General features: G+C 42.3%; 4 protein-coding genes and 1 long non-coding RNA gene across 9 annotated transcripts; all 5 read right to left on the bottom strand.

Moving 5' to 3' along the window:
* Positions 1-2,996: 2,996 nt before the first annotated feature.
* LOC103713676 (transcription factor bHLH76-like) lies at positions 2,997-5,443 on the bottom strand. 2 transcript variants are annotated; one of them, XM_039114321.2, is made up of 9 exons: positions 5,325-5,443; positions 4,807-5,253; positions 4,479-4,706; positions 4,333-4,398; positions 4,165-4,233; positions 3,937-4,008; positions 3,622-3,807; positions 3,457-3,544; positions 2,997-3,383 (listed from the first exon to the last, which is right to left on the bottom strand). In XM_039114321.2, the coding sequence occupies exons 2-9, from the start codon at positions 5,197-5,199 to the stop codon at positions 3,361-3,363; spliced, it is 1,125 nt and encodes a 374-aa protein (XP_038970249.1). In that variant the 5' UTR covers positions 5,200-5,253; positions 5,325-5,443; the 3' UTR covers positions 2,997-3,360. The 2 variants fall into 2 exon arrangements, with proteins under 2 accessions (XP_038970249.1, XP_008798908.1); XM_008800686.5 differs by having other exon boundaries at positions 4,807-5,332.
* A 3,904-nt stretch (positions 5,444-9,347) lies between these two features.
* Positions 9,348-11,296, bottom strand: LOC148715021 (uncharacterized). The gene is made up of 3 exons (XR_015977085.2): positions 10,968-11,296; positions 10,106-10,147; positions 9,348-9,476 (listed from the first exon to the last, which is right to left on the bottom strand). It is a non-coding gene; the product is annotated as an uncharacterized LOC148715021 (long non-coding RNA).
* Positions 11,297-22,197: 10,901 nt separating this feature from the next.
* Positions 22,198-26,274, bottom strand: LOC103713678 (AP2-like ethylene-responsive transcription factor CRL5). The gene is made up of 8 exons (XM_088719738.1): positions 25,610-26,274; positions 24,841-25,495; positions 24,460-24,542; positions 24,088-24,176; positions 23,929-24,002; positions 23,792-23,842; positions 23,624-23,700; positions 22,198-23,159 (listed from the first exon to the last, which is right to left on the bottom strand). Exons 1-8 carry the CDS (start codon positions 25,908-25,910, stop codon positions 22,516-22,518), a joined length of 1,974 nt encoding a protein of 657 aa, XP_088575864.1. The 5' UTR covers positions 25,911-26,274; the 3' UTR covers positions 22,198-22,515.
* Positions 26,275-43,591: 17,317 nt separating this feature from the next.
* Positions 43,592-45,172, bottom strand: LOC103713693 (short-chain dehydrogenase ptmH-like). Its single transcript, XM_008800703.2, has one exon. The coding sequence runs from the start codon at positions 44,432-44,434 to the stop codon at positions 43,592-43,594; it is 843 nt and encodes a 280-aa protein (XP_008798925.1). The 5' UTR covers positions 44,435-45,172.
* Positions 45,173-54,609: 9,437 nt separating this feature from the next.
* LOC103713679 (RNA-binding protein 1-like) lies at positions 54,610-66,773 on the bottom strand. Of its 4 annotated transcripts, none has more exons than XR_015977071.1 (4): positions 66,194-66,667; positions 64,608-65,511; positions 57,603-57,653; positions 54,610-55,312 (listed from the first exon to the last, which is right to left on the bottom strand). XR_015977071.1 is itself a non-coding variant. In XM_008800691.5 (3 exons), exons 1-2 carry the CDS (start codon positions 66,470-66,472, stop codon positions 64,615-64,617), a joined length of 1,176 nt encoding a protein of 391 aa, XP_008798913.2. In that variant the 5' UTR covers positions 66,473-66,773; the 3' UTR covers positions 57,409-57,653; positions 64,608-64,614. The 4 variants fall into 4 exon arrangements, 1 of the variants encoding a protein (XP_008798913.2); XR_015977072.1 differs by having other exon boundaries at positions 55,308-55,326; XR_015977074.1 differs by lacking the exon at positions 54,610-55,312 and adding an exon at positions 56,688-57,328.
* Between the last annotated feature and the right edge of the window lie 4,617 nt (positions 66,774-71,390).

Genomic DNA, 71,390 nt, shown 5'->3' with positions numbered 1-71,390 from the left:
GTATCTAGGTTGTCCCTCGTATTTTAATTAGAAAACATGGATGGATATTTCTTTTCCCTCTTAAGAACGGGAGTAAAATATGAAATTGTGAACCATCTCTAGACATGCCCACTAGATTAAGAGGCATCATATATGGGATAGGAGAATAGATGATGGCTGCCTATAATATGAAACATGGAATCATTTTAATGCTTAATGTGAAGCTCAATAATCCCACATCGGAAAGACTCGTTATAGAGCCTGGGCATATGAGGCGGGTGTCTCCTAATCCTGCAGACGCGTTTTGGGTGGAAAACAAAACCGGGGAGGGGTGAAGGACGCTTGCGTGAAGCTCCAGAACCGGACAATATCTGGCAGGGGAGCTCTGCGGCCCCCCCTCATGTGGCCCCCACGTGGGCACTAGGTGCCTCACGTGCCTCGCGCAGGCGGGGGCATGACATTTGGTATCAGAGCCGAGGACGGCTCTTGTCTGATGATGGGAAGGGTGTGAGGCCCAATAGTCCTACATCGGAAAGACTCGTTTTAGAGCCTGGGCATATGAGGCGGGTGTCTCCTAATCTTGCAGACGCATTTTGGGAAGAAAACAAAATCGGGGAGGGGTGAAGGACGCTTGCATGAAGCCCCAGAACCGGACAATATCTGGCAGGGGAGCCCTGTGTTCCCCCCTCATGTGGCCCCCACGTGGGCACTAGGTGCCTCACGTGCCTCGCAGAGGCGGGGGCGTGACATTTGGTATCAGAGCCGAAGACGGCTCTTGTCCGATGGTGGGAAGGGTGTGAAGCCCAATAGTCCCACATCGAAAAGACTCGTTATAGAGCCTGGGCATATGAGGCGGGTGTCTCCTAATCCTACAGACGCGTTTTGGGTGGAAAACAAAACCGGAGAGGGGTGAAGGACGCTTGCGTGAAGCCCTAGAACCGGACAATATCTGGCAGGGGAGCCCCGCGGTCCCCCCTCATGTGGCCCCCACATGGGCACTAGGTGCCTCACGTGCCTCGCGCAGGCGGGGGCGTGACATTTGGTATTAGAGCCGAGGATGGCTCTTGTCCGATGATGGAAAGGGTGTGAGGTCCAATAGTCCCACATCGGAAAGACTCGTTCTAGAGCCTGGACATATGAGGCGGGTGTCTCCTAATCCTGCAGACGCGTTTTGGAAGGAAAACAAAATCGGGGAGGGGTGAAGGACGCTTGCGTGAAGCCCCAGAACCGGACAATATCTGGCAGGAGAGCCCCGTGTTCCCCCCTCATGTGGCCCCCACGTAGGCACTAGGTGCCTCACGTGCCTCGCAGAGGCGGGGGCGTGACACTTAATTCCCTATGATCTAATACATGGGATCATTTTGAAAGTAACGGATGGCTATGATCTCCTAATTAAAAAGAAAGAGCAGCATAGATGGAAGTGGGTGGTGGAACTGCATGAGAGATTTAATTAAAATCTATATATTTGTCAATATGACTACATTTCCCTGTAGTCTCAAACCATAAAAGTAGTGCACACACAAGAAAATATGCACAAAAAATAACCTAAAAAAAATCTATCATGGAAGACCGTGCTCCAAGATGTTAATATGATGCCGTGTTACTTGACTTATATCATATGCCTAAACCCTTATAATGGAAAGCTTTTTTTCTTTTTTGGACAAGATCCAATAAAAAGATATTGAAGGTTAAAACAAAAACAATTAACAAAACCCAATATTTGGATGCAGATTTTTTTTATGGGATAAAAAGAGCAACTTTCTTTTGATAGTAAGAATGCTTGATTTTTACTAATCATAATCTATACATATTATCAGAAATCAATTTATTTTAATATTTAGAGCATCACAAAACATGGTTTTATATTGTTTATAATTTAGTTTTTTTTTTTCCTTAGTTGATGTATAGATTGGGGACCACAAATATATATATATTTTTAACTTGTAAGTATTTTTATACTGGTACAAATTATGATTAATTATGTGGATCTTGAATTTAAATATTTTGTTGACTATCAAAAATTATCTCAAGCACTTACAAGAAAAGAATGCTAATTACCAAGCCCAGTCCTTGTGGGCATAAATGTTCTTTTCATATCTTGAATCTGAAAGGATAGGTGATACATAAATTAGTAACCGAGAGTATGGACGTAGCAATAGGCAAAAAAGAGAGCTAATTCTGATAATATCTTAAAACTTGACTCAAAAACTTAAGCTAATAGATGGATCGATCACCAACTATGACTTTTTACTTATCAGGATTATTCCTCAATAGATCAATATTAATGCAAAAATTATTAAAAATTTATGAAACAATGGCACATTTTCAGTTGATTATTTCAAGTTCCTCTTGCATCCATAAATCATTCAGGAGGCCAGATTAACCAAAAACGTTGTGATGAATTGAACAATAGAACATGGTTATCCACGACCGAAAGTTCTTTTTTTTGAATAAATTAATATATGCTGGTTGTGAAGTACCAGATATCTTCAGAGTAGTACAAATTTAAGGGAGCTAATTCAATGACTTTGTGATTCAGCAGAGGTCATTGGAGATCAAGGCCTTGTCTTTGATCTTAACTGGCGTTGTTGTGAATGATTTGTTGGAGAGTTGGAAAACAAAGAAAAGAATTCTAGATGCTTTACAATTTCAAGTCACATTTTCTTGAAAGTCTGCAAGATGAAGGAAAAAAGAAGCTCACCACCAAATTTTGTCAAAGGTTTGGGAGAGAAACTTGACTCAAGCTCAGTCCAATGAGGGAACAACAATGCAAGAGGTAATGATGACCAGAGTGTGAACCACAGATGATGCATATTTTTATTTATGAAGAGGCATGCCTTTTTCCTAGTCTGATCTTAATATCATTCATTATTAATGTGTAATATAAAGAATAGATAACGAATTATCTCAAATCCATCTTTCAGTTAATTAAAAAGTTAAACTGCAATCAAGTGCATAATGGAGCATCATTGCAGAAACAATTACAGCACTGAAAGAAAAGATTCAACCATTAGCAATTACGAAAGAGTGATAAAAATTCCACTCTAGTGTTTTAAGATATTGCAATTGCAAGCTTCCTGCAACTCAATACAATCATGTGAAGCAAATACTTTTATACAACCATTTCTTTTAGAACTTATAATCATCTTAATGGAATAACTCCACAATCTCCTACAAATAGTACTCTGACAACCAATATTACAACAAATAATGCAATCTTTCCTTCAAGCAAATGCAAGAGCCACTCTGACTATACATGGTCTTCATGTATGTCTCAATTTTTCTAGACATTGGGCACTAATGGCTAGACCTATGAACGATACAGTACACGAAAGAACATCTTAGTTAGGAGAATTTAAATTCTTCATTCTCCTAAATTGTTCATGGCTCCACCTTCATTTCACCTGCAAAAAAAAAAAAAAAAAAAATTTCATGAACCTGAAAAGATATGCAGCGAGGGAACATATGGATGTTTACCATTCAGCTTCTCACAATCAAGAGGTGGGTTAGAAATGAGACCCATCTGAAAAATATTTTGGAGTTCAGCATCCCATACACTTGATGCCTGCATGCCGAAGACCCTAATCAGTACAAATTGTTGAATGCACTTAGCCTGTGATGCTAAGAAAGCCTTCGGATTACCTGACCCAGTGGAAATATATGAGGGTTGGTGGCTCCGATAATATCCCCTGAAGTCGGTTTACTTGAAAGAAGCATTTCGGCTTGCTTGAATTCACATGAGGATGACCAATGCAAATGAGGGTGGATTTGGTTTAATTCCACACCAAACCCGGGAATGGCTGGATTTCTATTTAGTGAGTGTAGCATCTGTGAAAAGAGAGAACAAAGGAAAAAAAAGAAGAAGCTTATGGCTACTTTTCACACTAAGAATCAAACTAAAGACATCAGAAGTAATTGAACAAGTTTATATCTTTGCCATCAGGACATTAATCTTACATCTTTTGAGAGGATCTGCTTGATAGCCAAGTCCGACTCTGGATTGACAGCTACCAGCTTCATTGACAGGAACTAAAAACACCATTCAGGAAAAATATTTCAAATCAGTAAATGGTTAAAAATAAGAAGGATAATTGCTTTCATCTGGTAAGAAGGTTAGATAAAGCATAAAAAAATTATAACAAGCCTTCAACAAATTTGTAGGAATAAGATGAATCAAGAGCATACCTCAACCTGCTTTTGAAGTGATTGAACATAATTGATTATTTCATCAAGCATCACCGCCTTACCGGTAACCTGTTAGCAATGAAAATTTTCCATCTTGAGAATATATCAGAACCATACTTCATAAATGAGGGGAGCATGGCCTTGCCAAGGCCCTGGATGTAAAAATACCTTGTTGCATCCTGGAACTAGACCTTGAAGAAACCTCATTCTTTCACTAATTCTTTCCCTTCTAATCTGCAGGTTAAGGAAACCACATCTAGAAAAATGAGAAGGATTAATGACATGGAAAAGGAATAACTTAGATTGAAACTTACTCTTTCTGCAAGGCTGTGACTGTTGGTGGATTGGCCTCGCTTAGCTCGCGCATGATTGTGATCATCTTTCACATCACCACCATGATGCCACTGCTTCTTGGAGAGTTTCTCAGTGGAGTTGGGACTGTTGGCACCTGAGTTCAGTTCACTCTTCTGCTTGCTCTCATCCTCCATTGAGCTTTTGACACTATCAGGTGAAATATCTTTCTGCTGACCAGCCTCGACATCCTTGTACGAGGACCAGTGAAGATTTATCAGTTGTTTTACAGTGTTCAATAATAGAAAACCTATCAATTTAGTTGAAGAATTAGAGAGAGATTTGTCTTACTCGAACCCTTTCTGCTGGAGAATGGGGACTTGGAGCGATGCATTGAGACAACCCTTTCCTCTTCTTCCCCTTCAGATTCTTCTCAGTCTCATGCTCATTACCTGAAGGGATATCTGGAGGGCAAGGAACAGCTGCAATGGGCAAGGTAAAGGAGCTCAACATTTCAGTGAAGCTCTCACTGCCGAAGGACGAAAGCCTTGGAATTTGCTTCATCGAATCAATGATAGAACTTCCTTTGCTTTCTGGTACACGAACATTGTAGGAAGAATGACCAGCTGACCCACTGAAATCCACATTCTGATCCATGGAAAGAAGTGGATCCCAATGACTAGCGGCACCACTTGCACAATAGCCTGGAGCTACCATTTCTGGAACTTCTTTGCGAGCAGACATCAGTTCCCAGTGCAAACTTCTTTGACTACCGAGCTAAGTAGAACCCACACTTCTCTGTTCAAATACCGACTGTCATCACCATGAACAACTATATAGAACAACTGAATGATGCTTTGATACCAGACCTCTTGGAGAAGCTGAGGTGTTGGGAGAGTTTAAAAGAGAAGCCTCGGAGACTAGAGAAACCAAAGAAACAAGAGAATCTTCAACTAAAGAGAAAGGTGAGGAGTTTTGACTGGTAATTTCTTGCAGGCTCAACAAGGAACAAATAACGACGACAGCTTCGTAGCAAAAGAGGTTGAAAGCAAAAGTAATTCCGAGGAGCAGAATCCTATAGACAAACAGAGAGAAAAGGTAACCCCAGGGCCAGGCATATTACCTACCATTCACCAGCTGGATAGCTTTGAGAACCTTGTGAGATTACACCTAATATTATACTCCAAAGCGCCCAAGTGACAAGAAAGTAACCCTTTCACCAGAGCATAAAGGAGACAAAGAGAAAGGAATCCTATCAGTTAACAGCTAGATTTGCCGGTAAAAAAAGAGGAAAAGTGGATTCCTATTCTATAATTCCCAGGGGCCTTGACATAAGCTAGTGCAAACCACCAGCATCATGCAACATGATGAGCAAAATCAAAAGCAGTAACAAGCTTACTAAAGGTTGAGGCCTTCAGGCAAGTTAGAGACTTTTTCTTAAGCTTAGAAGGATGGCAAGAGAGAGAGAGAGAGAGCAATTAGATTCTCGAGTAATCTTCAGAGCATATGATTACATGCCCATTAGGATGGCCCATTGATTCTTGCAACAAAAGGCTACCATCAGATAGCCTTTTAAAGCACCAAATCGACAGAGATGGGGATGAGGATATAACTGAAATGAGGTTTTGGAATGGACCAGAAGAGAAAATGTTGAAGCTTTCCTATTAGAAAAGAAAGTTTATTGGGAAACCCTTTGAACATTTCCTGAAAAGAGTATCTTCTGAAACCCTCAAAGGATCATATTCTGCTGAATAACTGCAGAAATTTTCACACCTGCCAAGAGAAAGTGGATATGGCTACTGGTTTGTAAGAACAAATTCAGTTCATTAGCTCTATCATTGGGGACGAAAGAAGCCTTCAAAACCGTCACAATAAAGCAAGAAAATTGGAACTGTACTTGGGCTAATTAAGGGCCTCTATCAGATACTGCGCAGTAGTATTTTCCAAGGTGAGCATGACTCATCCATCACAAGGAACCCCGCAAAAGCATTCAGTAGGTGCAGTTAAATAATCACAGGGACGAGAATCACCAAATGTTCCAGGGTATATGACACCAAATAGCACCAAACCTAAGAATATTAGTTAAGGGGAAGTGGATTGAGCCAGTAGGCTGTCGGAAGGACTAGAGAGGGAATAGGTAACCACCATCAACCATTCTCAGTAAAATTATGAGGATTCATTCGGACATATATTTAGTTTTACATTGGCTATGCACTACATTGGATAGATTTTCAGTATTTATATAGAGCCAAAGAACCGAAATCACATCTTTCAGATAGTCTTGTTAGATAAGATTCTGAGTTGCAACAAAATGGTATCAGAACGATCCGGCTTATGGTCTATGTGGAATAGAGGATACCATAGTACCGATTTATGAGGGCTGACCATAGGGCGATTGTGTTGCTTGTGATTAGATTAAAATGAATTTCCTAGCGATGATGCCTGGATATTTATATAAAGCCAAGAAATACCTTTGAGCTAGCCTTTTTAGATGAAGTGGCAAAAAAAAATATTAATAGTAAGCTACTCTAAGCAAAGGCTAGTAATATGTTGCAAAGGAAAAGTAAAAAGCCTTAATCTAATGCGTGCTTGTTTTTTTTATTGCTTTCCTTGTGGCATAAGAGTCTGTCCCTCCACTGGATTCTGAGCTTCATGAAATCATTTACCGGGACATAGCCAACTAATTCTAGTCTTGATTTAATGACTGCGAGCCCACAACCAATCTCCCTGGATTCTAACCATCCACTCTTTTATCCCATTTATCTACTAAAATTTCAGAAATGCTATTATACCAATGCTAGCCCCTTCTACTCACAAAATAATTACTCTCACAAATCTACAACATATGATTTGAACATTGAAGTATTCTCAGTAGGCTTCCATCAATTTTAATTTTTACCCAAAATACCCTCAAAAATAATTACCAAGTTCCCTGTTCAGGTAAGATTAATATCCTCGACTTACATGTACCTTTTCATATGTCAGATTAAAAAAATTTACAATCAGAAAAGGTAAGATCATTATTTTGAGATTAAAAACATTTATTTATTCTTTCAGATGTGCATTTCGCTTGTCTGTATGTCACCATCTATTGGAAATAAGATATGAGTGTATAAAATTTTTATCTTTAGGGAGGTCTCCCAACCATACATGTCACCTTTCACCCCTAGCACATGACTTCTTACATGCTTGCCTTATTTTATTTACATCGTGTGTGGGTATTGTTCTTCACACAATTCTAATATTTTTTGCTAGATTATTCACACAATTCTAGTATGAATATATCTAAAAAAAGTCAAAAAGTAACAAGTCAAGGAGCGCTCTAGACAGCTCGTCTTACCAGAACTCTCCAAAATAATTAGCCACAAAAGAAAATTTCAACAAGTATAAATATTATAACATAATGTTCGTGCTCACCTTTTCCATATGGCATGCATTATGGTCCCACTTGCTAGAGTGCATTGTTTATTTGATAGGGTGTGTTGCTGCGCAATTGCCAATCATAACATCGGGATTAGATTCCCAATTTCTACTTATATATCCTTTTATTTTCTACCTTCGTCATTTATTAACGAATGAATATAGAGAAAAAAATTTCTTTCTTTCTTTTTTTTTGGGCTAAGAGTGCACCATGGTAAGTGAAATGATTAATCCCTTGCCATGCACTACTTACGTGCATTAAATATTTTAGAGATTGTCATGGTTTGAGCAACAATAACTTTGGAGGTAAGAAGCTGACAGTCGTAGGTACACAATAAGTAAAGAAAACCCATCCACATGCATGTAGGATTGTGTCTTTCTAAGGTGGTACACGAGGATGTTTTATCAAACCCGGTTTTTCACTCGCAGCTGTTTTTGTCGAACCCATCAAGGATTTGAGGTCATAAACAAGGAGATATACTCATCATTACAGAACAGGGAAACAAATCGTGACACTTATGGTACATGGCAGTCCTTTTTTTTTTTTTGCTAAGAGATAGCAGTCCTTCAAACTTAAAGAATCTTCACTTCATACAGCATCACTAATTAATACATAAAATTATTTTAGCCAACTGAGGATTAGAAGAACAAAAGAGTGACAGGATCCAAAGCATAAATTGTAGAGTACATGTATACATTGCTACTTAATTAGTTGAAACAAATTCGTTGCCGAGAAAAAAACAAGTCCACGAGTCCGATTGGCACCAAATTCTCAGGTTGTTGCCTGCACTGATAGATACAGTAGTTCCATGAATTCATAACCTAAGATCTGCTTCTTAAGCAGTCAATGCTTTGCTTCAGTGTACTCGAATTGTAAAATTTTTTACAAATCGCATTCCTCTCATTAGGCTAGAGAAACTTGCTCATGGTGCTGCTCTTACTAAAACAGTTCTCAGGGATTGCAGTATGTTAATAACTGCCTGGGAATTCAATTATCTGCAGCTGGCTGGCATGTTCCATGAAGGCGCATACAACCCTTTGTAATACTTCATCTGTCAAGGTTATTAATTCTAACCTCAAAGGTAAAGAAAAACAGTGGTAAGATCTTATCATTTTGGACTGAAGTCCATGACAAGTTAACCAACATTAACATAATATTATATGAGATCAAATAACCAACCAGACCCACTATTGCCAATATCAGAAGGCATATTTGCTCTATACTGTTGGATTGCCAGTGAGAACAAAACTTATTTAATCTATACTTTCTCCAATACCCCACATCCAGCATCATCTGATCGGTGCCAACTTTCTTGGATTATGCTATGCTCCATATATTTTTGATTAAGTGCACCATGTCATATGTCACGCCCCGAACCCGGGGCCCGGGGCGCGAGCAGACGCCGCGCACCTGCAGGACGGACTCCGCAGGCACGCAAGGCAGATAAATCAGATCAACCATCAATAACTAATTAAAGATAAATTCCAGTTTTCATATCAAATGTCCATATATATACATAAGTCAAAAGAAAGTCCATATCTACTAGCTAACTACATCATGATCACTCCATCCCGTAATCCCCATAATCATATGTCATCACCTGCAAAATGTAAATAGGAGGAGTGAGCTAACAGCTCAGTAGGCAACATCATGCAATAAAGTCGTCATATAACATGCCATGATACATATGAAAAGCAACTAAAACTCATAAATCCAAAAATCCACACGATAACCCGTAAATCCAATCCAAGACTCAAAATAACTCAACCGCATGACTACGGCCAAATCACCCAGTGGCATGGTTATACCGAAGTGCCAATACAACTCTCCGAAGAGCCGCTCCACTGAGCCAACGCACCACTGTGCCGCACCCCCTGGTGCCAAACTCACGCTCCACCGAGCTGCTCCGAAGAGCAAAACGCACCCCTGTGCCGCCACTATTCTATCACCGGTGGTCGCGGTGTCGAAACTAGTTCCTCAGTACAAGTCGACAGGGCCAACGTATCATCCCATTGGCGGGGCCTAGACTATAGTCACGCGGATTTTAAAAATCAATAAATCAACTTTCCAAATCAAAGTCATAATCATACTCCCAACAGTAAAGCACATAACAATTTATGAAATTAAATATTTAATTCTAATTCTAACACATATTGCCAATAATAAATCAATAATTCAACATATGCAAGATACATGTTAAAATTCTACTTTAAAGCAACGGTCACCTACCTGGGCTCGCTTAAAAATTCCTGCCACAGATATCACGAACCCCTGATTAAACATAAATATTAATTATTTAATTAATTAAGAAACATAATTTAAACTAATTCCAACCCCTTAACTTCTAAGTTCATAGATCCAAGAATAGGCCCCCAATACCAAACATAGACCCTAAGAACAAGTAAACTAAATTCCAAAAATCAGAATCCTTTAAACCCAACCCAATTGTGGCCCAACACAGATTAGGCCCAAATGAACCAAACCCAGCCTACAGATCCAATTTGGTCCAACTCAGCCCAACACAGATTCCCCAACCTAAATTCTTGACTCAGATTCAGACCCTAATCAAAACCCGTTCACGGAATAGGTGGAACCGGTTCACAGTTTAGACCCGGTTCAAAGTCTGGTTCACAATTAAGGCACGGATTTCAAAGCAAGAAAAAACCCAGGCCGAATAAAGAAGAAGGAAGAGAAGAAGAAAGAGGAAGAGAAAAAGAAGAAGAAGAAGAAGAAGGGAGGAGGGTGGCTGGTTGTTCCAGTCGGCCCTCGGCGGTCGACCGTGGCCCTCGGCGGCGGCGCTCGGCCAGCCGCCGCCGGCCACTCTACTGGCACGGGCGGCGGAAGGGAAGAAGAAGAGAAGAAGGAGAAGAAGAAAGGGAGGAAAGAGAGGGAGATCGGGGCTGGGAAGCCCGGCCCCCGTTCGCCACCTCCGGCCGAACTCGTTTCGGCCGGATTGACCCCGGCCGGCCACCGTCGGCCGGCCGAATCCCACAAATTTTTCTCCAAAACAGGGAAAATGAAAACCGATTAACATGCCCACATTCCTTTCCCTTAAATCCATAAAAATAGAAAATAAGGTTGTCTTTCTCACCTCCGGTCGTCGACGAGTGGCTTTCCAACGGCGGTGGCGGCTCCGGCGACGACGGTGGCTCCGGTAATCTTCTCAAAAAAAAAGGGAAAAAGAAAAGAGGAAGAAGATCCAATCTTTAGAGAAATGGGGAAAGAATGGGGCTCTCAGAGAAGAGAGAAAGGGAGAGAGAGAGAGAGAGAGAGAGAGAGAGAGAGGGAGAGAGGGGAAGAGGGGGGCTTGCGGGGGATTCGCTGGCCGTTCGGCCGGCGTGGTCATCGTGGGGAGACCACGATGACCCAACTGAAGTCGGCAAGGAGGGAGTTTGCTGTTAAATACGAGGGGTGGAACACAACAGCATGTGAATTGCCAAAACTAATCAATGCAAAGAGTAAAAGATTTTCTTTCAGATTTTTTCGGTAATAAATGAGCAGCGAATAAAAGATGGATAGAACTGTTGAATTGACATAATGCGTGTGGAGAGAATTAATCATCTGTCTTGCTCTGGAATCATTTCAAAGCTCGCCAGGGCAACTGAAGCAACAGCCCTCCCCACTGATGCACTTAAAACTGAAGATACTCACGAAATTCAGGTTGCGATTAAAAACTGAAAGCTTTAAGGTGCAATTAAACAATTACTAGCCTAGGTATATACAAATTAGCATAATCTTATCAAGCGAAGGTTCGCAGAATGAGTCAGAACAGATTTATGCCCCAGTTCAAACCATACCATAATACTGGGAGGTCAATCAGAACGGAGCTTTTTCAGACAAATAGAATAATATTTAGAAACGCATGAGGACAAGAAGCTGGCTACAAACCAGCTGGAAAGGCTAAGCAATTGGTACAGTCCTGGATTATAACTGATGCTAAGGTTCAAAAATATCATGACTAAAGGAGTGTGTGAGCAATGAAACTCATTAAACAAACAAGACCAAGTTTGTGCTATGATTGAAACCAAAAGCACACTGTCACTGCCAGACTCTGCCTATTTTCAGTTATCAAGACCTATCCATAGCATTCTTCTTTATCATGGCAATCTCCATCATATTCTAGATTGCAACCTCCATTTAGATTTTCCAAGTTATGTCTCCTCTCTTGGAAAATGCTCAACGGAAAAGATAGCATGCTGCAGAGGCTGCTTTCAGCAGTCAACGGCTATAACTTGATCATCTAAATCATATAACACTAATCTCCTAGTGCTTGTAGTCTTAATCATATAACAGGTATCTCCCAGTGCTTGCAGTCTTAAGCTTCATGTCATGCACCCAACTTATCTATTTCTGATCTCATTACATGTTGAGCTTACTGTGCATGTCTAGTATATATTCATTCTATATGCATGTATCCTACCTGCTACCAACACTTCAGTCCACACAACATAGGTATTCTCCTCTCCTGTCTCACTGGCATGTGAATATGAATAACAGGCAGTATTCATTTATGTCACCTGCCCGATTCTATAATAGAGGATACAGAATACGGGAACACATATGAAAATGATGCTTTAGTCAAACTGCTGGCTAACTAGGATGCTTTTTTGTGGTTGTTTACAAGCATTTCATATCCTTGTTGCAAATAGCCACATCAGTGTATTTGTCAGTCATCAATCTAAAAGTATCATGATAATACACAACCCAATGTATACTACTTGATCATTTATCTTCTAAAGCCTTTCTCAATGAGTCTTGTAACTCATGCCCATCCCAGGCCCAAAGCTAACCTGACCTCCAATACCAATTTTCTCAATTCCTTAAACCCTAATGACAGCAGTCAAACTCTCTCCGCAATACCACCCAAAATCACTAATACATTCTGAGTTTCTGCTAGCTGCATATTGACTAGTAAGCCAGTTATTTATTCATGAAACTCAATTTGTTAGCCAACTGCTCCATCTTCTTAAATAAACTTGCAGGCCTTATCCCATCTATATACTATCAGTTTTGTGGATAAGAAAACATGGTTTTGACCAACCATGCGTGTCTAAATATAGGGCCATAGAACTATTCAAAAAATCCAGGTATTTATTATTGGATGAATTTTACCTAGATACAGTCATAAGCATTTAGACGTGTTTGGTTCAACTCCGGTCTATATAGAAGACGTGTACATGTTATGCATCTGAACAGTTAGACATTATCTATATGCACCTTTTTAATTAAAGGTGTTTCCTAAATGCATCTAATTATTTGTTTTTTAACTAAAGCTTGAAAAGGAAATTCGTATTTTATTTTTGCTTTTAAAACGATGTTTCCTTTTCTTCCTATAGTTTTTCAAAATTCACAATCCGGAACCCAACATGAATTATTTAAATGCTTGATTAATCAGAAGTATTTTTGTATGAGCATTCAGACACATTTGTTATGTGTGTCTGATTTTAAAAAAAAAAAAGAAACTTTTCAGCTAGAAGAAAAAAAGGTAGTGATGACGTGGACTACTTATTTTGACAACTCCTCCATTCAATATTTGCTTTTTATCTTTTTCCTCCACCCTTGCATAACCTTTTTTTTATGCTTTTTCCCTTTTCTCCATCTTCCACCTCCATCAATAAATAGGTATCCTACATAGGGCCAACAATTCCCCATTGACCATTCAGCAATTCCAACTCTTCATCCATGTAACATTGACCTGTCCATTCATTCATGATACATTAATACATAATTATCCATCATATAAGTCTATTTGTATCCACTCTCTGTCATTCCCATTCTCCTACTCTTGCTTTTGGTGCTATCATGAAAAGGTGTTTAGAGAAAATAATGGACATAACTCCTACTAACACCATCAATTATCGTAGTCCACTTTAGACTTCTTTATTTTTAAATCCCCTTCTCTTAACTTTATTTATACTAGACTTGCATTCCCATCATTTCACTTTGCACTATGATCATCATTTTTTAAAAGATCTGACTTTAGGGAGAGAGGTGAGATATCACTTATCACTTCCCCTTAACAACAATGCTCACTTATCATTGTTCAAGTTTTCATCATTCTTACTAAGTTCAAATTAATGCTAAACCTTCATTATGTTATAATCCTTTTTTTCTTTTTGTTAAGTAGGTTATGTCTGCAAGAGGCATCTAAGCAGGCATGCCTCAATAAAGTGAGTTGAATCCAACAATATTCATCTCCCTAGAGCATGACACGTAGAAGTTAGGCTTCTCACAGGCCCAAAGGCATGACTGATGATTCAGGGCCTCTTCCACATAGCTAGGTGAGTGATAGAAGACTAAATTGTCTATGGAAACCCATCATCAGGCATGGAGGATGAGACAAACCCCTCAGTTCTAAAACAGTCAATATACAACCCAATGTAGGCTTAAAAAGCCAAACATAGCCTAACGAGTATCATCCCTCTCGGTCCTTTGAAATAATGGTCCCATCAATCTGTGCCGTACTCAACCCAATCTATCACTATACCAACTATACAAACCCTTATGCAAATCCACCAATTCATGATTCCTTGCAAATTCAAAAATTATATTTTGGTTGCAGCCATGCCCTCTATTAAACATAAGCAACCAGTCATTCTTCTAGCTAATTCTCTCAATGTTAAAGTCAATAGACCTAACCCATATTCTTCTAAAATAATACTTAACAACTTCACACCATGATACAAACATTAAGCCCCAAGAAAACAGATTGATAGAGAAAATACATATTCTTAAACCTGTCTTTTGGCAAAAAAATTCTAGATTTTATCTTGAAGTAATCTTCCTCTCTCTTTCTAAATTTCAAGCCTCCCTCCTCTCCTCTCAACATGATTAGCTGTATTGCTTTTATTAGGTAGATCTACTGGATTACATCCAACATACTTGCCTTGCAAGCCACCCAAAAGATTTTCCAAAACAAAATTGGAAGAGCAATTGTCTGATGGTTTTCAATTAGGCAATAATCCTCTACTGAAAGGACTGAAAAATATATTGTTAGAATTGTACATTACTATAGTGTATATTACACAAGAAAATAGTGTAAATGGTGTACGAGTGAGATTATAGATATTCCTACCAACAATAAACAAAAAGAAAGATTAGGATGGAAATCCTAAATTTCACTATCTATTGCATTGCACCCGTTATAGAGGGAGTTATCCCACCTTTGGAGTAAGCTTAAGCATGGTTTCTTTTACTTCTTTTTTTGTTGGGTTGGGGTGATCGTATGAAACCCATTTTCCTGGCCTAAAGAAACTAACTTTAAATAGCACAGTCAGAGTAACTTGGACATTAAAATTAGAGAACTTGACATTGGTTCAGTTTTCTGTACAAGTAGTGGTATATTGAGCAGTGAATTATGAGAAGCAACTACCTCCCCTAAGCTTCAGATTTCCATTTTGATAACAATTGTTGGATAATGGGAATTTTTCTGGCTTACTCAATATGAATTTTCTTGAAGAGCAAACAAAATTTCGAGGAGTAATTGAGAAGGACAAGAATCAGTTTTTCATGGTATTGAAGAACCTTCAAGAAGAAAGTATAGATTAAAGTACTTGGATAAGCATTCAACTAAGTGCTTTAATGGAGTACACTAAATAAGGAACAAATATGAGTCAATTGAGTTCAGCTAACTGAAACCGTAGTTGGTTTTAAAAAAAATTAATGGAATGCCATAAGAGATGGAGAGTCCAACATTAATATCAACCAAACTCCAGACATGAAAAAAGTTTTAAGCATTCATCATACATGGATGTATTCATATGTCAATTAAGTAATATATAGCCTCGTTTATCGTGATCCCATTCACTAAAAACCCATTATATAGTATCAGCAAAACCTAGATAAAGTGCCAAAAACATGAAAACTAATGCAGGCGTAGCAAGTCAAGAAAGCCGCCCAACTTACAGAACAATATTAATGTATTTGGAATAAAAATCATAAATAATTCAAAAATGAAAACCTAAAAAACTCTAAAACTAATACCTCAACCTAACCTATTCTTATTAATTTGTTTTACCGATCGCAGAAGCTACTCTCATTGGCATTAGAGTGCTCCTTGAAGGATCTGCCAAAAGAGCAGAAGATTTAAAAATCAATATTGCATATGAAAAATAGCGTTTAGCAATGGGAAATTACATATTAAATAAATGTATCATCATTGTATCATATTTTTTCATGAGATAATAATCTATAAATGACATGGACTAAAATAAATTAGACTGCCTAAATAAATTTTTCTGTCGTTGATTTCTATCAATAGCAACATCTAATGCATTTTCTTTATTCCTCTTTTTAATAAAGGAAGATACTATGATAAGGCTCATGATATTTCCTCTCACAAGTCCCATTAAAGTTTAACTTGGGTTCTTTTTTTGGTCACATGTAAGATCCATCTCTTAGCTACATTAGATGACGGCAGAGTGGTCCAAGCTTAGCTTTGAAAATTAAACTAGCTGTTTACATTCTAGGATTCTTTGAGTTCTCAAAGTATTAACAAGATCATATCTCAAGTGTAAAGCATCCATATATTCTACCTCATGCATCCATTAAGTAATGTTAGTAGAGACATATATTATTATATGTCAGATTAATTAATTGCATTGGTGTAAATTAATGTGGCAAATTGAGGAGCTATTTGATCGAATCTACTTTATAATGCTTGAGCAATTCATGTTTTGGCATGACCTGAATGCTTTACTCCTTGAGTCTTCTCTATGATTTCGAATTGTTTGTTCTGATGTCTTTGTTTGACGTACTAAAACTAGAGTTCAGCAAATTAGAATTCCACCGCCAGTAGTTATTCAAATATAAAGTCATTAAATTTAAAAAATAAAAAAAGAGATAAACTTTCATGGACTTTTTGAAAATCAACCAAATAACTTGGTGGTCATTACAACATTCATAGCATATTGCCACGCAGAGCAAATCATGTAATTAGCTCCTCTTTCTCCTTTGCAAATTGCAAGCTAGAATCACTTTTTCAACATAGTATAAAATAATAATATTCATGGAACATCATGAATATCTATATGCCGGACACCCAATTATCAATCATTCCTCTCTACAAACATGCACCATTAATATATTATATATATATATATATATATATATATATATATATATATATATATATATATATAAGAAACTCAAAATAGATCGCAATTTACCACATCTTTCACCAGTAAATGTTCTCTTCGCCAACCACGTTCTGTTTCCAAGTGCCGGAATCTCCTCCCCACTTACCAAACTCCTCCTCGAACTTCTGCTTCCAAAGCTGGTCACTTGACGTCTACTTCCAAAGCTGGTCGCTGCTTCCATTCAACACAAACACATTGAATCCTCGCAAGATCGACCCCAGTAAGAAAGTCCAAGATCCGATTTTTAAGCTCGGTGAGAAGGCACATCAAGCTATAAGGTACAGCCAACCCATTCTTGAAGCAAATTTCGATGAGGAGAGTCCGGGAAAGCTCATCTCTCACGGTCCTCCACAGTTCGAGGATCTCCTTCTCTTCCTTCTTGCTCATTCCGTGCATAGATTTAATCAACGGACCGGCGCGCTTCGAGATGTCGAAAGAAACCCGATAGATCCTGGAATCCGTCTGATCCAACAACCCATTGATGGAAACATTGAACGCGGTGGCGGAGAACGACAGGACGACAGCACTCCCGTTGCTAGGGTTTCCTCCATTGGGGCTAGGATTTCCGCCATTGGAGATGGGTGTTTTTGAGCTAGGGTTAGGGTTTCGGTGGAAAAGAGCAGAGGGTTTCGGAACGCGGAGCTCCGAGGGATGAGGAGGGGATTTCGTTTCCTGAAAGAGCGGGAGAAAGGATACGACGGCGTGAGGGGCTCCGTCTCTTTGACTGAAGAATTCATTTTGCGGTTGATTAAACCATAGCCGTTGGATTGATATCTTCTGGATGCTCTCATTTAAAAGGTTCGATCTGATTAATGAGGCCTAATTCTCGTTATTTTAGAAAAAAAGAATACAATTTCATCTATAATTGTATTAAAAAAACAGAATTCTGAATTTTGAATATTTTCTAAAACATCATGTCCATCGGCTTTTTCTATTCAATTTTAAAAAAATAAAAAACTTTTAAACTTTTTTAAAAAGTTATCAAGTCTCTGCCCATTTGGAGTTCAGCAATAATGGAGACATGGCCAATGAAGAAATCCTTTGGAATTTAGGGTGGAATTAAGGGGATGACATATTTACCCTTCTTTTCTTATTTAATGATTTCTTATTTTGATCCTCTAATTACAGACTATTGGGAGGGGTTCTTTTATCATGTGGTAAGAGAGAAGGTGTACATGGAGAGTTAGCTGATTTGATTTATGGAGTTGCTAAGTGGCAAAAGAGAACATGAGGGTAATTAAATGTTAGTAGTCAGTTTCGTTTAGTAGAGCTGTTGGCAGTAGAACTTTCGGAAGTAGAATTTTTTGAAATAGAGCTTTTGAAAGTAGAGCTTTTATTAAAAAACTATTTGCTCTTTGATAACTACATTTCTAAAGTTCTATTGAACTTTAATATTTGTTTGGTAAACAAACTGAGAAAGTACTTTTGGTATGACAAAATGACCATAAAAATATTACATAATATTACACAGCAGAGCATAATAAAATATAATATATATTAATACATAAATAAATAATATAGTATAATATTAGTATAATGTAATATAATATTATTATAATATAGTAATATAATATTGTATGCTATAGCATAATAATATAACATAATTTGATATTATATAGCATAACATATCAATGTATTATGATATAATGTAAGATAATATTATATTTTTTAAGTATAATACAATAATAAAGCTATAAAATATTATAATTATTATCATTATATATTAATAAATATAAAAGAATATTTTTCTGCAATTATAATATTTTATTATGGGTATTTTGATCCAAAAAGAAAAAAAATAATAAATCAAAACAGCTTTTAGACACATGCTAAAAGTGCTTTTTCGAAAAGGCTTTATTTTCAAGCTTCTTCTAAGAAGTTGTTTTAGCTTTCTGACAAAGCTAAAATAGCTTTCCGATTTTTTTACTAAACACTCCTATTTCATCCAAAAGTACTTTTGGAGGGTCAGAAAGTGCTTTATGGCCTACCAAAAGTTCTGCCAAACAGGGTCTCAGTCTTAGCCGGTGCATGTAACTTGCACCCCAAAATATTTTTCTTCAAAATACAAATATAATTGCGTATTAAAAGTTTCAAGGTTACTTAATCTTAAATTTTCTAATCTTCTATGGTCGCATCAAATATTTGTTAGTGAATGCTACTTAGAACACGAGTCCATTTCAATGGGGAATTCTCTAGGAATAGTCTTGAAGTGAGAAATATTCACATCAACCAACCATGTAAAACTGAAAATTATATGAATGCTAGGGGAAGACAAGGCATCACCAAATATTCAAGATTGGAGGAGGCACCTGGGAACATTGATAACAGCTCCTTTTTAAGAAAATGAAGACTAGATAAATTTGGGCCTTGTTTTGATGCCAAACAATTGACGGGCCGGACCTAAGATTGAGAGTCTTTTGGATAGACTGCACAAAAGGCCCGGTACAAGAAACCACCTGATGACTGGTAATCGGATTTTAGTTTGGAACCAAACATTAATCCAACCTTTTCACCAAGAAGGAAAAATTAATCAGAACTAAATACTAGGTTAGGCTTTGTGATGATTTATTCAGATCGAATCCACTTAGGATGAATGATGGACTACTCATGTGCTGCCTAAAGAGATGGTGGAAGAGTCAATGCAGAGGCAGCCAAGAAAGGTTATCAACATGCAGGATGATGAGAAGACAATGTCAAAAATTCTTCTTAATGGGAATGTTAAGATAACCTTGCTAAGAGGATAAAAACATTAAGATTTGCATGGAGATGAGTTGAATATAAGATGTACCAACAAGAAAATTCTATATCGGTTGTACAAATATATATGATTGGCAACCTAAACAAGGCGTGCATGATATACGGTAACCTGCGACTCTTGACACCTTCACTTTAACTATTCAATTGGTCTTTGGCTCTACCTCCAACCCCGTTGTATTCTGCTGCTTTTTGCTTGCTTTTCTCGATCAAGCATTCCTGTGCTTGGCAAAGAGGTGCTGCTGTTAGTAAAGCAAGTTAGTTTTGCTCAGTACTAGGTTGATCAAAATAAATTCCAAAAGCCTTAATTAGATTGTAAAAGTTAAAGAGCATCATGCAAGGAGGTGGAGTAAGCTAATCTATATATAGCCATTCCACAAAATGGTGGTAATGAATCGGGTTAGGTTAGGTTATTTATGCTTGTTTTTATTATACTGTATTATGAAATCTTTATTTTGGAATATCTGTTATTTTTCCTAAATGATGTATTGGTATGAAAAACTTATGCTTGATCCAATAAGATAGGAAAAGATTTACTTATTGAGCTGTGTCACTCATATACCTCTTTTTATTTTTTTCTCTCCAGGTAAATAGAATCAGTAGGGACGAAGAATAGTACAGGCTTGGAGTTCGCGCTAGCAAGCTTGGCAATTTTGTAGTAGAATTTTAGTATTGACTATAAATTTGTAGCTAATGATTTTCTGAATGTTAAGGATGATGGATTTGGTATTAATGTTGGATTTAGACGCTCTAAGCCAATATTGGTTTTATTTAATGGATGATAAAATAGATATTTAACTGTTATATTTTATTGTAATGGATTTGAAAGTTAAAAGTAATGTTGGCTTCGTGTTCTCGTGGGCTATACCCCTCAGTAGCACAGCCATGTCATGTTCCGGATCTGGGGCGTAATAGTAGAGATCTGTTGATGCTTATGGCTTGGTCGGTTGCCGGGTTAGGTGATGGTATGTTTGTATTTTCTTGTTGTTGGATTTGCTGCTTGTTTAATGAGCTGAATGAAATCAGCCGGGTAAGGAGCAAACAGCTATTATTGAAATCTGAAAGTAATCCTCAATTAGTAGCTGAAAGTACACCTCCTTGCTCCCTAGTTTGGTATGGCTGTTTTTCTCAATTGTGGTTTGCTCCAAAGAATGGTTGAGAGGCTGCAGCTGGGCTGGGTCAAGTGGGTATGGGGCTCTTTAGATTGGGTTGGGATGTATGCCGGCTGGGTGACCACCCCAACTGGGTGTAAATTTGATTCATGATTCTTGTCTCTTGGAGCGTGAGGGGGTCTGGTGCAGCTGAGAGACGGGGAGTTATTAGGGAGTGTCTCTCCTCATCGGCTTATGATATCATTCTCCTACAGATATTTAAGGTGGCGGACGGCAGTGCTGGTGGTATTCTTATATTGGGACACTACTTGTGAGGACTCATGCGAGTGTATATTTAGTTCGACATCGGTTATTCGCGGAATAAATCTTGGATACTTTTACAGAGTTAAAGAATCCAAATAATACCTTCCGGCTAGCCATTTTGGATGAGATCCTGGGTTGTTACAAATAGTATCAGAGCGGACCCGACACAGAAAGAATATGCGAGGACCCACCAAATACGTGGAGGATCGAAAGATAGCACTAGATTCTTGGACTTTATTTCCGCCCTTGACTTATTAGATCTTGATCCCAAAGGTCGATGTTTCACTTGGGACTTGGGAGTGACACGAGCGAGCACCCCCTTCCATTGCTAGATTTGGTCGGTTTCTTCTCTTTGCTGATTGGGAAGACTTATCCCCTACTAAAATCCAATCTGCCCTTATCAGCGCAGCCTCCGACCATGCTCCGACCGCTCTGGATTGCAAAGTCAAAGTTCGAGCTTCCAAAGATTTCATATTTGAATCCTGGAGGATCAAAGAGCCCAATCTTGAAGATATGCGGTCAGTAATTGGAGAAGCAGGGTGCCCCAACTCAGCAACAGTCTGGGTGGACAATTTGAGAAGACTCAGAACTGCTCCTAGAAAGTGGTCCGTTTCATAAGAGATGCAAGTAGAGACTTGAAAAGAAAAATTGCTGCATGACATCGACAGACATTCTTGTTACGAAGGAGGAACAGATTGATCGTTCACTGTCTACATTTGATCCTTCATCGATATTTGGAGGAAATTTATCTCAAAGATGAGATTTCCAGGAGGCAGAGAGCAAAAATACTTCCCTTTTTTTCATAAAGTGGCTTCTGAGAGGAAAAGGAGGAATCCTAATTGTTTCACTCATGAATGATCTGGAATGGAAATCTTTTAGGACAAGCGGTTTAGAATGTTGGAAGTCTTTAAATAAAGCTGACAAAATTATTATAGATATGAATCGAGTTGATCATGTCAAAGTGATATTGTGGTCAAAAGATCATAGTGCTATACTAGGCAAGAAGAAAAGCAGGTTAAACATTAGAATGGACCACCCAAATTACCAACATCATTCCATTACAGATACAGTGAAATCATTGCCCTTAAACCTCCAGGCGCCCCCCCATGTCAAAACCCTTCCCCCCATGGCCCAAAAGACGAGTTGCAAACAGTTACAACCACTGGAAAAGGACAGAGACCTGCTCCATTTTAAAGATCTCATGCACCACTAATCTCAACTACAAACAGCTAATAAAACCACCTACCTCCTTCATCTTCCAGTCCTACTTGCTTTCACTCCCTGTTTCTTCATCAACAACTCTTAAACATGCTGCTACCATGATAGCAGAGGTTTAAGAATCGGTCCAAGCAGCAAACACCGGCATGTGAGACATCGGCATTGTCGTCCTTAGCCCGGTCGATGGAATCCATGAATTAACTGGTGTGGAATTAACGAGCCTTGGTGAGGGCTTGGCAAAGAGCATGCAGAGACCACCTCGATCAGGACTCCCTTCCCTGGAGTTGCTCGAGCTAGTCACCAATGATGATGCATTTGATAGATGAGCATTCCCCAAATTCCCAGAATTATCGATCCCCTGCGCCGAACCCACTGTGTCCATGCCAACCAGACCATGAAGACTGGTTGAGTAGGATGGGCTTCGAAATGCATCACCACCTGGTATCAGTTGCCCACCATGTTCTTCTGAGATCGGTGATGTTTGATGAGGGGATTGATAGAGTGACATCTTCCAATCAGAACCACCACTGCTGTTGTCTTCAGTCAAATTAAGCTCTCTGCTGCTGTTTTGGACCGAAGGAGCATCGTCGCGAGCTTCTGCATCTTTGTTTTTCCTGGCAAGTTCGCCGGAAAGCAGAGTGCTGCTCGCCATGATCTTTTCGACATCGTATCTTGTTATGTCGAAGTTGGTGACGGCATTCACTCCTCGGAATTTAATTGCAGCAATGTCATAAGCCTCAGCTGCTTCCTCTTGAGTACCTGAGAGTTGATCTCGCTTTATGTGAACGAAGGGCGCTAAATAAACAAGACTCATCTAAACAAATACGCTATAACATGGCCATCATTTTGAAAGGTGAACTTTAAAAAGTTGAATTCACACAGGTCGTCGGAGATACGAGTGCGTTTCTTTTTGCGTTCACTGTTCCAGGCCTATAAGACGGTCAAACGAGAGCTTTGCAGCTACTGAGATATCAGCCTTATGAAAAGAATGACTAGGGTTTTAAAAACAAAAGTCTAGCTTGGAAAAAAAAAGCATGCATTGCCAGTAACCACATTCTTCGACAGGACCTCTGAAATTTCAGTATCTTAGATTGGGTGCAGCATAGCGGTTGGACTTCTAACCTCATAACAAACTCGGAAGGATGTGAGTGGTCACACTTTGATGATAGAAGCATGCATGCAAAACAAAGCATCAAGTGGTTAAGTGAACCTCAAAAACTTACTGAAGGTTCCAAGATAAAGATCTTTGTTTCCTGAAACCCTCCCAATTCGAGCTTGCCATCTTCCATGCTGGTGGTGCCTGGAGATGAATAGAAGCAGCAAGTGTATAAAAAATTCTTGAACAAATAAGAAAATGATGTCGTTTAATCATGAATAGCAGCAAGACTAACCTCGTCACGCCTCGGTACATAGAAGCTCCTCGTGAGAACCCACTACTTTTTCTGCAACAGAGATGAACATGAAATAAAATATTACAAGCACCAAGCAATATTGGAAGTGGCCTACAACATAAGGAAAGAACATTTACCTTCTCAAATGAGCAACATATTCTTGCCGACTCATGTTCTTCATTTCCTCGAGTTCTTGTTGATAATCTTCCAACTGAATGAAAACGATTTCAGACGTGTTTCCAGCAAAAGGGAGTTTAAATTTCTGTAACTAAAAGCCTGTACTGATTCAATCATACCGGGAAGTTGATATGTGTGGAAGGTCCCCAGTATTTGAGGGCAGCCAAGTCATAGGCTCTTGCAGCTTTCTCTTCCATGTCATACCCCCCTGGAATCCAGAGAAGAGAGAGCTGAGTAAAATTTTTCATGTCTTGGAGACAACAAGAATATCCTAAAGAAGAAGAAGAAGATTAAAATAGATAAAAGAGGTAGATAAAGAGAGCGGGGGCTCACCCAAGTAAACTGCACAAGAAACATAGATTTCATTCATGACATTCCCAGGAAAGAACATGGCAAACCAAATATGATTAAATAGTCAGTTTGTACCATAGACTGAATATGATAGTTGAAATCATAAGATGGTAGTGGATATAGTTTGTTTGGAAAAAAACCTTGTCTTCCTTTCCTTGTTTGGCCTTCCTTCTTGCAACTATTGTCCCACAGATGGGCTTCATACCTACCAGTCCACCTATGCCTGATGCACAAAACCAGAGTCTTTATATGATCATAGAAAAATTTTCTAAAAGAAAACAAAATGGTTAGAGCCATCCCACATCACACATAAGCACCAAAAACTTACAAACATATATAGGAAATAAACAACAGCTACGCAAGAGTTTTTATATAAACAGAGCATTAAAAATATGAAGAGAGATGAACAAAGGAAGTAGGACTGTACTAGAGCAATAAACAATATATAGAAGAAAGAACAAGATCCAATAAGAAAACAAGCCATCAGCTGTAGAAGAAACTAAGAGCTCCTACATACTGACCTTGTGACACCTCTATACTGAGATGTTCTCTGGCCAAATGTATCGATGGATTTCCTATGAACTGGCTGCTTTTGGCCCCCCTTCCCAGTCCCTCTCTTCTTACTTCCATCTAAAGCCATGTAGTCGTTTGCAGGAGGAGGGATATGCTGGGGAGCTGTGACACAACTGGACTGTGAACCAGGGCTCATGGACAAGCTCAAAGACTGCAAGTCCCCATACCCCATTGCACCAAGAGGACCACCAGATCCCACACCCCCTTCCTCACCCAGCCCGTTGTTGCCAGCGCTGAAGCTCCTGGTGACCCAGTTCTTCAATCCCGGAATCCCACCACCTCCCATTTGTTCCTCTTCCAGTGGTGGTTGATACATCTCATGGCCTGTGAGCACAGAGCACATCCCTTCCTGCAATGGCTGGAAGTAAGGAGGAGGGGGCTGCTGCTGCTGCTGTTGGACTTGAAGGTGCTGCCTATAGGGTTGTTGGAGGAGGTCTAGAGGATGACCTCTGTTGCCCTCAGACTCTGGGTTTTGATGGTAGTACATGCTGTCTAAGCTTAAAGCCATTGCTCCCCTGTCACTGTTCCCATACTGATGGGTCCCCATGTTTGGACCACAGCCTAAGAAGTCTTCCAGTTTTGGGAATGGAGATGGCACCATTCCTTCACCACATTGAATGAAAATGGAAAAGAATATGGCAAAGTGTTTTAGAGACAGCTGCTTGTTTGAAAGCTGGGAGCAGAAGCTAAACAAAGAAAGGAAGCAATGAGACAAACCTTCTTGCTGTGATCTGCTGAGTGCTTCCATGATGCAAAGAGAGCCATCAGACTTGAGTGGCATGGAAGATAGCTGAGAATAGAATCCTCCGTTCTCTCCAACGCCATAACAAATGCCGGAGCTGCTCAAGTGAGGAGGAGAGAGGAAGAAGTTGCCAGAAGAGACGGCAGCAGGTGCGGGCTGAGATTGGTGATGATGGCTCTGACTATTTGGCTGCTGGTGTGGGTCAGCAGACACCTCCATGCTCATGTGGGGGGAGAGAGAAAATCCCAACCAGTTATTATTGTTCATGGACTTCATCTTCCTCCCTCACACTACAAAGAAGATTGTAGCAAGACCCAAGGCGAGGCAGCTCAATCATTGGAGAGTACACACTCTAATCATACCCATCCCTTCTTGATTTCCACCATTTGAGGCTTGGGGTTTTGTGTTCAAACCCCAGTGAGCTCCATGGTGGAAATCTGTATGAATATCTGTGTATTTTTCCTATGCCTCACAACTCACTGTGGAGGAGCATGGCAAAACCATTGTGGAGAACACTAGTAGTCCCTTTAAACCAAGCAAAAGGAATGAGTTCCCACCAAACAAATGCTGGTTAAATTCCCCACCCCCCTGCACTCCATAGGGATCTGTGTTCTGAGAAAGACGATGTCTTTAGCTTTTCTTTCTCTTCGGCACTCCCTGCCCTTTTCTTAAGCCCCTTAAACCCAACAAAAACCCTCCGTTGAGAAGGCTCATAGGCCGGACAAGGTTGAACCCACAATGGGGTCTTGGCGTGCCTTATGCCCAGATGGAAAACCTTGGAAAACACATATATAATGAATGGAGCCTTTTCCTTCTCCGCCTTTGCTGACTAGGGGTTCGTTGCCTCTCCTTCTCTGCCTCCTCATGCCTGCCATCAAGAGGTGGCTGGTGGCCTGTTGGCCAAAACAGGGTGGCTTTTTTTTCAGTCTCATGGCCATGAGATAGATTCGAGAAACACTGTCCAACTAGTCACTTCGCAACAGTTCTAGCTGTGTACTAGCCTGTGCTGCCACTGAAGGATCTAATGAAAAAAAAAAACGTTTTCCGATTCAACTTATGCCAATTTAAAATCTTTCCTTCATAAAAAATTCTAAAGCAAACACAAAAGAGAGGAAAAAAAGATAAAGATAGAAGAAGAAAGAGAAGGAAGGAGACTGTATTAATGACTTTGATATTGATATTTCATAATAAAGCAATACGGATATAATAGGTACAATGGCGAAAAGGAGCAGAGAAGCTGTTTTTGCTAAATATCACATGTGTACAGGTGACAACTGCATGCTTCCCTTCAAGGTTCTGAAAGTAGTCAACAACTGCTTCCAGACAAAAAGTGCAATGTGGGTCAATAGGATGTGCTTCATATATTCCATGAATGATGTGGGAGGAGGGCTAAAGAATATTGGAAACGCTCTTGCTATTTCAGAGTCTCAGTATAATTATATTGTCGTGCTGTCTTGTGTTATGTAAAAGATACAACTTCCACTAAATGATTGGTAAAACAGTATCATTCGAAGCCCATGAGCAAATCATAATTATGAATATCAAGTTTCTTAACAAGATCTGGCACAGCACCACTGTTTTGTTTTAAAACAAAAAAAAAAAAAATCTTTTGGATATAATGGTACAGAAGTGGAATCCATGCAGTGCGATAGCAAGGAGCCCCTTTCAGCCTCTTTTAGACCTTGGGTCCTCGAACTATTTTATGGTGTCAATATTATAACGGCTAGTGGTCCATATAAAATGTCTTCTAAAGTCATATGTGGTGCATGGGAATGTGCATGGTCATCCCAAGACAAAGTCTCTTGAAGAAAATGATTTGGTTTCAGAAAGTATAGGTGGGAATGAAGGGGACTCAGGTACAGCATCAAAAACAACTACTACGTATCTTCCCAATCCTCTCTCCCTTTTTTTTTTTCTTTTCGATTACTGTAATGATGATTGAATCCAACAACTACACACCAGTCCAACACTTTTGCTTGGAGTGATGCCTCCTGAGCTAGGAGCTATGCCTCATCACATTCTACTCCTACCTATCCCTTCTTTCGCTTTCACAGCTCCTCAGAAGTCCCTTTCAAAGAGGCAGAAATGGTGGCATAGGTTTGATGCTTGCTGTCACCCTTCTCCATCTTCATTGAATCTTGATTTTCTCTTGCATCATTAGCCATGTCGCGGAAGTACAAAACAACGCAGTTGGTGAGAGAAAAGAGGACGCATGCCATACAATTGAGCCCTTTGGACTGTAGCTCTATGGACCAGGTAATTAATCTTGCCAAATACTTGCTGGAGTCCAACTTGGAAGATGGACTACCCCACAAATACAATTAAAGCACCCAAATCCGACAGCAGGCCGGAGCTCATGCAGTCCGAGTCGAGCTCATGCAAACCGAGCTCAGAAAGCCGAGCTGAGCTCATGCAGGCCGAGCTGACCTCAAAAGGCCGAGCTCGTCGTCCACGTGCTGCGGCCACACCTTGTAACAGTCTCACCGCACCATGCTTTGCTTGCCGGTCATGCCACGACATATCAATCAGGGACCATACCCTGCTGCGACTGTCAACCATTAAATGAGCATGGTCTCTGCAGTCCTCCAGCCAGCCCAAAATCTCAAGCCATCCACGGCAACTCACTGACTCACTCAACTACGTCTGGTCGCCCACAACAACTCATTGATTCATTCAACCCAGTCCAGCCCTCTACGGCAACGCATTAATTCACACGATCACACCCAATTATGACGGTAACTCATTAATTCGCCCAGTCACATCACAAGTAACTCTGTATCCCTCCTATAAAAGAGAACTTCTTTCTCTGGGGAGGGAGACTTCTCTTAACTCTGATTTTCTGGCTTGGACTGCTACATACGAACTATCTCTCCTTCTCTACAAAAGCCTCCTCTGACTTAAACATTGGAGGGCCGGTGCCGGAAAGCCCGGCCACCAACGTTTTGCAGGTCCCCCAAAGGACGCAGCCTGCCGACGTACCATCCGCACCGGAGCTCCTCCTTCTTAGCTAATGGTCACCCCTGGGTCCAATTTCCAATAACACAACTAAATATATGCAAAGCAATATATGAAACATGTCACATATTGTGACAAAGTGATAAGGATGAAAATCGGCAAAGTTCAAAAGGCCATATTTCTACACATCCTCACTTCTTTGAAAAAAAAACAAACAAATGGTCTAAGTTGGGGCACACTAGCAACGAAGATGTTCAGGCAATGTGTTTAAGCTATCATGTCTTAATATATCCAACACTTAATAATCAAAGAACCCATTTCTTCTAAGCATATGGGACTGGTATATTAGATACTTCATGGTAATGGGAGGAGTCTAACTAGGAACACTAAGTATGCCTCTTTTTATTTTTACTTCATTATTATTATTATAATATTATCCATCTTTTAGAAAGATTGGATGTATAATTTAGGTGTAAAGATTTCACACTTGCGAGTCAAATGTTGTGCAACGCACAGTGCCCTCTCTGTCGTACAATTCTTGGGGGGGCCCGTGGGGTGCGCCGGTCGGTGGGTGGAAGATCTTGAAGCGGTGGAACTAGACCTCTGCTTGGGCAAAAAAAAAAAAAAAAAAAAACTAGGCCTCTCCCTTGGAGTGATCAGGAAAAAGAAGACAATTCATTTATGAACTGTTGATGGTATTTGGTACCATCGATCTCTTTTTTTTTTATTGAAAACCGTCTGTCTCTTTAAATGTCCCAGCCAGCTCTCGCAAAAACTTGCAGTATTATCGATTGGATCCAAAAATAATATATATGACAACTAATGTGTCACATCCTAAATTTGATATATGGTACTGTTGCTGGTGGTCCAAACCGAGAACGATTGACACAGCGGTGTGAACGGGGTTCCGTCTGAGTTGTCTTGGTTGGTGTTGGTTACGCTCCACCTTCCACCGGGAAACCTGCAAGCAAGCCTCGCACCACCACTGGGGTAGTGGGGGCCTTCCGACGATCAAGTCAGAGGAGATTGGAGGAGGAGGAGAGATGATAATAGCAAGCAAGAGAATGCTCTGGAAGATATTGCTTACCCCCCCTTCTCCCCCCAGCCGCATATATACCTGGCTGGGGGGTCTCTCAGGGGGGTTTGTCATCGTGGGGCGCGATGGAGTGGCCACTGATATGGCCGTTACAGGGCGTCGTGGAGCAGCGCTGGGTACGGCCATGACAGGGCGTAGTGGAGTTTCGCTTTGTACGGCTGATACAGGAGATCGTGGAACAGCATCGGATACAGCCGTTGCAGGGAGTAGTGGAGCAGGAGGCCTCGGCGTGCCTCTGGGAAGCAGCCTGTCGTTATCAAGAGATCTCCGACTCGGGGTCGGAGTGCTGGATCAGGGGGCAGCTGACTCGGGGTCGGGCTGCGTTGCTGAGGATATCCGACTTGGGGTCGGATTGCTAGATTAAGGGGCAGCCGACTCGGGGTCGGGCTGCGTTGCTGAGGATATCCGACTTGGGGTCGGATTGCTAGATTAAGGGGCAGCCGACTCAGGGTCGGGCTGCGAAGCCGAAGATGTCCGACTCGGGGCCGGACTGCTGGATCGAAAGGCAGCCGTAGTCTTCATGGGCGCGCGTGCCGGTCACATGGAGCATGGCGGCTTAGTTCCCCCGTAACAGTAGCCCCCCACTTCCGAGCCTGGAACCAGAAGGGGAACGGGTGAAGGGAGTGATGCTTCGAGATTGCCGCCATCCCTCGGAGAGGCGCGCGCGCTTCGAGCTCCCCGCTTTCTTTATGGCGTATGGCGGTTGTTGCTGATCTGGCAGTCTGAGGATTTCGGCGGATATCCTTCCTTAATGGTGTCGATTCGCCTTTGGGGCGCGAGCGACCCTTCGGCGGCCAGGCGTCCTCTGGCGTCATCGAGGCGTCACCCGCCTTTCCGCCTATTTAACCGGGGGCCCTCTCCTTTTTTTTTCTTTTTAACTCTTGGCAGCGTCTTGCCGACTCCTGACTCTCGAAGTTCTTCCGGCCCTAAGCCAGGCATCCGAGGGTTAGGCCTCAGGAAATTCTTCCGGCACTAAGCCAGGCGTCCGAGGGTTAGGCCTCAGGAAATTCTTCCGGCGCTAAGCCAGGCATCCGAGGGTTAGGCCTCAGGAAATTCTTCCGGCGCTAAGCCAGGCATCCGAGGGTTAGGCCTCAGGAAATTCTTCCGGCACTAAGCCAGGCATCCGAGGGTTAGGCCTCAGGAAATTCTTCCAGCGCTAAGCCAGGCATCCGAGGGTTAGGCCTCAGGAAATTCTTCCGGCCCTAAGCCAGGCATCCGAGGGTTAGGCCTCAGGAAATTCTTCCGGCGCTAAGCCAGGCATCCGAGGGTTAGGCTTCAGGAAATTCTTCCGGCGCTAAGCCTGGCATCCGAGGGTTAGGCCTCAGGAAATTCTTCCGGCGCTAAGCCAGGCATCCGAGGGTTAGGCCTCAGGAAATTCTTCCGGCACTAAGCCAGGCATCCGAGGGTTAGGCCTCAGGAAATTCTTCCGGCGCTAAGCCAGGCATCCGAGGGTTAGGCCTCAGGAAATTCTTCCGGCACTAAGCCAGGCATCCGAGGGTTAGGCCTCAGGAAATTCCGCTCGTTGGTCGGCCAAGGCTGGCGCAAGCCGAGGCGACCGGTCGGGGCTTCAGGCTAGTCTGGTCCCGGGATGATCATCGGGTTAGCCTGGCATCCGAGGGCCGGGCCTCGGGAGATTCCGCTCGTTGGTCGGCCAAGGCTGGCGCAAGCCAAGGCGACCGGTCGGGGCTTCAGGCTAGTCTGCTCCCGGGGTGATCATCGGGTTAGCCTGGCATCCGAGGGCCGAGCCTCGGGAGATTCCGCTCGTTGGTCGGCCAAGGCTGGCGCAAGCCAAGGCGACCGGTCGGGGCTTCAGGCTAGTCTGCTCCCGGGATGATCATCGGGTTAGCCTGGCATCCGAGGGCCGAGCCTCGGGAGATTCCGCTCGTTGGTCGGCCAAGGCTGGCGCAAGCCAAGGCGACCGGTCGGGGCTTCAGGCTAGTCTGCTCCCGGGATGACCATCGGGTTAGCCTGGCATCCGAGGGCCGAGCCTCGGGAGATTCCGCTCGTTGGTCGGCCAAGGCTGGCGCAAGCCAAGGCGACCGGTCGGGGCTTCAGGCTAGTCTGCTCCCGGGATGATCATCGGGTTAGCCTGGCATCCGAGGGCCGAGCCTCGGGAGATTCCGCTCGTTGGTCGGCCAAGGCTGGCGCAAGCCAAGGCGACCGGTCGGGGCTTCAGGCTAGTCTGCTCCCGGGATGACCATCGGGTTAGCCTGGCATCCGAGGGCCGAGCCTCGGGAGATTCCGCTCGTTGGTCGGCCAAGGCTGGCGCAAGCCAAGGCGACCGGTCGGGGCTTCAGGCTAGTCTGCTCCCGGGATGATCATCGGGTTAGCCTGGCATCCGAGGGCCGGGCCTCGGAAAATTCCGCTCGTTGGCCATGCGCCTGTCGCTTGCAGCCCGACGGGGTTTCTCCGTGGCCAGCTGCGATCGTGTTTCTCCTCTTCTCCAAGCGTTGCCTGGGGAACACCAGAAGGGCATTAAACGCTAATTGATGCGTTACCTGGGAAATCGGATCGCAGTTGCTGCTTGCGAGGAGTGTCAGTTAAGCGGCCGCGATGCGCGCGTTCTTCGAGGCGGATGCGGCCTGGGCGCGAGCGGAGATATGTGGTCCTAGGGGTACGTGCCACCCGGAGTGTCCTGCACAAAGAATGCGGTTAAGGAGAATGACGCTTAGGAAATCGCGGGAAGATACGCCTCGAGAGCCAGAACGGCTCCGGATTCAATGCGTCCGCACTTATGGGAGCCACCCGCATCGGAACGACCGGGGGGCTGCAGTTTGGCTATAAATACAGGTGCAGGTGCGATGGAGTTTGCCAAGCCGGAGCTGTTCAAGTTGCCATGGATCGTGGACCTTCTCTCTGGCGCATGGCTGAGAGACTCCTGCCGAAGGAACGGGAGGCGCGCCCCTCGCGACTTCAGCCAACTAGCCGTTTCATCTGGGATCAGCAAGGAGGGTCTCCCCGGCGGAACTCCGCTCTAGGCGTTTCATCCGGGATCACATCTCCCCTCCTTGAAGTTCAGCCTCCCGATTGAGCTCTGCACCAGACGCCTGATCCGGGACCGCGCCTCCATATGCTCTTCCCCCTTGTATTCCTTCTCTCCCCTAACACTGGGGAGGACCGGAATATCCCTTGGAGGTGGCGTTCCTCTGGAGGCAGCGGGAGCTTCGTCGGCGGCGGCTCCTCATCCTCTTCGTGGGGCGTGGATGGCGCCTCCGGTTGGAGGCAGTGTGGACTTCTCCTTCGTCCACTTCTTCTTCATCCGCGCCGGCTCTTCGTCTCTTTCGTGAGACGCCGATGGCGCCTCCGGTTGGAAGCACCCACTTCCGACGGGATTGCAACCGCTTCAGATGGAGGTTTCGGGATCCCAGATCTTCAGCTCCTCGGAGTCTCCACCTCTTCTTTACTTTCTTTACACCCTAATTCCCCTCTGGGAATTCCTTGTAATCACACGAGCACGCCGTTGTAACCAGAAATTATTGAAATGCAAAATGTCATACATTTTTGAACTGTCTTTCTGGCATCGTCGTTCTACTGGTAATACATCCGCAGGTTAGCGAAATTCCAGCTCCTTAGAATTTCTCGACCATCTAGGGCCTCCAACTGGTAGGAGCCAGGTCGGTTTACCCAGCGAACCTTATATGGGCCTTCCCAATTTGGCGCTAGCTTCCCACCTTCCGCAGGTCGAGATGCTTTAGCTCGCCTTAGCACCAGATCTCCGATTCTGAAAAGCTTCGGTCGGACCTTGGAGTTGTAATATCGGGCCACCCTCCGCTGATACATCGCCATCCGAACCTGCGCCATTTCCCTCGCTTCTTCCAAGAGATCCAGGTTCCCTCGGAGTTGTTCCGAATTGGCCTCGGGTCGGTGCGCGGCCACCCGAGGTGAGGGGAGTCCGAGCTCCACAGGGACAACGGCTTCCGTGCCATAGGTTAGGCTGAAAGGCGTCTCCCCGGTAGGGGTCCGATGCGTGGTCCGATACGCCCAAAGGACATTCTCGAGTTCTTCGACCCAAGCTTGCCCCGTCCGACCGATTCGCGCTTTGATTCCTTGGAGGATTGTCCGATTTGTGACCTCGGCCTCGCCGTTGGTTTGGGGATGCAACACAGATGTGAACCGATGCTCGATCCCGAACTCCTCGCAGAAGTCACGGAAATGCTTGTTGTCGAACTGTCGCCCATTATCCGAGATGAGGACCCGAGGTACCCCAAATCGGACAATGATGTTCTTCTTCACGAACTTTCGGACTTGCACCTCCGTGATAGTGGCCAGCGGCTCTGCCTCCACCCACTTGGTGAAGTAGTCGATTGCAACAATCAAAAATTTCCGCTGAGCTGAAGCGACGGGGAATGGTCCGAGGATATCCATTCCCCACTGGGCGAAGGGCCAGGGTGCAGTGATTCGTGCCAAGGGGACAGAAGGGACTCTCTGGACGTTGGCGTGGCGCTGGCAGGCGTCGCATTTCCGCACATGATCCTTTGAGTCCTCCAACAAGGTAGGCCAATAATAGCCTTGCCTCATGATCTTATGCGCCAAGGACCTAGCCCCCAGGTGCGATCCGCAGATGCCTTCGTGGACTTCGCTGAGGGCGTAGGCCGCTTCCGAAGGGCGGAGGCACCTTAAGAGGGGGGCGGTGAACGAGGTCCGATACAGCCTCCCTTCATAGAGTACGTAGTGGGCGGACTTCATGACGAGTCGCCGAGCTTGATCTTCGTCCTCTGGGAGGATCCCTTCGGCGAGGTAGGCGACGAGCGGGTCCATCCAAGATGGCTCCGGATCAATCGCCATCACCGCTCCGGCCTCGCCGATGCTCGGGGCATCCAGGGTCTCCAGGTAGATCGCCCTCGACAAGTTGTGCGCGTCTGCGCCCACCAAGCGGGACAGCCTGTCGGCCCTGGCATTTTTGCTTCTTGGGACCTGCTGAATGTCAACACTGCCGAGGTCGGGAATGAGTGCCTGCACCTTCCAGACATAGCTCTGCATGGTCGGGCTCCGAGCCTCGAACTCCCCTCGGACCTGCCCGACCACCAGCTGGGAGTCGGTGAAGACCTTCAAACGCCGGATGCCGAGCTCCTTGGTGAGTTTGAGTCCTGTGACTAGGGCCTCGTATTCCGCCTCGTTGTTGGTCACTGGAAATCCGAACCTCAAGGCATACTCGGCTATCACTCCATCGGGACTGGTAAGGACCAGCCCGGCCCCTCCACCTTCGGGGTTCGACGACCCATCAATGTGAAGCGTCCAGATTGGGAGGTCGAGGCTGGGTGTTTCCGGCGGCCTAGGTTCAGCCTCCTGCATAGTGCACTCAGCGAGGAAGTCCGCGAGCACCTGGGCCTTGATGGCGGGTCGGGGCTGGTAGCGGATGTCGAACTCACCAAGTTCTACTGCCCACTTCACCAGCCGTCCCGCATTCTCAGGATTGCTGAGGATCTGCCGCAGTGGTTGATCGGTCAAGAGGGTGACAGGATGAGCCTGGAAATAGGGGCGAAGCCTCCTGGCCGCGGTGAGCAGCGCGAAGGCGATCTTTTCCGCCTTCGTATACCGCGTCTCGGCATCCCGCAGGACCCGGCTGATGTAGTACACAGGCTTCTGGAGCTTTGCCTCTTCCCGGACCAGTACTGCGCTGACTGCGGTTGGGGAGACCGCCAGATAGAGGTAGAGCATCTCCCCCTCTTGCGGCTTGGACAGCAGGGGAGGAGACGCCAAGTACTCCTTGAGTTGGTCGAATGCCACTTGACATTCGGCCGTCCAAAGGAAGTCTTTCGGGCGCTTCAACACCTTGAAGAACGGTTGGCAGCGTTCGGCCGATTTTGCCACAAATCGTCCGAGCGCGGCGACCCTTCCAGCGAGCTCCTGAACCTCCTTCACTTTGGTCGGAGGGGACATATCTTGGATGGCCTTGATTTTGTCCGGGTTGGCCTCGATCCCCCGCTGGTTGACAATGAAACCGAGGAACCTCCCGGCCGAAGCGCCAAAGGCGCACTTCGCTGGGTCAGCTTCATGCGAAACTTCCGCAGGGTGGCAAAAGTCTCCTCCAGATCCGCGATGTGCTGGTCTGCATGGCGGCTCTTCACCAGCATATCGTCCACGTACACCTCCATGTTCCGGCCGATTTGCCCTTTGAAGATTTTGTTGACGAGGCGCTGGTAAGTGGCGCCAGCATTCTTCAGACCGAAGGGCATTACCTCGTAACAGTACAGCCCCCGGTCTGTTATAAAGGCAGTTTTCTCCTCGTCCTGTGGAGCCATCATTATCTGGTTGTAGCCGGAGAAGGCGTCCATGAAAGACAGCAGCTGATATCCGGAAGTCGCGTCGACCAGTTGGTCTATCCGCGGAAGCGGAAAGCTATCCTTGGGGCATGCCTTGTTCAGGTCGGTGTAGTCGACGCACATCCTCCACTTTCCGCTCGCCTTCCGGACAAGTACGACATTTGCCAGCCATTTGGGGTAGCTGACCTCCCTTATGAATCCTGCCTCCAAGAGCTTGTCTACCTCCTGGTCGACCACCCGGATCCGATCCGGGGCACAGTGTCTCTTCTTCTGCTTTACTGGTCGGTGGGTCGGGTCGACGTTGAGGGCGTGAGAAATGACCTCCGGGTCGATCCCAGGTACATCGGCCGCCGACCAGGCGAATACATCAGCATTGGCTCGGAGGAATTCCACTAACCTGAGCCGAGCTTCCGAGTCGAGGTTGGCGCCGACCCGGACCGTACGGTCCGGGCGACCCTCTTCAAGGGGAACTTCGATCACACCCTCGGCCGGCTCCCCGTGCCGCAAAGCCACCTCGTCTCTGGCGTCAAGGGACTCGACGCTTAGGGCCTCCACGGGCTTCTTCCCTTTGAGAGTTGCTAGGAAACATTGCCGTGCGGTCGGTTGGTCACCTCGGACCTCTCCAATCCCGGCCGCCGTGGGGAACCGCATTAGCAAATGGTATGTAGAGACTACCGCGCGAAGGGCGTTCAGTCCGGGTCGTCCGAGGATAGCGTTGTAGGCCGAGGGAACACGGACGACCAAGAACCCGAGCCGCACCGTGGCTTCTGCGGGTGCAACGCCCGCAGTCACAGGCAGCTCAATGACACCTTCGGCCGAGATAGCATCTCCAGTGAATCCTATGAGGGGGGTGGATGTTTTGTGCAACACTTGTCGGGACAAGCTCATCTTTTGGAAGGCCTCGTAAAACAAAATATCAGCTGAGCTTCCACTATCCACAAGAACACGCCTTACATCATAGTTCGCCATAGTGAGGGAGATCACCATGGCATCATCATGGGGGGTCTGAACCCCCTTTACATCCTCATCACAAAAAGTGATTACATTTCCGACCCGCTGCCTCTTCGCGACGGCCACCCCTGATGCTTCCACCGAGCCCCCTGCGTTCCTCACGGGCCGAGAGCAGCCCCCAGTGATGGTGTGGATCACGCCCGCGACGGGTCGATTCTGCTCTCGAGGCTCCTGAGGGGCCGGGTCGGCCGGACGCGGGTCTGCGGGGGGACGTCGGTCGTTTACATATCGACCGAGACGCCCTCGGCGGATGAGAGCCTCGATCTCGTCCCGAAGCTGGAAGCAGTCTTCGGTGTCGTGGCCGTGGTCTCGGTGGTACTCACAGTACGCCCGAGAGGGCCTCCTCCCAGGAATTTTCTTCATCTGCCTCGGGAGCGGGAGGTTCTCCCGCCCATTGACCTCCATAAGGATCTGGGCCCGGGGGGCCAGGAGTGGGGTGTACCGGTTGAAGCGTCGGTGCGGAGAACGAGGGCGTGGGGCGCCGTGGTTCCTCGCCGGTGACGGGCTTCTGCGCCGATGTTGAGGCGTCGGGCTCCTCCTCTGGGGTGCCTCTTTTCGCCTTTTCTTCCCGGACTTTAGAGGGGCCTCGGCGGCCTCCTTGTTCCGGTGGGCGGCTGCCTCCTCGGCGTCTGCATACTGGTTCGCCCGAGACAACAGCTCCGGGAAGCTCCGCGGCAGGCGTTTGTCCAGGGAGAAGGTGAGTCTGCCCTTCCGGAAGCCACGCTTCAGGGCTGAGAGAGCCACCTCCTGGCTCAGGTTCCGGACCTCCAATGTAGCCTTGTTGAAGCGGGTAAGGTAATCCCGCAGGCTTTCTCCCTCGTTTTGCCGGACATCAAAGAGGGAGTCGGAAACCAATCGCCGCCGGCTACTGACGGCGAAATGGCTGATGAAGAGGCGAGTGAACTGGTCAAAGGACTGGATAGAGTCAGCCCCCAGGCCGGCGAACCACGCCCTGGCTGGGCTACGGAGGGTTGCCGGGAAGGCCTTGCAGAGGAGAGGATCTGATGCTCCATGGAGGAGCATAAGAGTCCTGAAACTCTCCACGTGATCCCGCGGGTCCGCCGCCCCGTCATAGGGCTCGATCGCCGGCATTTTGAATCCCGGCGGATTTGGGGTCCGCAGGATCCTCGAGGCGAGCGCCGGTTGGGAGGAGATCTCCAAGTCGGCGAAGGGATCTTTAGAGTGGCCCTTCAGGACCTGGAGTTGTCGGTGGAGATCGTCCACCCGCCGGTCCAGGGAGCGCGACCGATGGGTGGGAGACAAGGAGCACCGAGAGGGGGACCGACTGGAGCGCGGGTTCCTTGAGGACTGGGGGGTCTGGGAACGCGCCCGGGCTCGCCTCTTGTACCCCGCGCAGCTTCGATGGGACGGTCCCGGCAGAATGGACCGTGCTCGAGAATCTTCCTCGCGCCGGCGCTCCTCCCCATGGGAGAGGAAGGAGCGCGGGTTAAGGAGGACAGGTGAGCGCTCAGGGAGCAGCGGCTCCTGGGCCCGCTGCGGCGCCCGAGACATTACACCCTGCAGGTTCTGCACCGCCTCCACGAGGGTGCGGACCTGCTGGGCTAACTGGTCGAACTGAGCGGCTTCGACCATCTGAACCGGGGGTGGAACGGTGGAGTGTTGCTGAGAATGTGTTGGAGACGCAGCGGCCTCCCGGCCGGAGGCGCGAGAGGCCCCACGACCGGAGGCATTGGAAGCTCCACGACCACCTCGCCGTGCCATTACGATCGCTCTAAGATTCGGGCCCTCCTTCTAGCGCCAACTGTTGCTGGTGGTCCAAACCGAAAACGATTGACACAGCGGTGTGAACGGGGTTCCGTCTGAGTTGTCTTGGTTGGTGTTGGTTACGCTCCACCTTCCACCGGAAAACCTGCAAGCAAGCCTCGCACCACCACTGGGGTAGTGGGGGCCCTCCGACGATCAAGTCAGAGGAGATTGGAGGAGGAGGAGAGATGATAATAGCAAGCAAGAGAATGCTCTGGAAGATATTGCTTACCCCCCCTTCTCCCCCCAGCCGCATATATACCTGGCTGGGGGGTCTCTCAGGGGGGTTTGTCATCGTGGGGCGCGATGGAGTGGCCACTGACATGGCCGTTACAGGGCGTCGTGGAGCAGCGCTGGGTACGGCCATGACAGGGCGTAGTGGAGTTTCGCTTTGTACGGCTGATACAGGAGATCGTGGAACAGCATCGGATACAGCCGTTGCAGGGAGTAGTGGAGCAGGAGGCCTCGGCGTGCCTCTGGGAAGCAGCCTGTCGTTATCAAGAGATCTCCGACTCGGGGTCGGAGTGCTGGATCAGGGGGCAGCTGACTCGGGGTCGGGCTGCGTTGCTGAGGATATCCGACTTGGGGTCGGATTGCTAGATTAAGGGGCAGCCGACTCGGGGTCGGGCTGCATTGCTGAGGATATCCGACTTGGGGTCGGATTGCTAGATTAAGGGGCTGCCGACTCAGGGTCGGGCTGCGAAGCCGAAGATGTCCGACTCGGGGCCGACTGCTGGATCGAAGGGCAGCCGTAGTCTTCATGGGCGCGCGTGCCGGTCACATGGAGCATGGCGGCTTAGTTCCCCCGTAACAGGTACGATTGTGCTATTACAGAATATCAGTATAAGAAAAAAATACTACGCACTTTAACCTCGGACAAAACCGACCGCGATGATCTTAGATCAGACCGATGTCGACAACCTCGGTATAAACTCAAGCAGTTACTTCGGCCCCAGCCGAGGAGCCAACCGACCGAGATGAATAGCTCCGTCTTCAACCAAGAAACCAATCAACACGTGCCAACAAAATAGTCTTGACAATCGAATCGTTATGATAGCGACTGGTCGTTGCAACAGCTCTGCATCTGGAGCATGGTCAGTACCGTATGCCACCCATGTCGAGATCGTACTACTAGCTGCCACCTGATTATTGATGCACGCGACTCAGAAAACAACAAAATCAACTCCCCTATAAAGGTCGGTCTGGGGGATCTCAAGTACGCAAAAACACACACACCCTCGAAAGTATCATGATCCTCTCATGCATGTAGCCGACCTCGAGGGCATGCTGAAAAGAACAATGGTTAGTTTCCGAGGTAAGCGACTTAATGAAGATTTATAAGTCATAAGCTTATCCAGATGACCGAGGCGAAGGCCTTGCTGAAGAACTCGACGAAGTTAAGGGAACGTACGACCTCCTTGTTGGCCCGAAGCTGCAAGGCTCGGACCAACTCCCTCGCCACCTCAGGAGACTCCAGAGCCGAGTCGGACTCTTGGTCGACCATTCTATGAAGTAAGTCCCAAAGACGTGGGCCAGAACTAAGGGGCCCTCTTCGGCTGGAGCGGACGGGCTTGGACCAGACTGAGCCGACACATGGGCCTTAGGGGATGATCAGCGTGGAGGCGTGGTGGCGGTGAAGGGTTATATGAAGACAAGCCCCTTAAGAGGGGCTGACTTAATCAGCTTTACAAACTTGACCTTGGGGTTGAGCTCCATAGTCTCTCCCCGAGGTACGAGCACCTTGAGGGAGACTTCAAAAATCGAAGCCTCGGTGGCAGCCTCGGTGGCAACCTCGGTGGTAGCTTCGGTTTCAAGGGCGAGAAGGACTCCCCCCTCAACCTTTTCCTCTGGAGGGTCTTGTCCTCGGCAACCACAGCCAACCTCTTCTTCATTTTTCTCCTCGGACGGATCAATGTGAGATCGGTCTTCATGGCAGCGAGAGCTGCAAAATCGAAGACAAGGTTAGAAGAGAATGTAATGAGATAGAAAGATAGAAAAAGTTCAAAAGAAGCTTACCTTGAGGGTCAGCTGGGCTCAGACTAGCGTTGATCTGCACCTCCTCAGACAACAACTCCTGCAGGGTAGGAATCTTAGATCAAGATTGTAGAAGCTCATCCAAGGTCCCTCGATTATCACCAGACAACCTCGGGGCCGATTCAAGTCTCTCCGAAGTGTCTTACATATGGTCTTAAACCCCCATGGTTGCTCAGAGGAAATAAAGAAAAGTCTCCCTTTTTCCATCCGTGGATGGATCGAGTACCTTAGAGTCTTTCCAAGGAGAAAAATACCACTAGTTGTTGTCCTGAGGATGCCTCTTCAAAGTGAAGCATCCTTGAAAGATAGAAATCGAGGATCGAATATTCCAAAAAAAGCAAAGAGAAAGAAAGCCAACTAGAACCCGCCAGGAGTTCAGGACCAATTGGGTCGGGATGAGGCTGTAATACCTCATCAGCTAGACAAAAAAGGGGTAGAGAGAGAGTTTCAACATGGCCCTCAGAGTCTCCTCATATAGGCCGAGCCAAGAAGGATGAGGGTTGGTCACCCGATCATTGGGACCGGCGAGCTCAAAGGTGAACTCGGAGAGGGGGGGTATGAAATGCTGAGCTCGAATGAGGTTCATTTTTTCTTTGGTAAGAATGGATATCTCATAATTCGGACTTGACCGGACCTCGGGCTCAGCCTCACCCAGAGGCGATGGCTGCTGAACCCGAGAAGAGTAGTTGGACGACCAACTCTCCTTCGGGGTGTTAACCTTGGATCCACTCATGGTAGAAATCATAGAGAAACAAAGAAACAAAAGAGGAAAGCAAAGAAAGGGACAAAGACAAGGGGGAACAAGAAAAGGGGGCCGAGTAGCAAGGGAACAGGTACCCACCGAAAATGGAGGAGCATAGAGGATGTCGGTGCTGGAGAAATGGAGATTAGTTGAAGCACCACCCAAAAGCCTAGACACTTGAGCACTTCGGCAAAGGAGCAAATGAAGCAAGAAGTATAAATTGTAAGAGGGGACCACCTTTATATAGAGGGGTACGGTGCGGGCGATTTACTAGGATCATTGCATTAATGATGCCTCAAAATAGCCCTGCATTAATGGTGCACAGGACAGTCCGTATTTGGGGACACTTCAAGAATACCAAGCGATACATTTATTACTCCCTAACAAGAGCCGTATCCTCAATTGAGGTGACGACTTGACTTCCATCGCCGAAACTAGAATATAACTCAGCCTCAAAAGTAGGGGGCAAGTGAAAGGAAAAAAATTAGACACTTCGATCTTGGACCACACCAACCTCGGTATAAACCGAGACAGACAACTTCGACCCCAATCGAGGAGCAAACCGACTGAGGTGAGCAGCTTCGCCTCCAACCAAGGAATCGATCAACACGTGCCGACAAGGACTGACAGTCCTGGCAATCGACCGTCGTGACAACGACTGGCGATTTCAAAAGCTCTACATCCAATGCGCGGTCAGTACCGTACGCCGCCCATGCGAAGGTCGTACTACTGGCCTCTACCTGACCATTGGTGCACGCCAACCCAAGTAACGACAAAACTAATTTTCCTATATAAAGGGGCAGTTTGAGGGGCCTCAAATACGCAAGAGCACGCATTATGCGATATCATAACCACACTTTACTGAAATTTTCTCCCTTCTATATTGTTGTCTCCGTATTCTTAGGCATTGGAGAATCTCCCGCCGAAAACTCTCTTGCAAGAGAACTTGCTGCAGGCCGACCTCAGAGGAAACCAGTGCCTGATACCTCAACCAACCTGCTCAACTCATCTCTAGCCAATCTCAAGGTCATCCAAGCTACACTCCGACCTCGGTCTAGATTTTACGGCAACACCGCCCATGATATCATGAAATCAAAATTTTGTATAAAAATCCATATCATATAAAATAAACAAAAAATCAAAAATTGTCATCCATTAAATAATTAAATAAATACTGATCTAGATTTAAGTTTGTACCGGCAAGTTTAGAGATTTACGGTATTTCTTTTTACATAAACATGATATGGGGCTCACAATAGATGAAATTTCATAAGAGCAATGAAAAATATAGTTATATAAAAAAAGTCAAATATTGCATGAACGGGTTTGATTAGCATTTAATTTCCACCAGCTTTTAGCTTTGTTGATTATTGCTAGAGCAGGGGGATCATGCAAAAGTTGGTCATAGAATAGCATGAGATGTTTTTAGCTTCCGTTCATTCTTGTAAATTTTTAAGTTAACTATTGTTTTATAAAAATTATTTGTTTGTCTCAACTCTTTTAACAAATCCTTCTACCTAGAAAACATTGATTGATGCAAAATTAGATCTACAACAAATTATTTCTTTGATACATATACTAAAATATCCCTTCAAAATGTGTGACTTATCATGAAGGAGAGAAACGAAAGATCTACGTCAACAAAGGGTGAAAAATCGTTGATTAGTTTATAAAAATTTAAACATTGAAAAAAAATTAACAAAATATATATTTCCAAATATCCAACATGTATCACTTTCGAATTTGCATATATGCATCAAGCATACTAAGTGCTATCATAAATTAATTCTACGACACGTCGCAAGCTCAACATCAAATCTAATTATCGTAACTTCAATCCAACTGAACCCTATTTCATATCGAGCCAACCATACCAACAAATTGCATTTAACCTATTTCTTAAGTAATATAGTGATACATGCATCATCACCAAGATTTAAATCATAGATCTTCTCCAATAAAACTTTGGTGTCAACCGATTGAGCTAACATCTGAGCCAAATTCATTCAGCATACTAAGATGATCAACCATTCAGGATCAGTCAAACGAGTCAAAACTCGTCCCTTCCTAACCAACACCAATTAGCCGCCCCTCACAACTTCTTATCCAACCCAAACCTTTTCGCAAAGAACCAGTCTCGGACCCAAGCCGGCGACCAAGCCAGCACCGCAAACAGGCCCGTCATGTGGCCGAACGCGATCTCCCTCGGCGGCCTCGGGCTCAGCACTTTCCGCGCCACGTGCCGCGCGAAGATTCCCGCATCCGTCGCCTTCGTCCCCTGCGACGCCCTTGCCCTCTCTGCGATCGCGGCCTCGAAGCCCTTGTAAAGCCTCCACTCCTGCCTCCCGAGCCGCTCCTCGTTCGCCCGGCCCAGGTTGGACCGGACCGAACCGGGACGCACCTTTACGACATGAACCCCGAACGGTCGGAGCTCAACCCGGAGCGCGTCGGACACCGCGTGGACCGCGGCCTTGGACGCGCAGTACGAACCGGCCCACGGGGTCGGGACCGAACCGACCACGCTCCCCATGTTAACGATCCGGCCGGACCGGCGGGAGGACATGTGAGGGGCCACGGCCTGGACCATACGTAGCTGGCCTAACGTGTTCACCTCCCATGCACGTCTAATGGCGTCCAGGTTGAGCTCGGCCAACGGCCCCGTGCCGCCGACGCCGGCGTTGTTGACGAGGACGTCGATGCGGCCGCACGCCGATAGAATTTTGGATGTCGCATGGGCGGCGCTTTGGTCGGAGGTGACGTCGAGCTCGAGGGGTTCGATGGAGTCGGATTGGAGGTCGGCGAGCTCGGAGAGGCGGCCGGGGAGGTCAGAGGCGAAGACGTAGCAGCCATGGTCGGCGAAGGCCTTGCAGTATTCGTAGCCGATGCCGCCCTTGGCGCAGCCGGTGATCAGGACTACCTTCTTGTTGTCATCCATCCTTGGTAGGTCGAAGGAGCATTCAGAGTGTTGGTGAATTTATATGGAAGGGTGAACATAGAAGTCAGTGGGAGATCCGCCAAGTTATAAATACTATTGTAATCTTAGGTTCATAATTTACGGGATGATGCTGAGAATATGCGCGAGGAGATGCTGAAATTTCTTGTCACAGATATGCTAACCGGCCGGCTAGGGTCTTGTTTGCTTCCTTTGCGTTAGGTATCATGGAGTTGGGCAAAAATATTTGCTTCGAGTGTGTCACCTAATCCTACTTGTTGCGACCATCTGCCATGTCTTATGTAGCATCGGATCGTCTACTGACCTTGCTTATATAATATCAACGAATTTCTCCAAAGTTCACCATCTTACTGAACCTCATATCGGTCCCACTCTATTATAAAGTTGGTACGTCTGTTATACTATCTAGCTCAGTGTATCGAGTGTTGAAACACTACACATACTATGTAAATGTTCAGTACTGATACGACGTAGCAGATATTGGATATCTCTGTCTCTCTCTCAGCATACACGCAAGCACAAGCGCCCCATGATAAATTTATATATGAAGGCATGATTCTTCTTGTTCTCAGATCAGTAGAAGCAGCAGTATAACTTATGTGGAATATTGGACACTCAAATCACTTGAATTCCAATGAGTCAACCAGCAATTCAACATGAACACACATTTTTTCAGCAAAAAGTAAATGCTAGAAATCCAAACATATATAATATCAACGTACACAGAGATTACAGACTAAAACTTCTCGGCTAAACAATTACCTATAATCGTCGTTGGCAGAAATGAAAAGTTACACAAGGCAAAGATGATAAAACAAAACATAAAAGGGGAAGGAGAGAGAACAAACAACACTCCAAAGTCGAATAAGAAGTACTCATTAATCTATATCTCTCCTCAAGGTGGGGGACCTCATGTTGTATGTGAAGTGAGCAAATTATTAGAATGTGCCCTACCTGCGCCATTTCTTAATTGAATATTAATGTTTTGATAAATCCAATATTAATGGTACTTAATGGTAGTTATTATCCTTTAAAAAAGTGAATAATAGGCAATAGCAACTTAACAAAATCGTGGTTGACATGGTAATAATATTTCTTTGGATTCGCAATTATAAGTATTTGTAACAGATATTAAATTTTTGATATGGTACGTTTGTCAAATGACAGTCACTACTTTTATTATTACATAACAATGGCTATATATATATATATATGTATATATATATATATATGTATATATATATATATATGTATATATATATATATATGTATATATATATATATATGTATATATATATATATATGTATATATATATATATATGTATATATATATATATATGTATATATATATATATATGTATATATATATATATATGTATATATATATATATATGTATATATATATATATATGTATATATATATATATGTATATATATATATATATATATGTATGTATGTATGTATGTATGACATTAACATAATAGGGAGCTTTGAGACCGTAACAGTACAGTGGCCAATGACTTGTATAACGGCCATTGCCTTGGAGCATCCTTCTGTCATGCATTGAGCCAGGCTGATCCCCACCTGGCAAGATACTCTGAAGGGGGGGCCATCCTCCTTGAAATCTGAAGCCCATCTTTTCGTATCAGCTGGAATACCTATATGGAGACATGACCTTGAGCCCTGCTATATTTTCCAGCTTTCATGAAATGGAAAAGATCTATGGATCCTTCAAACAAAAGCCAGAGTTGGTCAATGGAGGAGCGAGGTGGAGGTTACATGGAGATTCACCGAGCAGGACCTAAGAGAGACTGCTGGGTGCAACCTTCTCTGAGGATTACAAGAAGAAGAACACCCCGGACTCCCAGTGCTATCAAATCCACATCCTATTGGGCAGACATCTTGGTAGGACCTGGTTTGGTCAAATGAACAATGATCTCTGGTGGAAGGAGGAGGAAAAGACAAGCACATCTGTCCCTTCTTAACCTGAAGCGATACGTGGCATTCTTAGTACCGAGATGATATTGGGCTCATATGGACACACAAGGGCCACAGGTCTCTCAGATGGACACACAAGGGCCACAGGCCTACAAGTGTGACTGGACAACTCATGGAGCACCCTCTTGTATGCATGTCGAAGTCTAGATACTATGTCTTCGGCAAAAAAAAAAAAAAAAGTCTCGATACCATGTTGAAACATGACTGTCAGCTGCTCACTGAAAGGGTGGAAGGTATCCATCCACTGATCTATCTGTCAGCTGCTCACTGCAAGAGTGGAAGGTATCTATCCCACAGATCTCTCTCTCTCTCTCTCTCTCTCTCTCTCTCTCTCTTTCTCTCTTCCCCTCCATGTTCAGAACCGAAATAGAGGCAAAGGGAAGGAGGATGCAGAAAGATTTTCAAATATGTTGACAAAAAGCACTTCAAGTTCCAAAGTTTGATCTCATGCTTTTGTTAGGTCCAAGGGTTAGATATGTTTTATGTGGATGAAGTCTTAAAGATCAACATGACCATTATATAGAGGTAAAGCAGCATGGAACCTAAAATTTGTGGTCGCATGCTCAGCGAGGTAGGAGCACGAGCCATGGAGCACCATAAATAAGAAGTTAAGAACTGCATGGTTGCTTGAGCATTAGAGAAACACATTAGTTGCTGCATTAATTCTAAACTGCTATTGATACAGATACAATCGTTAAGTACTAGATATTGGACACATGCAATGCACTATAAATTAGAGAGAGAACACTGAGAGCAGTGTCTGGACAACTGTTATAAGACAGACAATATTGTTAGAAGAGAGCAAAAGATCCATTCAAAATTCGAAATCTTTTAGGTGCAATGTAAAACTTGAAAAGAAAGCAAGTTTCCTTGTTGCGAAAAAAGAAAACAGTCTTAATCTAATGAAGAATCAAGATGTTATATTACATCTCTTGTTCTCCTTATATAACTCATTATAATGGAATAGCAATCATATAACAATATCATCTAAATTCTTGTTATTAATATAGATCATGCAATGAGAGGCCTTTGAGTGTTACTGGCGGTCGTTGCAGCCTTATGATAGCCATAATTTTATATCTCGGCCAGCATGTTTATGACATGATAACCTTCTTGTAAGAAAGTTATATGCTGAGGCGTCAAACCCCGCTCTCGATACTGATTTGAAAAAAAAGTGAAATTTTTTTGAAAAAAAAAAATGACATGAATGATCTAAATTACTTATTGGAATGAGACATAACTCACTCTTAGCCCTTCTGCTTTGACCAACCCTAATTCCCACAGTGAACCCCTAAGATAGCCGAGTAACCGTTCTATATACGAAGTGACATGGTACATGTAAGAGGAAAGGATTAAAAGAGGAAAAGCATAAGCCCCCGTTCCATCCAAACTCCTGCCAAATGTACAGTCCACAGTAATAGTAGTGCATTTAAATGCTGGTTCCTGTCCTTCGCGGGGGAATGAATCACAGGATCCAAACAAAATCCAAGCAGGATACCAAACAAAGAGTGCAAAGTGCCCAAAAGGAAAGGGAGCAAAGGACTTTTTTAGATAGCAACTTAACAAGAGCTACAACAGCTTTGGTGAAAATGGAAGCATATCAAAAGTCAATGACGGGGAGAGATAGATAGATAGATAGAGAGAGAGAGAGAGAGGAGGCCAGAAGCTAGCTCACATGACACTCCCACCTTCCTCCTACATCCCATATTAAAGTCCCCATTAAAGCTTCTTCTCCTCCCCTCTGCCTCCCCTGCCAATTCCCCATGTCTCTTTGTGCTTTACCTCCTTGGCCCCTCCCTCGATTTGCCTCTATTTATGAGAGGTCAACATCTAAGAGCAATGTGCCATAGTCCAAATCAGCTTAGATGCACTCCACGACAGCTTTATCTTAAAAAAAGAAAAAAAAATAGAAAATTAGACACTTTTGTTCACCTCATAATCCAGGCCTTGGTTCCCCTCTTGGGAGCTTTCCGGTGTTGTGTTAGGAAAAAGGGGGCAAGGTCGGATCTAGGAAGAAGCGCACTAGATCTCCAAACCAACATGTAAGGTGGTGGTTGGGGTTAGAGGAGAAGGGTAGGAGTAGTAGACCCTAGCAAGAAGAGAGGCATTAAATATCAGATTACAAACATAGCCAAGCCTAAGAACCTAATTTTGGAAACCTCTACATCAATCTATGGGTGGTGGGGTTCACCCCAAAGTTCAATAATGTGTGAGCTTCCACATTCCCTCCGTTCCCCCTCTGTCGTTTGTGATTAAAGAAGCATGGGAAGAAAGAGACAACCTTCAATGCAAAAGTTGGCTTTAGGGCACTGCTGCAAGGCTGAAAAGAACTTATTTGCTTTCCACTTTTACTTTTCTATTTACCTTGTTTCCATTTGAAATCAGAGGAGGGTCATTTTGCTCGCTGCAATGTGGCTTGCTTTGGGGGTAGGAGATTATTCTGGGTGGGATGTTGTGTCACTGTTAAGTAGGGCCATTCAGATATATTTGCAGACTGATCATTTTCCACATGGTTCTAATGGAGGGAGGCTCTCATCCTGTTCATCTAGTTTGTTCTTTTTGACAAATATTGAATATAAATAATATTTTTTTTTGCCGTAATTATTGGATCAGAACAAAATAACCATCGTTTGTTATATGATTGTAATCGATATGATCACAATAATTTTTTTATCTTAAAAATGAAATGATTTTATGGATATAGCTATCGAACAGAAAAATTTTACTAAAGCTTCATATATCCTTATAAAAAATAATAATAATAACAGTCGAATAATTTATCTTGACGCTTTCATAAGGAGATTTTTTTTTTATTTTTTCGTAGAAAGAGAAAACTAATATTTGAATGAGCTACAATTCACGTCGCCGAATGGAAACGTCTAGTCTTGTCACGAGTAAAAAACTACAAGCAGAAAACTTATGCTCTTGTTTGGCGGGGAGTTCCTTTGCAAACTGCAGGCTTATATGTTGATATTTGATTAGATGTCTATTAAATAATACTTTGTGCATTGATTCTAGTTTTTTATTATATTTTAATTTTAATTTTGTAGAATATATCAATACTAGAACGGGGTGATCCTTTTGATTTATTATATGCATGTATATAAAAATTCATTCTCATAGGACCAAAATTTTTTAAGAAAGTTTTTCAAATATCATTTGAAATTCAGAGAGAGAGAGAGAGAGAGAGAGAGAGAGAGAGAGAGAGAGGATGAAAGTCGCATTAAGGACCTTAAAAAAAAGACCATATTATAGTGGAGGATGTCCAGGACCCAAGGCAAGAACAGAGAAATGGAAAATCTTGGTAGCCTGGCTTGAGATCCCAAAACATAAGATGCCAAAGGGTATATTTATGAATTGGCTTTGAAGAATTGGATTATGTGATGACATTGTAAGGATTTTAAAAAGGCTTACCTTCTTAGGGGGAAAAAAAAAGTCTTCCTAAGCTTTTGCAAATTGGCTAACGTGAAAGAGAATATAATATTAGATATCAAGAGGTGAAAATGGAAGGATATCGGCAGGAAAATTGGAAATTTTTCAAAAATAAATGTTTGTGTGTACTATTAGAGAGATATGAAGGGGTGCAGGTTGTAAGAAAATATAAAATATGTAAATAAATCTACTTCATCCTATAAGCTTAAGTTTTGGGGACAAATGGTGATTTTAATATGGTATCAAAGCAGAGATCCTGAGTTCGAATCCTGTCTTCGCACTCTTTAACCCCATTATTAAAAAAAAATTTACATGTTGGGCTCGCCCATTAAAGAAAAGTCTGGCCCACATGTGAGGGGAGTGTAAGAAAATATAAAATATGTAAATAAATCTACCTCATCCTATAAGCTTAAGCTTTTAGAAAAAGTGGTGATTTAAACACAGGTGCCTTGGAATTTGCCACCTATTTGTTGGCTCAAGATTAATACAAAAGATAGCTATGTAGATAGGATTTCATTAAAGCATGTATAAATGGTGTAATCAGGGACTCTAATGGAAAGCCATTACAATTCTCTGGATTAAGATTCTTAATTATTTCTCCTGCTGCGGAAGCTCAAGCAACAATATTAGGCTGGGATTAGTGAGTTACTATGGGATTCAGGTGGAAGCGGATCGTTTGGCTTTTATAAGGATGATAAATGGTGAATCCAGGGTACCTTAAAGATTTAGTTGAATACATCAAGCAGTTAAATAGTGATTTTTTCACTCAGGTTTGGAGAAGCAAACCAAGTTGTTAATTGGCTAGCAAGACATGGAATGGAGGAGAATTTGACGGAATGTATGTTTGATTTTGGGACTGTACGAGAGGTATTCCTCTTGAGCTGCGTTCCTATGTTAAGAGTTGATGGTATTCATGTAGTATTTGAAAAAATTCGATGAGATAACTATTTCAGGAGGAAAAAAAAATTCTCGTGTGGTTTTTTTTACTGGACTAAAATGTTAATATATGAAAAAATAATTTTTGCTCGTTCAGTTGACCATGGCAAGTTATAAAATAGCTTATATTTGGTTGTGTTTCTAAAAAAATAAATAAAATATATATTATATCTTTAATAAAGCAAAAGATTTTACTTCATTTTATCTGAAAATTTAAGGCTACTTCAGAAAAAAAAATTATCCAAATTTTCAGCCCGTAAAAACGTATTTTTTTATTTCTCTCATAATTTTTTTAATAATATAGAAATCTTATTCATATGAAAAAACTATTATTTTATTTTTTTAAAAAAATTGAGATAAATATAAAATATTCTTTTAATTAATTTTATTTTTTTTTATTTTTCTTGCGAACCAGATGATACCTAAATAATCTAACCAGCAGCCACCGTCACAAAATGAAGAAGAACTTAAAGCTTACAGCAGCCATTGCGTCTTGCCACCAGACGCTCGTAAGAGAGATTTTTTTTTTCACTCATGATTTTTTTTGGTAGATTTTTTTTTTCACTCATGATTTTTTGAGAGATCAAAGAAATAGTTTCAGCCAATATGCATGTAAGTGAGTGCACGAGTGCATGTACTTCCAATATAAAAAAACGCAAGGAAGTTTGCGGTACGTCTTCATACTTTCAGAAATTTAGATTCTATCCCAGAAAACTCCACTTCCAAGCATAGTTTGAATTGGGTCGCCCCCACCAAACTCATTATTAACGGTTAATAATTATTATTTATCTTAAAAGGGTAAGTTAGATTTTTATTATTAAAATAATCACGAAAATAACAGATATCATAATGAAAAATAATAGTTATTTGTATTATAACAGCTTACTATTGTAGAAAATAATGGATATAATGTATTATTTAACTCATAATAGCGTATCAGGAAGTCTCCCGACTGCTATTTAAAATCATGTTTTTTTTTTATTTATAAAAGTGGCAATTAGATCAGACTAAATACAAAATAGATCAAAAATTTTCGATATGAATCTAACTATTTTATAAAATAAGTATTTTCATCCAACCTACAATAAATTAAATTACGTTAAAGGGGGCATTGCCACTTCTACAAATTTCTATCAACTTCAGGCTAATCCATTTGCCAAAAGAAATGGAATGAAGAGTTGCAAAATACCATCATAATCAAATATTTAACATATATATCGACTCACCGAATCCAAATACAGAAGTTGGTGATCCGCCGAGCGATAGATAGTGATTGATTGATACCAATCCGTACATCAATCCCTTATCATATCAATCTAATAAGTTAAGTATTTATTTGACAGGTGATCGACAGCAGTACTCTCTTCCCAAGCAGTCCACCAACTTCCTCCCTCTCTCTCTCTCTCTCTCTCTCTCTCATGCAGTAGATCTACGTTATAATTACTTCTTGCACCAGCCATTAAATCCCTGTAAGTTATCGTTGAAGCCATTTTATTTAACGAGGTTACCACCCCATCTGTGCATTAAAACTAGTTCCTCAGACCATTTAAACTTGCTTTCACTTACCAAACAACACAACTTTAACCTGCTTCATTTCCTTCTCCACATTATGGAAATGTTCCATCGGATGCTATATTTTTTTTCCTTCAGATACATGCAGATCTCCAGCGTTCGGCTGCCACCGCGAATTCAAGTGTTTTTTTATTTGAAAGAGACAAAAATGAATAGAGAGAATCACGAGAGTTCCCATCTACTGCTGCTTTCGGCTACAGGTCGAATCCCTACCACCTAACCCGGCGATAGCCACCTACCACCGTCTTCTGACCACCGACTACTATGCCGGCAACCCATGATCAACGTGACTCTTTTTTTTAAGTTTTTGCATACAAAATGACAGAAAGAGATGATAAAAAAATAGAAAAAAACACAATTTTTACTGCACTAATTAACTGCTAGAACTCAGGGTTTTTCTATTTGTTTTTCATTCGAAACTAAGTTTATAATAGCTAATTACGTTGCATTGTTCCGAGTGACCTTGCATAAGATGTGCAAAATCTAAACACCCCGAGGACAGAGGAGCAAGAGAACATCCTAACCTAAAATAGACGAGATATATGTCAAACTTGTTAGACGAAACCAATGCAACGTTCCAGCTAAGAATTCATTTAGTTTATAGAAAAAAATTCTTTCTCACTAAAATAATTTTAAAAAAAAATTGATGCCAGCATGAAAAAATAATTTTTGCAAATTTAATTGATTATCGAAAAGTAGTACATTCTAAAATTGAAAATTTACTTTCTTACAAAAGTCTTAATAAGGGTAAAAAAATATTCTAATTCCCAAATCCCACATTGATTTTTTTTTCGAAAATCTTATTCTTCAAAAACTTCAACTAAATAAGAATGTATTTCTCCATTATTTTTTTATTGATCGTACTTTCTTCCTTCTCCCACAAAGCAACCCAACACTATTAATGAGACCATGGGCTTGCACCTGGGTCTAGAAACGTTGAGTTGCAGTACTTTCCACTCCTAAACTACCTTACCGTGAGATCGTTCTTCACTCATCCACGCGTACTTAAGTCTCTGCATCTCAACGCTCAGTATTAGCTTTCATCATTCCATCTTCACGAATTCGTCCATCTGCTAGTGTGATTTAGAAAGGCTCATCCGAGGTGAAAAGATTGAAGTTATAACTTATTAGGGCCACCGAGATATCTATCTTTGCTACCATAAGACAAATTACTTGAGCCATTATCTGTGGTTCTTATTCAGTCTCTACATGCACTATGCTTACCGAGGACTTACTCCTGGACTCAAAAATCAATAATAAAGTAATGTAATTCGAAAATCCATATCATCCATCCTGATTTATACCGCTAAAAATAATTAGAAACTAAAAATCACATGCTTTGATTGTCTCAAACATGCGCATAAAGTAAATGTAAAAATAAAAAGGTTAAAATAATGTAAGACCATATTTCTTACTATTAGCCAAATATTAAACTTTAATGTGACACCATAATAAGGTATAAAAAAACATCTATGAAGAGGACAGGTAATGTTTTACTACCAAATATTAGGACTGATACTCATACTAAAAATTACGATCAAAGATGACTCTATCAATCGCCAGCTACTTTGGAGATACCTTTCAATTTTCCATCTACACATATTTTGGCATACGAAGATTGTAATCAATAAGATTGATTTTCCATTTAAATATTTAATCATGTATTTTAATATACTAGTATAATAAAAATCATCCATTTTTATATCCCCTTAATGCATAAGTTAAATACTATCAAAATATGTGATTGTTATTTCTAAGTATTTTTAGCAATAGAAATCATGATTAATAATGTAGATCACCGATGTGAATGCATCATCATTGACTTTAAAATTAGGAGTAGATACTCTCATCTTTCGAGAGAAGCATAGACTCTCATATATATATATATATATATATATATATATATATATATATATATATATATATATATATATATATATATATATATATATATATATATATATATATATATGCATACACTTGTTTAATAAAAATATGTTAGTATTATTTGAACTCTAATTAAAAAAAATTGTGTTGTTTTAAAATTTTCTCAAAAATAACTTTTCAAAACAAGAAATACTGCTTCAAACAAGTATATTTTCACAATTTTCATTTTCTTTCTAAAATAAATGCCCAATAATATTATTTAATTTTAGAAAAATAAAAAATATTTATACGATGACTTCTGCTTGTTGGCTTCTTTTTTTTTTTAAAAAAAAAAAAAAAGCAACACCAAACATGTCATAAAAAAGAAAAACAAGAGGGCATCATATAGGCATGACCACCATCAACAATCTCCTACCCAATCACAGAGATCTAGATCTATCGGGACTACTTGATATTGCGAACATGAATCATGGCCACCAAATTAGGGTTTGGGTCCACCGGTGCAAGTGGCGAGCACAACAAACCAGAGTTCTGCTCCTGGTCCATCAATGCCAATAGCAGATGTCACTAGCTTTACCTGTCATTGCCTTTATTGGCATGGAAAACGCATAGAAGCAATGCGTCACAACTCTTTATCCAACGAGCAAATGCTTCTAAGCTGTCTTCTCCGGTTCTCTAGTGCGGCGAGCTTGTGGGTCATCCCTCGGAGGATTTCCAATGGCCCCCATGTCTCTTAACCTCTTATGGTCCAGGGCCAGGAAACAAGGACTCGGAATGGAATGCCACAAGGGGCTAAGTTGGCAGGATCAGATGGACTGTGAACGGAAATGACAAGGCTCGATTTGATGGACCTTTGATGCCAGAAAACGCTACCTCCTTTGGCCCATCTTGTGATGTTTTATGCCGCTTGTCGGCCACGCCGAAGCCATATAGGACAAACTGCACCATGAGCTCATGGCCCACTCGTAGGCCTCCTTCAAAGTTCAGCAACCGGCTTAAATATCAGCTGCTTTTGTGGTCTCGATTGCCCTTACTACATTATAATATCTGGTATTTAGTAACAGGGTTATATAGTTAAGACAAATACATTATAAAAAGGAAAGAGCTTAGTGCTTTGTCACTTCTTCTTGTTTGCTGTCCTTCCACTTTTTCCAGAGGCACATTCATGCATACAAGATACATGATTTTCATTACAATAATAAATAGTAATTTGGAGACTTCAGCAATAAGATTTGTACCCATAGAAAAGAGATAGAGGAAGAGAGAAACCGAAGACTTTAAGCGAGCTTGGGGACAATGAATGAATCCTAATTTTCCGATGACCATATGAATCACCTCTAACATATATATAAAAATTTTTGAAAATATTTTTTTTGCGAAAAATGGATCCTCCAAGACTGATCACCGTAGTACGATAACCCTAATTGTCCAAATACTGAATCAATTGATCGAGCTTTTCCATGCCTAGTCCCACACAACCTATACATGAAACTGTGAAACTCCATGTATACATGGCTGCACATCACAAGCATCACACCAACATACTATGATTAAATCGATTATGATCCCGAAGAAACAGTTAAAAACACAAAATAAACAAATATGCTCCATTGGTTGGTCTTTTACGCATCACCCAAACAGACTTCAGTGTTGTCCACAAGGCACTTTTAAAGGTTCCAACGGTTGGAATCCTAAATACCTCTATCACCTGGAGGAACTTGTTAAGGCTTGAAAAAGGGAGTCCTTTCTTTCATCAAGGTTCAGCTGGCTCTCACCATTCCCATATTCATATTAAGGGCATTGCCAAAGCTGTCTCTCCCTGAAAGACACTACACTCAGGCCATCCACAAAGGCCCTCACCGTGCTAAAATCTATGCTTGGCAAATTTTAGGTACAGAGGAAATTATTTGGACTCTTCCCAGGAAAAAGATTTAGGTAAACATATTTCAACCTATCAGATGAGAAAGCTTCCAGGAGACCGCAGGAAGGTTATGATGTCAAACTGATATACAAGTTCCTCAAGTAACCTAATGGTAGTATGGTACAGATATAATTCGAGAGTAGAAAATGTGTCAAAGATGAGAAAGATATCATATATTTTCCAAATTTTGGAAAAATGAAAAACCCGTAGGAGTTGGACAAATTGAAAAGAAAGCAGTACAGAAGTACCGCAAGGATATATGCACCAACATTTTAAGAAGATCTAGGTCTTCTGGAAAAGTATAAGACAACATGCAAGTAGAAAAGACGGGTTGGCAATGGAATCAGATTTAGCCCCCAAACAACAAGGATCAAAAATGTTTAGGACCGAAAGACTCAATGGTTATGCTTAAGTTATGAATTTTAAGATTTAATCCAGAACAATGTAATCATTGTTGTTCTAAGCATCATTAATGCCAACTTAGCACTTCAATTGAAGGCCCTAGCCCCCCTTGTTCACAAGGATCGAACCATTTAACTGCATCTACATAGTTTCACAGTAAGCATCTACAAGCATTCCCAATCCTATAGTGGTTATCCCATGTTCATCCCAAGTGTGCATCCCAGCAACCTTGTTGCTTTGCTCCATCTCGAATCACACCATCCTTAAATTAACAAGCTCACCACACCTCCCACATATATTAGTCAAGGCTAGATTCTGATGGTGCACTTATTGGGCACAAGAAATTAATCTCAAATGGTGCCATATACTAGACAAAAACATCAACTTGCAAGTTTGGAGAACTCTTCACCAGCCTCCCACAGCATTTTCCGGAAGCATCACAGAGAATAAACCTTCTCCTAAGAACCCAGTTTCCTCAGCTCAAGGCCACTTATACTACACCAAGGTTTAATCATTTGTGACCCTTTCCCCTCAAGTCTTTCTTTGCTCAGGATCTGTGATAATATCTGACACCTCAACACCAAATTGGCGTCTATCGCATAAGCAGCATTTTCTGTTGCTAGAGTCAATTTTGCCCGTGATTCCAGGTGTTCAAGAGAACTCAGAGAGATCCATCCTACTAGTGAAATTCGGCTGCTAGCTGAAAATATATCAGCTAGAGACAGGCTGCAGAAAAGGTACTCCTAATGATTAGGATGCAGAAGCACCAGGGTGTCATCCCTAACATTCATGCAAATACCACCTTATCCATCCAAACCACAAGGTTGCTGAGACAGCATTTAAGAATTAAAAAATATAACATGCGGTCCTGCCAGGCCACCCATCCAACCACCAAGTTTTCAGTCAATTAAGTTAAAGCACAAATGTATAAAAGAAAGTTGAGTTCATTCGAATGGCTATTTTCATCAGAGAATTGAGATTCAGGCTTCAGAAGAATTACCAGCTAAATGCTGAAAAAACCTGTGTTGGGCGCGCCGCTAGAGATAACATCCTGTTCCCAAGTAAAGATCTTGGTTAGCAGCCATTCACATAAGACTTGAATACTTCAAGCAGCCAACTTAAATTACTTCATTTGACAAGCAAACTCTAATATCTACTAATGAGCAATTGGTTCAACAAGCTGCATAAAATTTTAGCTTAAAGTAACAACAGTACATATCTAAAGACTTAAAGAAATTTCCAGCCTAAGCTTTTCTGTGCAATTTCTGTTCCAGAAGAGTGCATGATCCTAGTTAAACATGGTAATGTTCAGAGGAATGTTGTAACAGGTAGTGGTGATGTTGTGACTGGTAGTGGTTCAGGCAAACAATATCCCTGATCCCATGACCAATCCACTAGTTGCAGGCTCGAAAACTTATTCCATAGAATGAAATCATCTGTGATGTGAAGAAATCTTAAAAATATTGTTCACAAGAAATCTTAACTACTTTGATGTGAAGTAGAAGAATTGGACAGTATCATATGCTCTCTCAGTCCTGAGATCCACCTCAAGTGGGTAGACTTGTCTTCTAGAATTAGTAAATAGAATGAAGTGACAGTATAACATCTAAGTCAACATTAGAAAGAACGAATCTTAAACAGTGCCAAGCTTCATCATGTGAAGAAACCAAACTAGCCGCATTTGAACAAGTAGAAAATGTAATAAGGGGGAAAAGGATGGTGTACGTCAATAAAGACATGCTTGCATGCACAACTGACATTGGACAACCCTTGATAATGTTTCCCAAGATGTTGGAAGATATAGACAAATGTAACAACTTAGTAAGCATAGAATCTTATTAGTAGTCCTGATCCGCTGAACAGTCCAAGCCAAACCTATACCTATCACAAGTAAATGCTGTAATTCTCTGAGTTCCAAATCCATCAAGATGTTCATCTGTCATTTGATTTTGAGCATGTTGACAGATTCTTTTCTTTCTCATATTTTGGACACTAAAAAGCTGTATGCTACATGGACTTAGGTCCACTGATCACAGTCAAACATAGGCATGATTGAGTCGCCTCCTAGATATTTCTGACAGATATTACTAAAGTAAAAAAAGGTAAGCAAGCCAATTTGCCATATATTTTTTGAGCCCACCTTTTCAAAATGGAGAAATGTTCTGATGAAGCATCGGATATTCCAATATCACAGTTTTTCAATCTGATAAATTTTAATTGATAAGGTAGATGTAAAATGCAATGATGCATATAAGGCACGAGTTATTCTATCATATTAAAAGGAACCATGGACCTCTGAAGTATGCAGAAAATCATAACTGCTTCCTTCTTTTCCAATCTATGGGCAGACGTCAACCTTTTTTCACCTTTTTTTTATCTTATCTCTTTTCCTTTCTCACTAACTCTTCCCTCTTTATAGTCCTCTACATCCATCCATAGAGAATGAACAAACAACGAATATGGTGACCCTCTCCTAATTTATGAATATCCCCATTTTGGATTTTCTGAAGCACTCGATACCTCCATTGAAGCAAAGCACATAGAGGCAGCTGCAGAAAATGTGATGCTTCCCTTGCTGGGAAGTATCACAGTCATGAAATATGCGATAAACTCATTGCAAAGAATTAAAAAAGAAGGGAGCTTCTAGCAATGATTCTTGTTGTTGAATGGGGTTTTCAATGTTGATTCAGATTGTTCATGGAAAATGATCCAGAGTCATCAAATTATGATCACCATCCAATAAATGATAACATGATTGACTTGTCTTGGACATGATTACCAGAATGATATGACAAGAAATAATACAAGACCAATTAACCAAACTTCCTGATTGATGTGTGTTGGCCCCAACCACACTTCACTGCAATTCTAGACAACAATACAGGCTTACATAAATTGCAGTATTTCCAAATTGCATATAAATAAGTCAAAACTACCTAGAGTCAAATCTAATATTCAGACACTTTTAAAAAGGAGCAGGTGAGCACCTGGGCGTGTAACTAAAGCAGCTCAAACAGCCTAGCCTCCAGCAGGAACATGGACAGACACCCATGCCAAAGCAAGGGCTGGAGGCAATTGGAGTGTGCACTCAAGGTCAGTTCTGACAGTCATGGACAACACTCAAGGGCTGCAGCTCAGGTAAGTCCCCTCTTTCTCTCTCTCTCCCTCCTATTCCCTTCCCCCCCTGCCCCCGGCCCCCCAGGCCCCCTTCCTCCCACCCTTTCCCCTGCTAGTAGCAAGGCTGCTGTTTGGTTCAGACAGGTGTTGCTGCTGCCCACATGCAAATGGGGGCGCTGCTGCCAAGGAACTATCTAGACCCTGGATGGTCCATCCTACACATTTGCCACCTATAGGCTTTTATAACAACATATGCAAGATTCAAGTTTCTTCTTTTCCACTATAAAGCTCAATGTATTCTATCTTTTCTTTGTCATTAGTTGTGTGATCTGTTATATCCATGATTTTTTATAATTTGCGCATTAAACCTATTTATTATAGAGTCTAAATGTTTCAAACCATGGTTTAAAATACCGGTCTAAGTACCCCTAGAAGTACCATGTTGGTACAATTCAGTATAGGTAAATTTGGCATACCGACACTCGATACACGCCATACCAAGTAACGAGTCAGTATTGTTACAGTACATCCAGTACGGGATGTTACATACCCGTATGATGAGCCATGTTTCAAGCAGTGTTGCAAATGCAAGGACATGAACCAAATTTGGATATATCCAAGTTTCTGAGTCTAAAATGTTAGAAAAGAAGGCATAGAGACACAGAAAACATAGTTCAAACTAGATTAGACGTTTACATTTTCTTAAATATTGTATGAAAAAATCGCAGACAATCATTTTATAGAGGTTAAGCATTCAAATACTAAAATTTACATATGAATGAAGGAACATGACCTTTTACAAAGTCATTTTAATACCTTCATCTTTAAACAGCTCCAAAAACAATAAAAGTCCACTTCTAATGTCATTACAGTGGGTTGAACTCTTTGTTGCAATAGGCCAACTTTGAATTAATCTCTAAAAGATACAAACAAAGAATTTGATATCGTCCAAGTGCCTGCTGCATACCAACTCACCAGTACATGTTGAACATGAACTTACCAAGATGGAGATGAGAGTTTGGATGACACTACTATATCTACAATCAACATGCTCGTATTTAGAATATGCATGCTTAGATTAATCAAAAAACACATTTACTTGTTCAAAACAGGTCCACTTCTACTAAAGCAGTTACCATTAGCCAAGATGCAAAACCAAAAATGTAGAGTACCTATTCTAATATTTCCATGATCTTGTAAATCTTGAACACAATGAGCATCAAATATCAAAACCAACATGGTGTCATAAGCACATGTGACTAATTTAACCCTCGGCAAAGAATTCAATCTTCCACTATACCCCATTAATCCATATTTTGTTATCCAAATTAAATATATAAAAAAACACACCCACACTATAATACCCTACAGGGTTGTACTTGGATGTATATATGAGATCTATAAGTAAGATCACTCTATATCATGTTCATTTGATGTAGGTCAGTTAAAGAGTATATTTTGTGATGTAGCATGGTGAATAAAGAAACTAACAAAAAGGAGTGTGCATCCCGCAAGGGGAAAGGGGGAAGTGAGGGCCGGGGAGGGGTGCGTTTGCAGTAAACAAGGCCAAGCAATTGCTTGTCAAAACTTTATTGGTGTTCCCAAAAAATTATTGTTACAATAACTACACCTCCATTTATGAATTCAGCAACCATGCCTGGCAAGAATATGCAGCTAACTGAAGTGAAATGGGCTCACCAAAAATTTCTTGTACAAGGCTACAAAATTCAAATCCTCATAGAGACAAGCATGGAAAAGCTACACAAAGTTACTCAATAACAACTTTGATAGCTCTAGGATCCACTTTGACTCATCTGATTACTAAATTGGGAATGTTTAACAACATACCAAACCAAAATAAGATAAGATACGTCATCATCAAGCAAACCCAAACACTTGTTACAATAATGAGCCTCTAATCATAATTACACTAACCAATTCACATATTTATAGAACTCTTTCCTAGCGACCGAGAAAAGCTGAACAAGTAACAGAGTTCTGTGAGCTAAATACAGGCAACAAACTGTGATTGAGAAATTAGAAATGCAGTACACCTGGACCACACATGAATCCCTAAATGCAGGAAAAAAAGGCAGATTTTCTATATATTCAATAGGATAATGTGGGTTTCAACAAGCTTATTGGGGCACCAGATGGTAGCATATTAGTTATTGTTGTATCGCTTCACAAATGCAATGCAGTAGGCCCTGGCCCTGAACATGAATGACTACATGCAAAACAATGAATCTTTTTCTTATTAGTGTGGTATATTCACACGTGCAAGGCTCATTCATAAAACAATTAGAACACTCAGACCTTCCAACAATTATGCACCCCACCACCTCAAAAAGAAAAAAGAAAGAAAAAAGACAAGCAAAACCCATAACATTATAGACAAGGAAAGCACAAAAAAACAAATTTAAGAGAATGAAGAATAGGAAAGGTTGAGATGGGCTTTAAAGACCCAACTGAAGATTCAAAGAGGGAGAGACCTTATTTCAAATTAAAGTGGACTGGGTAGTCAACTACGCTTGGTGCCTAGAAGAAGCCATAAGGTCTCTCATGATGTACGAAGAAAAGTAATTTAAAGAAAAAAAGAGGAGTAAGAAAACAACCCAAAAGCCTGTAAAACAATTGTTCTAGCAGCCTAATTAGGGTTTCAAATCTCCTTTATTTGTTGAGGTAGATTGGAGGGCAGATCTTGGCTTCCTAGATAAGAATTTCAAAAGGCAAATTCCTATGTGTTTGCCACCAGCCACTTGCAAGTAGATATAAAAACTTAGAAATCAGGATGGTCAAATGAGCCAGAAGGTACACTATAATGGTCATCACAATGCTAAGATGCAATCCAATGCATAGTGACTCATCTCCAATAATGGGCCTCTTAAATTCATTCGCAAGCCCCTCGCATATTTGAAAAAAAAAAACAAAACACAAGTTTTGACGGTACAAACTTTGAGATTGTGTTGCAATCAATAATTAATAATTAGGGAATCGCCAAAGATACATGGGTTGAACAGACCCATTTTAACACCTATGTTACTATGAATTGGGTGCATGCATAGAAGTAGCAAAACTATTGTGTACAAACTCATAAAATCAATGAAAAAAAGAATGAATGAAATGAATGAATAAAGAATACATAATGGATGGAATAATAGAATACCCCTCCATGATACATGGACATTTTAGTTATTAAACTGTATACTGTAACCCCAACATCTGCGATTAAATAGGCAGGCCTAACTATCATTAAAAAATTGAGAAATTTATGCTACCAACTACGAACTTAAATTCATATTAACAGAAAGGGAACAATTAGGCAAAGATGCAAAGTGAAACTATAAATTTTATAACAAAAAAAGGACAGTGTATGAATTTTATACGAGTTAATGGGAACGTAGCACAGACCACTAAAATATCTAGCATAAAAATAATTTTTGATGATTGAACTAGAAAAATTCAAGAAATTGCCTTCCAACAGTTCCAACCTACAGAATCCAAATTCTTAAAAAACCTTTCCATGTGCTAAGCATCATTTTCAGGTCCCAACCACCAAAACAAATATCTATCCGCTCAAAACATACAACAAAATCATGAAAATTAATCATTAAAAATACACAATAATGTCACCAAGCAGCAAAAGATGTCAAAAATATCAGTCATTAGGTGTTCCAATCTCAAGTGTGGAACACTGGCCACACATAAGAAAAACTAGCAGGCCACTGTAACTGAAACAGTGTACCTCTTTTGCCTAAATAGATTTAATTCAACTGAATTCTACTTTTTTCGGCAAGAACAATGCTATTTTAGTTGCGTAGCAAATGAAATTTGCATCACTGATTTGCAATTGTATAAAATGAGGCATGAGCAGGGGCAAAGCCAGAAGTCCAGAAGACACTACTCTTTGGTTAGGGAGGGGGAGGCGCAATTACTAACTAAAGTTTATTTCTACAAACAAAAAAAATATCATGTTTTAATTATTATTTGCTTTCAGATATTATTTTGAGGGAAGAAAGAAAAGAAGCTCAAAGTTATACCTTTTGCATCTATCTTTGATTGTTTTCGCAAGCATATTAGCAAGTGACAAATATTTCATTCTAAATATACATATAGAGTTAAACCACAGATAAAAAGTCACTAACCTTTTGATAATGTTTTCTTAAGAAAATGACAAAGATGATTTGTTGGCAAGAAAATCACCTTGATTACATGGTAGAACTTGTGGAGGAGAGGAGGGGGGAGAGAGAGAGAGAGAGAGAGAGAGAGAGAGAGAGAGAGAGAGAGAGGAGGGGGAGTAAGCTGAAAGGGTAAGAGATGGTCGTGGTTCCCATATCTCACATATGAATAATCTTTTCAGCAAACTCTCACATAAGGATTATAAATTCCTACTTAAAATAACAATTTTCCCATCAATGTTTCAGCATTCCAAAGAAAGACTTCTAGCAATCATATGGAGATATAGCAATCATTACAGCCCAGTTAAAGGAAGAGTAAAGGGGTCTTGAGATCTAAGATCTTGGGTGCCATCACTGGCCCCACCAAAAAGCCCCACCAAAGTCTGCCCCTGGACATGAACAAAGAGAACACATACTTATATAATAACAGAGGGGCTCAGCTGCACTAGCAGTTTATTGTTTTTTGAGAACTAGGACAGGTGGAAGCCCAGCCACTTATCAGAGAGAGAGAGAGGGAGGGAGGGGATAGAACCCAGGTCTCTTGTATCAAGACAAGAGACTTTGCCAACTCAGCCAGTTGGCACCCTCCAGCTGCATTAATTATTAACAATAGAGAATGACAACTGAAGAATTACTATGCCTCATAACAAACCTTTAATAGAGAAAATCAACCCAAACGAAAGAAAGAGGGAAATGGGAAAAGTACCAACCGAGATGTTACTTGGCGTCCAACTTCACAGTTTCAACTTGCGATGTCGTCGTACAAGAAACTGCTGTTGTTTGCACGTTAGAGCCAGTTTGATTCCCCTTGCCATTGCCAAGAGCAGCAACCCCACGAAAATTGCCACCAGCCATACCTGTGTAGCCGCCAAAGTCGCCATTGATGTAACCAGGATACGTAAAAGAATTGCCATATGGCACCAGACCGCGCCTTGAGGCCACCCATCCCTGGACGTTCCAAGGGCCCCTTGGACCTGGAACTGGACCTCCATAACCAATCCCACCATAGCCTCCAACAGTATATCCTCCATAACCACCAGCACCATAAGCATACAAAGGTGGCGGCGCATAACCATGAAAATACCCGTACCTAGGAGTGTAAGGTGAGTAAATCCCACCTGGGTAATTACAAAAAGCAGCTCCTCTACCACCAATGGTTCGTGAGTTATAATTGTTATTATCATGATTACCATTATTGCTATGATTATTCCCATCCTTTGGCACTGCTATCTTAACCTCTACATATTTACCATTCAACTCATGGAAACTTTTCTGCATTACTTTCTCAACAGCCTCTTCAGAATCAAAGGTGATGAAGCCAAAGCCTCTTGGTCGGTGGGTTGCACTATCATACATCACAACCACGTCTGTTATTGTACCAAACTCCTTAAAATAATTCTTGAACTCATCTTCCGTGATATTATCAGACAAACCACCTACAAAAATCTTCTTCGACTTAAAGTGACTCCCATTGCTGCTGTTATTGTTAGTACTGCTCCTACTCGACCCTCTACTATCTCTACTATGATGGGGGCTCTGATTTGGGTATCGGTGGTGAGGGGATTGGTGACTTTGATGTTGTTCACCTCTGGGTATGGCTTTCTTCACTTCTACCTAAAAAGCACAATCAAGTGGAAAAAAAAAACCACATAAGCCACAAATTAATGCACAGAACCAATTCATGACAGACAAGGAAAAACAAGAATTTGAAAAGGATATAACAATATTACTATTTCCATAATTCATTATCTCAATCATTGGAAACAAAACTATCGAAAAATCACGATTACTTATATAACTAATTTTATTGACCAATTATGTTTTTTTTCAAATTACAGCAATTCTCTATAAAACAAAATAGAAGCCCCTAAAGTGTGAAAATTTTGTTATGTAAACTAACAATTTGTAAGCAGGTAAATCTTCCCTTACTGTCCGAAAACCTTTTTTTTCTTTGAGAGAGAAAAATTCAATAAAGCAAACAAAAAGCAGATTTCATAATAATCATAACAGAGACAAAACCAACCAGCATTACGACTTCAATTTTCTCCTATAATCGTTTACATAATAGAACGATTTACAGAAGAACAGCCGCAAACAAAATATTTCGCGGAAAGATAAACATAACTAGAAGCACGAATTTATGCATAAGCAAAAAAAAAAATACACCTAAAATATCAAAATAAAGCAAAAAAAGGGGAAAAAATCACCAACAAACACAGAAAAATCGTTTTTTTTTCACTTCTTTTCTCCACTAAGAGGAAGCGGTGAGAGACGAAAGGGCAAAAAGAGAACTAACCGTTCTCCCATGAATGACGTGCTTCTCCTTTTCCTGAAGAGCCCTCTCCGCCGTCTCCGGCTCCAAAAACTGGACGAACCCGAAGCCCCGGCCGTTCCCTGTGGTCCTGTCCCTCATGACCACCACCTCCTTCACCTCCCCGTACTTCTTAAAGTGCTCCGCGAGCGCCTCCTCCCTCGTCTCCGACGAGATCCCTCCGACGAAGAGCTTCCCCTGCTCCGACGCCCGCGACGGCGCCGAGGACGAAGACGAAGACGAAGACGACGACGACGGCTCCATCTACCCGCCTCACCGGAGCCCTACAGGACGCCCAACACCCTAGAGATCAAGAAAAGGGAAGCTAGGGTTGGGAGAAAACCTAGAGGCGGGAGCTGGGCGGCGGGGGCGAGAAGGATGGGAGCAGGCGGCGCGAGGGTTTTAGAGTTCGGGCGGGGGAGTTAGAGAGGAGGGAGAGAGCTCGAGGGTTTCTCTCTTGGAGGGAATAGACGGTGGATCGACGATCTTGGGATGGAGAAAGATGGACCGTCGGATCTGGCACCAACTCTTGCCCGCATTCATTAAATAGGTCCGTTTTGGTGCTACGGGTTGACGGCTATCTCCAAACTAAAAAGGTCTTGGGATAAACGTTACGGAAAGATACGGCAGTTGTTATCAAATTAGGGTTTTCTGGGTATTAAGATATATTTTCAAATAAGCCCTCAAAGTTTGAGAGTATTCGGCTGCTTGTCCAAGCTGTGTTGCGGTCTGAAGATATTGGTTGTGCTGCTATCCGTGTAATTTTCAAAAAAAACCCTGAATTTTATTATATGTGGGCCCAATACTTGATTTGTGGTAGCATTCTCATATTATAAGAATCTTGCCAAAATGTAACCATATAGTTACAACAAGAGTGCTCGTGTGGCATAACAGATATGTAGTGTAATAATGGACTGGTAAATCTAAATTTGTTAGTTAAGAGAATTGCCCTAATCATCAGCTCTACTAATAGATATGCACAAGGGAATATAGAAAAATGTGGATTTCACAAGTGATATGGTATTGCCCATCCATAAACATATGCAGTAAGGCAATTATTGTGAGATCCTATGCGCACGTGTGTTTAATTCCATATTAATTATACACTGGATAGATCTTGGATATTTATACAAAGTCAAAAAATCCAAATAATACTTTTCGGCTTTTTTTTAAATAAGATTCTTATCGTTACAAATGGCATCAAAGCGAACTCAGTCCATAGCTTACATAGACTAGATGATGCTACAATACGAATTCATTGGGTTGATTATGGGATAGTCATGGTGTTTCTAATTAGATTTGTAGTATTTATAATTGGATTCGAATCCTTAGAGCGGCAAGAATATCAATTTTTAAACAAAATAAGTATGTCGGAATTTATGCAAGCATATCTTTAGTTCTATATTAAGTAGATTTTTGGTACTTATACAAGATCAAAAAATTGAAGTAATATTTTTAACTAGTATTTTTTTATTGGGTTCTTCTAATTATCCTGTTACATTTTTTTTAATAAAATATCTATGCTCACAAACTTTCAAATCATGATTCTATTAATTCCTTACGCTCAAACAATGTGCTAACTAACCTAAAAAAAAATCAAAAGTACTTTAACATATATATATATATATATATTATAATGATCCATGTGAGAGCAAAGACAGCAGAGCCGGGAGCAAGGAGTAGAAAAAGGTGCGTTCATGATGACATCAATGAGGCTGTGGTGACAAAACAAAGTGGTAAAGGTCAAGGCGGAGGTCACACTAAAGTCGTGCCAACGGATTGGCATGATGATACACCAGAGCTGGAAACCAGAAGCAAAGGACGAGGTGATGATGGGTGGATAGACTTGTAAAAGTAACAAGCTGTAGGGAAGCACTTGATAGTGAAAGTGGAAGCGAGACTTTCTATATGCGATGTAGAATTAAGCTATATACAAAATGAAAGATTGTAGCTTTCTTGGCAGGTGAAGAAGGCAATTGATTACCCCTATGCCTTTTATCATTTTTTAAAATATGTCCTAATGTACCCGCCCGGCTTCTTTTTTTTTTTTGTCCATAAATTTTGCCAAACTTTGCATATGTCATCAAATCTCTTTAGATATCGTCAATCTAGTTGGCGATGTTCAAGGAGTCGATCCAAGGGAGCCTTCTCTAAATCTCGCCGATCTGTTCATCATCAAGTTCAAGGAGTCAAACTAGAAGTCAATTTGGTCGGTGATAGAGCAAAGTGAGGAGCTCTTTCTCTTTCAAGAGCCATTGCTATTATTTTGTGTTTGTTGTTGATGATGTCAACGGTCTAGAAGCTGTCGTTGAGGTCCTTGATGTCGAGGGCGATGACCTTGAGCTCTTGGAGTCAGCCATGATGATAGAAATAAGGACCTCAGAGCCTCCCACACTGCTCTTAGACTCCTTCCATCTCAACCACCTACGCTGAGACCTCCTCCTCCTCCTCCCCCCAGTGGTGACCTCCATGCCCCATCCTCCAACCATCGCTTCCTCGAGCTCTCCTTCTACTATTCCTACCACAACACCATTCACAACCACTACATCCCCCATGCCATCGTGGGAAGCCGCCCAACTCTGAAACAATGTGTCACGCCCTCGACCCGAGATCGCGAGTTGAGGATCGCAGCAACCACAACATATTTATAGGAAACTCTTTCACAAGCATGTAAGGCTTTTTATCATAATATCATAAACAAGCAATAGAATAAATTTAAATAATTAGCATTCAAATTCTAATTTAAATAATAAAATTAAAAGTCCTACAAAACAAATAATATTTCAAAATTTTGCATCAACTCTACAATAGAATCTAGCCTAAATAAAGATGTCAAATCTTGTCTCTAATTGCTCTCCATGATAAATCTCTGAGTTAAGCTAATTCTTTGGATTTGTAAAAATAATAAGAAATCATATGAGCTAGATAGCCCGGTAAACAATGAACACTTTAACTTGATAAATCAAACAATAAATTAAAATAATATTTATAGAAAATAAGCATATAGAATTTATCAATTTAAAACTAAATGTAAATATGCAGTATTATCGAAATATTAGGCATATCAAATTTAATTTTTCTCAAAATCCAAATGTTGTTCATAAATAAATTTCTTTTAAATCATCGAATTCAACTCGACATCCAAGAATTATGACTATATCAAAGTGCCACCGTAGAGCCTCCAATAGTAGGGTATCAAAGTTCCAATGTATAACTCCCACTAATAAGGTATCGAAATTTCAATATACAATCCCCACTGGTAGGGTATCAAAGTGCCAACTAAAACACCCACTGGAAATATATCGAAGTGCCAACGTACAACCTTCACTAGCAAGATGTCGAAATGCCAACATACATCCTTTACTAGCAGGGTATCAAAACATAGTCCGATTGCGAGTCCAAATTTGTTTCAAATCAAAACTCTTTTTCTCAAAAGTATGTTCAATGTTCCAGATTGTAAGATAGTTAAATTGATAAGACATCAAAATCAATTGAGCATAATCCATATCAAAACCAACATGGTCACTTAAGAATTAACAAATATTCTAAAAAAGGCATATATAATAATAAAACACCATGCATCAAGTATATAAATCAAGAATAATTTGATTTGAAAAATATTTATAATTTGTTGATAAATCTCGAAAAAAAGTTATATTACTTACCTTAGGGGCAAAACCAAATTATAGGTCCAAATAATTTCGAAAATTACTTCCAGAACCTCATAATTCAACAAGTGCTCAACTAAAACTTCTGTGAGCCAAGATGCGAAGGAGAAGGAATAAATGATGGTCTAGTTGTAGTAATCGGTAAAATCTGTCGGTGATGAGATGAAAGGGAGTGCGGGATCTTTAAATAGTCATTGGAGGCTAGGTTTCCTAGTTTCCATAGAAAATCGGGATGAAGGAGGAGTCCATCTTCTACTCCAAGTCGAACATGACTTTATTTTTTTCATCTCCTACGTCACGGAATAGGACTCTATTCTCTTTTTTTCGTTTCCTACTCCAAGTCAAATAGGGTTATTTTCTCTCTTTTTTTTCTCTCTTATTCCAACTCTTACATTTAGTCCAATTAAGTGAACCAAACACAATTCCTTATTTGACCAACTGTGCCAACCCCCTTCACTTGATGCAACGACTATGTCTATGTCGACCATGCTTGGAAGCATCAATATCTCAATGCTCTGCCATGGACAACCTTCTTGAGTTCTCTCGTAAAACCGGCATCACCAGGGTCTGTGGGTTCTTGACAGGCAGCGGCATCACAAAGAGGAACCTCGATGAAGAAGGAGATTTACCATCAAAGAGGAAAGGTAAAAACATCTTGCGGACTCCTAGTTTAGAGTACCTAGGGGCAAGATAGTTGTTGGTGGAAAAATGGACCACCCCACAAATGTAATTATAGCACCCAAATCCATCAGCAAGCTCGAGCTCATCCCAAGTGATGGAGCTCTTCCGCTCTCGAGCTCATCCTAAGTGATGGAGCTCTTCCGCTCTCGAGCTCATCCAAGTGATGGAGCTCTTTCGCTCTCGAGCTCGTCCAAGTGATCGAGCTCATAGGCCGAGCACAGCAGGCCGAGCACAGCGGGCCGAGCACAGCAGGCCGAGCACAGAAGGCCGAGCACAGAGAGCCGAGGCCAGAGAGCCGAGGCCAGAAGGCCGAGACCAGAGAGCGCCGACCAGGAAGGCGCTCGACTAGAAGGCGCCGACCAGAGTGCGCGCCAAGAGGTGCCCAACCAAAATAAGCTGCTCGGTTAGAAAGTGCCGACCAAAGACAGCGCCGAGGCGCTCTGCTAGAAGGTGCTCGCCTAAAGGGCGCCGACCAGGAGTACTCAAAGCAGCCCCGCCACAGGGCGCCCCATTGGGCGATCAGCTCGGCTCGGCACCCTTGCCGAGCCGATGCCTTAACCAAATGTTCAACCTCCGCCTAAAGTCCAAGAGACTTGACAACTCCTACGGCTTGCGACCTGCCACTATCTCCAAGCCATCAAGGCATAAGATCTCCTCAAGCGTTCGGCACGACCTGCCATTAATGCATGAGACTCCCTCAAGTCTCCGATGCACTCAGGCATTTAATGAACACGGCCCAAGACGATCTCCGGATCACTGAACCATCAGAACGTATGGCTCTCCCTGACCGCCGGTTCATTCGGTAATAAATGCACTTACCATCCACGGACCCC

The sequence above is a fragment of the Phoenix dactylifera genome, chromosome 1 (genome assembly GCF_051530095.1).
Source record: "Phoenix dactylifera cultivar Ajwa chromosome 1, Ajwa_hap1_PhDact_Kaust_v1.1, whole genome shotgun sequence".
Taxonomy (NCBI): Eukaryota; Viridiplantae; Streptophyta; class Magnoliopsida; order Arecales; family Arecaceae; genus Phoenix; species Phoenix dactylifera.
The sequence above is the reverse complement of the archived record's forward strand: the minus strand, read 5'-3'. Positions and strand labels throughout refer to the sequence as shown.

What these genes read in the sequence shown, in the direction of transcription:
- LOC103713693 (XM_008800703.2), bottom strand. Translation starts at nt 44,434, where the DNA reads ATGGATGACAACAAGAAGGTAGTCCTGATCACCGGCTGCGCCAAGGGC.
- LOC103713678 (XM_088719738.1), bottom strand. Translation starts at nt 25,910, where the DNA reads ATGAAGTCCATGAACAATAATAACTGGTTGGGATTTTCTCTCTCCCCC. An exon ending in AACAAGGAAAGGAAGACAAG is followed by an intron (nt 24,177 to 24,459) that starts GTTTTTTTCCAA and finishes TCTGGATTCCAG; the next exon opens with GGGGGTATGACATGGAAGAG. An exon ending in CCACACATATCAACTTCCCG is followed by an intron (nt 24,003 to 24,087) that starts GTATGATTGAAT and finishes GTTTTCATTCAG; the next exon opens with TTGGAAGATTATCAACAAGA.
- LOC103713679 (XM_008800691.5), bottom strand. Translation starts at nt 66,472, where the DNA reads ATGGAGCCGTCGTCGTCGTCTTCGTCTTCGTCTTCGTCCTCGGCGCCG. An exon ending in ACGTCATTCATGGGAGAACG is followed by an intron (nt 65,512 to 66,193) that starts GTTAGTTCTCTT and finishes TGTGCTTTTTAG; the next exon opens with GTAGAAGTGAAGAAAGCCAT.
- LOC103713676 (XM_039114321.2), bottom strand. Translation starts at nt 5,199, where the DNA reads ATGTCTGCTCGCAAAGAAGTTCCAGAAATGGTAGCTCCAGGCTATTGT. An exon ending in AGCAGATCCTCTCAAAAGAT is followed by an intron (nt 3,808 to 3,936) that starts GTAAGATTAATG and finishes CTCTTTTCACAG; the next exon opens with ATGCTACACTCACTAAATAG. An exon ending in ATATATTTCCACTGGGTCAG is followed by an intron (nt 3,545 to 3,621) that starts GTAATCCGAAGG and finishes TTCGGCATGCAG; the next exon opens with GCATCAAGTGTATGGGATGC.